The sequence below is a fragment of the Ostrinia furnacalis genome, unplaced genomic scaffold (assembly GCF_004193835.3).
Source record: "Ostrinia furnacalis isolate ACB-3 unplaced genomic scaffold, ASM419383v2 OfSCF7556, whole genome shotgun sequence".
Taxonomy (NCBI): domain Eukaryota; kingdom Metazoa; phylum Arthropoda; class Insecta; order Lepidoptera; family Crambidae; genus Ostrinia; species Ostrinia furnacalis.
This window is the reverse complement of record NW_021137795.1, coordinates 31,359-103,447: the sequence shown is the minus strand read 5'-3', so window position 1 is coordinate 103,447 and position 72,089 is coordinate 31,359. Positions and strand designations below refer to the sequence as shown.

General features: G+C 36.2%; 3 protein-coding genes across 5 annotated transcripts in view; 2 read left to right on the top strand and 1 right to left on the bottom strand.

Annotated features, from left to right (window-relative positions):
- Positions 1 to 7,731, bottom strand: part of LOC114365133 (uncharacterized) — an 8,340-nt gene extending 609 nt beyond the window's left edge. Inside the window, exons 1-3 of the mRNA XM_028321623.1 lie at positions 7,623 to 7,731; positions 6,895 to 7,051; positions 4,569 to 4,663 (exon numbers count right to left, since the gene is read on the bottom strand). Coding sequence (XP_028177424.1) covers positions 4,569 to 4,663; positions 6,895 to 7,051; positions 7,623 to 7,731 — 361 coding nt within the window. The remainder of the gene's footprint in view (positions 1 to 4,568; positions 4,664 to 6,894; positions 7,052 to 7,622) is intronic.
- An 11,265-nt stretch (positions 7,732 to 18,996) lies between these two features.
- LOC114365143 (uncharacterized) lies at positions 18,997 to 51,038 on the top strand. Of its 3 annotated transcripts, XR_003656910.1 has the most exons (6): positions 18,997 to 19,078; positions 27,116 to 27,571; positions 32,043 to 32,105; positions 37,494 to 37,669; positions 46,726 to 46,812; positions 50,261 to 50,312. XR_003656910.1 is itself a non-coding variant. In XM_028321632.1 (5 exons), exons 2-5 carry the CDS (start codon positions 27,133 to 27,135, stop codon positions 50,459 to 50,461), a joined length of 879 nt encoding a protein of 292 aa, XP_028177433.1. In that variant the 5' UTR covers positions 18,997 to 19,078; positions 27,116 to 27,132; the 3' UTR covers positions 50,462 to 51,038. The 3 variants fall into 3 exon arrangements, 2 of the variants coding, with proteins under 2 accessions (XP_028177433.1, XP_028177434.1); XM_028321632.1 differs by lacking the exon at positions 46,726 to 46,812 and having other exon boundaries at positions 50,261 to 51,038; XM_028321633.1 differs by lacking the exons at positions 32,043 to 32,105; positions 46,726 to 46,812 and having other exon boundaries at positions 50,261 to 51,038.
- Positions 51,039 to 68,755: 17,717 nt separating this feature from the next.
- Positions 68,756 to 72,089, top strand: part of LOC114365111 (muscarinic acetylcholine receptor DM1-like) — an 11,673-nt gene continuing 8,339 nt past the window's right edge. Inside the window, exons 1-2 of the mRNA XM_028321584.1 lie at positions 68,756 to 68,979; positions 69,371 to 69,479. Of these exons, the coding sequence (XP_028177385.1) occupies positions 68,756 to 68,979; positions 69,371 to 69,479 (333 nt within the window). The remainder of the gene's footprint in view (positions 68,980 to 69,370; positions 69,480 to 72,089) is intronic.

The following is a 72,089-nucleotide window of genomic DNA, read 5'->3' as shown; positions in this document are numbered from 1 at the left end:
ATATTTTTTTATTTGTATACTTAGTTACGATAATTCTGATGCATGAAAATAATTTCTATCCGGATTTAGGTATTTCAAGTACAATTATGGATCAATTCATTCAATAATTTGTTAAAGACTTTCAAAGGCTACAGCTCCAGTTGCCAAATTACTTAACCCTTTTGTTAACACGTTTGTTAGGCTTATTGTTATATTGGAGTACCAATACTGGCATCGATCGATATTAGTTATTCTGTTCACATTCGATATAGTTTTCGAAACTTGATCATGCAAAGAACTCGATTATAACACGATTTTCACGGTGAACAAGAAAAATAATAAGAGCAATAATTCAAAAAACATTACGCTAAGTTTTTTTTTCTCAAATTATTTTTATGTAACGAAAAAACTAGCAGTGCTTAGAGATGATATATTTTAATGTTTTAGAAAAGTCATAAAACTGATGTATTTTCTCGAAACAAGCTTAGCAATGTGCTTTTTTAATGTGTGCTTACAACTATGTTTCAGGAGAAACAACTTATACCTACATCATCCCTTTACTTGTCGGATTGCTAGACCTAAACAGCCCCCTAGACAAAACGCACTTTTTGATCGAATCGAAAATCGAATCCGTCAAAACTCCATACAAAAAAGGGGCTTTTCGACCACTTTTCGACTGGTTTCGATTATAATTTGCACTTTGTCTAGGCCCACTGAAGTATCTTAAAGCTGCAATACTGGAATCGATTGACTTTAGTAGAAAACTTTAAGATGTCAAAATTACAGTGACATAATGGATTTGGAATAAATTTTAAACGCCAAAAACTATTAAACATATAAACCGTTTTAAGCATCTTTTCGTGTAAATTACTAAATCGCTAACTTGAAAGAGTTTCAACCCTAAATTACCTACGTAGTTTGGATTTCCCAGTAACAATAACATTGTGTTAAGGTTAGAACCTTTAAAATAACTGACCAGAAAACCTCAAAAAGGCGGTGCCGACCACGAGCCCGCCAATTAAAATACCGTTAAAATATAGTTTAATTTTGCTCCAACATCAAGGAAAATATAATTTAACACCGTTTCAGACGGGTAATTGCCTAAAACAAGGGTTTTAACGCCCGGATTTTTAATTGAGTGTTAAGCGACTGCCACAAGTATGTCAAAATCACACCACTAAGTTAATTTCAACACATTTTAGTAAGCGATTTGGGAAATTAATGCTCTGAAACTTAATGTGAAAATATTTTATAAAACTTTGTGTAAGACGTTAGCTGTCAAAAGTTTTGGCTGTAAACATTATAGGTAGTTCACACACATAAATAAGTTAGTTCTTTCATAAAGAATGTTTATGTTCATAAAAGCAATGATTGATTTTAATATTGAACGTTTTTTAAATGTTCCAAATAATACCCAAATATATTAATTGCAATCAGTAATTACAAGGATGGTCAACAAATGGACAAGGGCACAGTTAACGAGAAATTAATTACAAGTTTTGATATGAAAATTCTATTATTTTTCAACTAACACTAACATTAATCATACTAGGATAACAATTGCGATGTTCAAAGTTGCTGAACATAGGTCTCCCCCAATGATTTCCACATTGCCCTGTTGGTAGAGACTTTCATCCAGCACCTCCCTGCTACCTTTATGAGGACATCGGACATTACTTAATACGCAAATAAATACGGATTTTTTTAAAGAATATTAATAGTAATTTGTGCAATACAATTTACGTCATTTAGGTGTTATTCCCACGGAGTTGGACTTTTTTCTTTGCAGGGTGCATTTAGTTAGTATACGAGTTTTAATATTAACGTTAACACGCCTATCCCGTTTGCAATATCCCGCAGAAAGCCGATCCGTTCGAATTTGTAGTGTCAATCACACGTGTTCACATGATAGCATTACTGGAACCCGCAAAACTGAGGTGGAAATGTGTAAAGCAATCGTTATCATTTGACAGTTCATAACGTACGATTATTCTGTCAAACGCTTTGTTTAACTCACTTTATCGTACGTTATGAACTGTGAAATAATTACGATTGCTTTACACAATTCCACCTCTGGATTGCTTTGGGCACGAGCCCTAAGGTGTTATTTGCCACGGTATGAAGTATCTACGAATGTAACGGGAGTGACTCCGAAATAATTTATCAAATGCGTACACTCGTGATGATCAAAAGCTCTCAAGAACTCTCCGAGCGAAAACTTTCGAGTGCTCCAACATCTTATGCAAACAACTTCTTGTTTTTGTTGGGGTTGGATTTTGGCATTGAGAGAAATTATTCTTCTAGGTAGTATTTCGAGATAAAAGAATAAGGCAAAAATTTGTACGATGGTGATGAAAGAAACTCTATCTTTCCTCAGTTTATTATGTTTTCATCCAAAATTCAATATTTCATAGAAATCTCGTCAGGAGCAAAAATCAATCTGATGATTATGAGCATGACTGCATGGTTATCTATGAAAATTTACCATCATGGATGGATAAAGAAAGCAGGAAGGCGCTGGACTCAGGCCGCTACCAATCGGGCAACATGAAATGCATTGGGGGAGGCCATTGTTCAGCAGTGGACGTCCTATGGTAGAGATGATGTTGATGATGAATTTAGTCAAGGATAATGTAGCATTTTAATAGTGAAAGAATTTCTGAAATCGGTTTAGTAGTTTTTGAGTTTATTTGTTACAAACATACAAAATCTTTCCTTCCTATGATTAAGTCCAATATGGACAAAAACTTTGTTAAATAACATAAAAATTAAGGGTTTTCACATTTACATACATAACTACAAGTTTAGCATTGCAAAATCGTAAATCCTAACTAACGTTCGGTCTAGATACAGTCATAATGTGTGTCTGTATGCACTCGGTTGTTCTCATAAGTGCTTTACGGTCTGCAACTCAGTTTTAAGTTGTAAAACTAAATTGGTTGAGAGAAGTGTAGATAACTTTGTTATACTGAAACTGTATTCAAAGTTACACAACAGAGTATTTAGCTAAACAATATGTTATCTTATTTTGTTGCAATAAGCGTCATTTTGCAACAACAATGTAAAGGTTGATGTGCTGTTGGCTGTATTTGATTTTGAACTCTCTTGGTTGCTTAGTTGGTCATTGAGTGCTAACACATTTGTTTCGAACTCAGTGAATAAAGACTACTAGCGGCCGCCCGCGACTTCGTACGCGTGAACCTCGTTTTACCCCCTTAGGGGTTGAATTTTGCAAAAACCTGGCTTAGTGAGCACCTAAGTTCTAAAAGGAACCCCTATGCAAAATTCAAGACCCCTAGCACTTATAGTTTCTGAGATTTCGTGATGAGTAAATGAGTCAGTCAGTCAGTGACCTTTCGCTTTTATAGATATAGAAGATAGATTCGACTTAGATTCAACGTCCTTCGTTATTTTATTAGTTAGGTCCTTACTTAGGTTACAAAAGTGTTAATGTACGAGACTTCGAATTGATAACAAACTAGCTTCTGCTGCGGCTTTGCCTGCTTTAATTTCGATAAATGCTTGGATATGTACAGTCATCGTTAAATAGTTCATGACACCTAAAGTGGTCAAAAAGTTGACAACACAACCTTATTCCCATTGTAACGTGTTGGCTATTTTGTGTCACAGATTTTTGTATTTGGGACTGACTGTACATGTAGTGCTACGGATTATTCTGATGTTTTTCATCAAAACTAATAAACAACTCAAATTACCTAAAACATCACGTTTTATAAAATCCTCAATTTTGTTTCTAACCCTTTTCTTCTGATTACATAATACTTTTCCAGCTACAGTGATCCTGAATCTTCCAATTTGAAAAGAGAGGAAATAATTTAAAAGAGTAATTAAATTTATCTAAGTTGATTGAGTTTTCCAAATTTCTTTCATGTTCCCAAAGGTCATTGAGCAAAGTCTTCAAGGAACAAGTTTATGCACGAGTTATCATTTTATAGGGGCCCTTGAACTGTATTGGACTTGGATTTGTACTCTCGTGGAATGATACAGGGTGTCCCGTAAAAAACGTGCCAAATTTAAGGAAATGATAGAGTTATGGATAACCATCAATACAAAAAAAAAATGCTTTAGTAAAATTATCACCATTTCAGACATATTCTATTTTTCATGTTTTTTTTTTATCCCTAATTTTTAGTCCTTTGTGTATGTATCAATGGGCAAATTGTTTTCAAGATAAAAAAGAAAAAGAATAAGAGAATATCTACTCTATTGTACATACAGCAAGAAGAGAAAGGCTCAAAATTGAGGATTAAATATGAAAAAAAAATCGTATCGAAAATGGTGAAACTTAAAAAAAAATATCCATGAACATTGGTAATCCACTAGTCTATCATCTCTTAACTTTGGCACACTCTTTACGGGACACCCTGAATATACGATAGCACACCATGCTTAACACTGTGGCATCTTTTTTTTAGTAGTTTTTGCAACGGGACTATTCCCAGTTCTCGTTCCCACCGCTGGAACTCCTGTGTAGCCAGGATCTAAAGCTTGACCGCCAATAAAAACCCAACCAGTGAAGGTCAAGTTTATCCTGTGGTTTTTGCTAGTGAAAATGTATTAATACTTACTCTGCCACGTATTGCAATTCTCATACTGCATCTCACAGTAGTTTGGGAAGAATTTGAAGTCTCCGTTGTAGTTTCTAGCGCAAATTATTTGATATCTGGAAAACAAAATGTTTATGAGACTCTATTATTTTCCAACGTCAACAAGCAGTTTTTGATTACATTTCATCATCATCATTTCAGACGTCCGTCCACTGCTGAACATAGTCCTCCCCCAATGACTTCCACATCGCACGGTTGGTAGCGGCCTGCATTCAGCGCGCCTTCCTGCTACCTTTATCAGGTGAAGTCGAACCTTAATTTCGAACTCCTCCTATGTTCTTCTGATTAATTTCGTTGCGGGTCCAATGACAGTTTAACTTTCCCCCGGGACAAACTTGACCTTCATTGGTTGGGTTTTTGTGGCGGTCAAGCTGTAGATCCTGGCTACACAGGAGTTGCAGTGGTGGGAACGAGAGGTGGGAATAGTCCCGTACCTTTATCAGGTGGTTGCATTTATAAAAGCTAAAAAGTGTGTTTCTATAATGAATAAAAGACTAAAAAATAAGAATCTTATTTGAATAATGTATTCCAAAAATATGTTTTTAAAAGTCTTTTGAGCTGAAATGAAAAATAAAAGCTGGACTGAAAAAAGAAGGATTTCGGGAAGTTTACGAAAACAATGAATACCTAAAAACCATAGACTGAAACTAAAAAGAAACCGTTCGTTACGTAATAATATTCAAAAATAAGAAGGCCAATATTTTTCCATAAATCACGATAAGTTAAACTTGTAACATTATTTTTCTCCTTCCAAATTATCTAACTTCTGATCATAATTTGTTATTATAGAGGTCAGACCAGAATAGAAGCCTTATGAATAGACTAAAGGTTCGGCCAAACCAACGCGTGCAGCCAACGTGCGCGATGGCGATGGCGATCAGATATCGTATATGAATTTGTAGCAATGAGTTCATAATATCATTTTTTTTTTATTCATAACAATACCTGCCGGTTCGTTCGTTCGTTCGTTTCAGCCAAAAGGCGTCTACTGCTGGACAAAGGCTTCCCCCAAGGATTTCCACGAAGAGCGGTCCTGCGCCGTTCGCATCCAGGCACCTCCCGCGACCTTCTCAACATCGTCGGTCCACCTTGTGGGAGGCGTGCCCATGCTACGTCTTCCGGCTACTAGACGTGGTCGCTTACTATGGGCCTCATAAGAAGGCTCAAAGTCACACAAAGGGCGATGGAGCATGCTATGCTCGGAGTTTCCCTGGGTGATCGAATCAGAAATGAGGAGATCCGTAGGATAACCAGAGTGACTGACATAGCCCGCAGAATCGCTAAAATCAATTGGCAGTGGGCGGGGAATAGGATAGCTCGTAGCTACGAAGCTGCCGGTATTTGACCACAATCGCACCTGGAGTTAAGTGGGAAGCAGTCTAGGATGGTATATAAGTGCCTATTCAATCTCGCCTTGAAAAGGCCCGGATCATAGTTTTCTGGAAAGACAGCAGCACGCAGCGAATTCTAGTCCCTAGCTGTTCGCATTAGAAAAGAGTTAACCTAAAACAACGCGTCCTGTCATTGGCCGCGGCGATCTGCGACCGACGATCGCCAAACGGCTAGAGTACCTACCTTCTGTACTCGCCACTCTGCCCGGTGAAGCTGGAAAAGCTCTTCAAGCTATCAGTGCGCGTCCCTTCAAAAAACTACACGCGTTGGTTTGGCTGAAGCCTAAATTGGTATTTTCCATGAACAAATATTTACTTGGCTATTTTTGCCTCATAAAAATTGTTTGCCAAAAGATGCTAAAAATATTTTGTACTGCTTACCTACTGCTCGAGATTAGCGAGTTACATCATAGGTTTTAGTAGGTAATAAATAGTTTTGACTTTTACGCTAGGCTCAGCTCAGACCATCGATTTTTCGTCGGCCGATTGTTTAGTCGGGCAGTTGATCAGTATGGCATGTATGGAATTGCGCACATTACACCGATTTGATTTGGCTGATTCTTCATACAATTTATAATCGGGCACAACTATCGGCCAACTAAAAATCGGTGGTCTGCGCCTAGTTTTAAGGTCATAGCAGACTATCAACTCGGAAAGGGATTAAAACTGTATCGCCTTTCGTGCGCGAGGCATGGTGTTTACGTTACGGTGCGGATAAGTATACGTTGCAGTAAGTGTGTAGTTTCAGACAACGAATACTGATCGCTTCGAGTTGATACGGTTACGATCCCTTTCCAGATTGACAAGTGTGCTTCGTCTTTTTATTTATTTAGGGATAGTACACAGCAAAATATCAGTTTTAAACAACAATTGCTTGTATAAAGTATATAACTTACTTATACTCTTTTGGACAAGACTCCAAAAAGTTTTTGCAGCCTCTCACGAAGAAGTCAGTGGCCCAAAACTGGGAGTCTTTGGGGTACCTAATCATAGGCCTTCGGGTTCGACTCTTGGACGTTACGAATGAGCTCAGCATCAGGAATGTCATACATACTGGAAACATAAAAAACACGTAAGTTTGTTTAAATAAAAGTTTATATTATATGTATAGATCGTTAGGTTAAGTTAAGATATCGATTCTAAATAAGTACACTGATACTAAGAATACGTTATGCACTGTTTTGTTATTTTATCGGACTTTTTGGTATACCAAGACCATTATTATGGTCTCATTATTATTTAATTGATATTTAAAGACAGCTTATTCCTATCACATGCCTGTAGTGTGTACGTTGCAAATTCAAAAATTATCACGTAATTAATATTGGTTTTTAGGGCTCCGTAGCCAAATGTAAAAAAAACAGAAACCTTATATTTTTCACTGGGCTGTTTTCACTTAATCTTTCAACCCAATCTTAAGGTTAAAGTAAAAAACCTAAACTTTCTTAGAATATGGAAAATACAATGTATGATAAGTGGAAATAAAAATGTACTATACCCACGAAACGACGCATAGCGTATAAATGTTTACAGCCGACTATGTGTACCAAATAATTGTAAACACTTTCCGAAAACAGGTGTTGGCAACCTTTTACCCTATTTTTATTTTTAGTACGAGTACTACCCGCGACCTTCATCAGATCGTCGATCCACCTTAGTGAAGGGCCTGCTGATAGTCGTAGGTCTTCTGGCCCATAGTCGCTACTCGAGATCTCTTCTGCCCCAGCGGCCATCAGCTCTACGAGCTAATATGAGTAGTAAATATCAAGTTCTTTACGAGTAGGTACTTACTTCCTGCGATCATCATCAGATCCTCAATCCACCTATTAAGGGGCCTGCTGACACTACGTCTTCCGGCCCGTTGGTACTGGTCGCCATTCGAAACCTTTTTTTGCTCCAGCGGTCATCAGCTCTAGGAGCTACGAACATAAAAATGGAAAAAAAAGTATTTTTGGTGCCTAAAATTTTCAATTCATTTCCGGGAATTGGGAAATCCATGGCATCCATCCTTTGGCCAGCATTGGAAGTGGACGTCATTTAGCTGAAACGAAAGAAAATTAGTATTTAGCATGTATCTGATACATTATTGTGACTGGATTGTTATAGATTAGATTCTTGCTGCATAATCTGAGGCAATGAGTAGGTATGTAGTCCATATTTAACTGAAGAATTTATTAGGATCCGATTTAGCTGGGATATTTGTAGTTTTCCGAGATCTAAGATTAACCTATTTGTTTATTTGGACAGATATATAAAATTTGTGCGAGATGGAAATGAATGGATCGGCCTAAAACAGATTGGAATGTTTTACTAGAAACCATCGCGTTCATAAACATTTTTGTTGAATGAAGAGGGGATTTTTGAGAAGTACATAAGTAGCAAAATGAAAAATAACTTTATTTGCTATTTGATTTTTTATACAGGGTGTTAGGTAAATGGTTATAGGAGCCGACACTAGCCCATGTTAACATGGGCATATAAATGGTATGGTGAAGTCAGAAATTTGATATCGTCATTTATTTTTTTATTATTTTCATACAAAATAAATTTTATAAAATCCGATTTGTATGAAAATTTAAATAATTAAAATGAAGATATCAATTTTCTGACTTCACCATACCATTTATACACTCATGTTAACATGGGCTAGTGTCGGCTTATATACCCATTTACCTAACATCCTGTATAAGATTTTAAACTTTCGCGTTCCATTTCAACTAAACAGTGTAACTCATTAATAACGTCGCGTTAAGGCGGTTATCACACTGCGCCGCGCTCCGCCGCGGAGCGCGTGATTTCATATAAAAAATCCCGCGTGCAGACGCGTTGTCAGTGTGAAGTGCCGCGCGTGTTTTCTATACAAACTGAAGTATTTGCATACAATGATTAAATCTGTCGTCCCGCGCTCCGCGGCGGAGCGCGACGCATTGTGATAACCGCCTAAGACTCGTGTTTGATTTTTGATAGCTTCAAGAGAAAAACATTGACAAAGGCTAACAAATTGTTTATTTATGAATATCTTTAGTTTTGATTTTAATAAAATCAATTGATGTTGTATTTTAATTTTGCCTGATAATAACTGATTTAAATTTGTTAAAACAAGTCTTAATACTAATGATAAGGCAAATTAGGTAAATTACTAGTCAAATAACATATTCCTAACATCTAAATTGGCTACTGTAACATCCATTACTGGGTAATTTGTTTATTCATTAATTAATATCGTTATATTAATTAATGAATAAACAAATTGCTTTTACAATCTGTCCAATAACCTAGACCCAAAACTTCTAGACTTTGACTCTAAACCTAAATATCTAGTCTAGATCAGAGATAAATATAATAAATAAATAAATAAATAAAAAAATCGTTTATTGCTTGCTTTACAAAAAAGAAATTACAAAAAAATATATAAAGCAGCTAAATAATACAAGGTTAGTTATCTATTCACATATTATGAAAACTTCTTATTTCAGTGTTATCCACTTTAAAAACTATGCTATTTATTTATTATTTCATTACCAACGACAATGACAAAATACTTCAGTGAAATCAGAAGAATTCCAACGTTATTGCGATTTAAAAGCGAACAACGACATCTATTATCAAACTCTACTTTTAGTAGACACCATTCAATAATGCTTTAAAAAGCAAGTACAGTAGCTTTCAAATGTTACTTGTCTTGGCACAAAATGTTTGAAACGCCTGAAATCCAATAAAATACGAAGTCATATTTTATAACCGACAGTTTCAAAAGTTTATGGTTGTGTCGTATAAATGTATTTCGCTCTTGTCATTTTTATGCAGTATGTATGGCGTCTTGAATTTAGTATAATCTTTACACATTTTTTACGTTCTGATCGGAAAGTAAGAAAATACTTTTCTTATACCGAACCGTAATGCTACTGCTGGTAATTTGTCTGAAAAATAATAAGGGATATATCAATGTGTGTTAAACGCGGTCAGGTCCACCTACAAGGTGGATCGACGACCTCATAAAGGTAGCAGGAAAGCGCTGGATGTAGGCCGCCACCAACCGGCCATTGTGGAAATCACTGGGGGAGGCCTATGTTCAGAGCAGTAGACTTCCTATGGCTGAAATGATGATCATGATGAAGCCCGCTCATATCTTTTAGATTAGGCGCAGGCCACCGACTTTTAGTTGGTCGATAGTTGGACCCGATTCCAATTTATATGAAGAATCGGCCGATACCAAATCGGTGTAATGTGCGCACTTTTATACATCTCCCTCCATACTGATCAACAGCCCGATCCAACTATCGGCCAACTAAAAATAGATGGTCTGCGCCTAGGCTTAGAATGCATAAAACATAGGTTTTATTATACCTACCACAACATTATTTTACAGTTAAATAAGAACCTATTAACCTATTATCCATACTTGTTTACTAATAGTCCTGATGAGCCCAGTATGAGAGGGATTATTTTATTTCTGATGAATGAAATTACCTAGTTACTACGAAACTTTTTACAATTTATATGTCTTCGCTATTAGCAAACTAACGTTGGAAACTTTGTTGGCTTATGTATAAACAAAACTTTGTTTCTTTCATTAAATAAATAAATAAACTAATATAATATTATGAGATTATTAGATTTAGACTAGACTCCAGCGGTTGACGGTTCAAAATATCATTATTCTCTATTATATTTTCATCTACTATAAAATCGATGCTGCAAGTAACTTACTCTGTTTATAGGTTATATTGTGCTCCGTTTTCCAAAATTGAACGTATTATTTCAATCCTGCGGCATAGATTGGCCTGAAAATAAATTACCATTAATTGCCACTCGTATTATTCTTCATGTTGCCAGCCAATTTATTTAAGAATGAATACATGAGACAGCCCCTAATTTTTTATGCAAATTGAAAATTTACATTCTACTTTACAGACCCAATTAGAGAGACGTATTGAATTAGGAAAACGTCTGTGTATTTTAGGATTGTCTTTGAAATGTTATTGTAACCTTAGATTTGTATGGAACGAAAGAATGGAAGAAGACGTTAATTGCAGACACGGTTTGTATTTTGGCTCCGCTCGTTGGGATATTGCGTTAAAAATATACACTTACACATAAATCACCAGGGTATTGGTATGTAGTAGGTACGGACACGCACTTTGCTTCTATTACACTGAGTAAGATGTCAAAGGTTAACATTGTGACATCTTTCTCTGTTGTGTTAAGAGCTATTTTGCAACAAAAATCTATATTCTGATGTACTATCGCCTTTACAATACCGTTAACACGTTTCTAGACACAAAAAGTGAACTATTTAGACCCTTTCACATATTAATGACTCTAGAAGTGGCTTTCATACTAACATCAAGCCCCTGTGGGATTTGGACTCGCAATCAAACTTTATGTTGTAGTCTAGTATGAGTTGTGTGTGAACCACTAGACTAAGTAGACTCCCAATGTTAATTTCTTAAGTTGTTCTAGTTAAAAACACTGAAGTTTCTTTAATTATTTTACAATTTGAACAGCTAGGGACTGGAATTAACTGTCTTTCCCAAACTCTATGAATTATGGGCCTCTTCAAAATGAGAGAAAATAGACATAATACATCTAAAATTAACACAAGTGGCAAAACGTGTCATTATAATTTCGCTCTGGCGATTTTTAGTTCTTACTTCACTCCGTGAAGGTATTAGATTTTTGGAGCGATCCAAAAGTATCCTGGTATGATTTCAGTTAAAAACTATCTTTTGCAATATAAAGAAGATAATGTAATTTATTAATAACCATTGGTCTTCTTAGTCATTTTGCAAAATTGTGGTTTCTCCGGACACGCCAGAGATTATACAAAGACAGAACCGCAGTAAGTACTAAATTACCTCCTGCACGCGACTCATTAGATTCATTTTCTGTTTTCTACAAATCGCTCGGTATGTGCTCTATCATTTTAGTAGAGTATTGAAATCGAATGATGTCTTGAAAGTTGCAGTGAAAATGCTGATTAGTCTTTGATTTTGAGGGGGCAATAAAGTTTTCTGTTTATGCATTGAAAAGTTAAAGAATTTTATTCAAACAAAACAAATTGTAGGCGAACATGATAATTCTACTAATAAATGCTATCGCAGTTCATTCATAAAAAGCATTTTCACTTGCTATTGCGAGTAAAATGACATAAATAATTCTGTGTACCTACCATGAGTTTACGTTAGGTGTGCTCGCTAGCGAGTACGTCAAAAATCTCTATGAAGATTTTGTTTCTTGAAAGTAGCCGCTAGGGGCGCTGCACAATTTGTCATACAATTAATGTCATTTTTTTACGCAGTCGCTAGCGAGCACACCTAACGTAAACTCGTGGTAAGCACACTGATGAAGACTTTTTGGTTTGCCACAAAGTATTAATAATTTAGATTTGAATGAAATAATAAATAAATTGTAACTTTTTGATACGTGGGCGTATGTGAATGGATATAGGCTAAGCCTCATTATGTATTCTCTAAAAAGTTTTAGGTTTGTAGAGTCAGCAGAAAAAATAGATTAGAAACAAAAAAACACAATAGACAAATTTAAGTTTTCTACTAACTACAGTATAGTACTAACCTAGTGTTTGAATTAAAAATACCTATTCCAGAACTGTATGCTTAGCATAATAAACGTCAGCTATCTTTCTATCAGATATCTTACATATCTGCATAGAAATTATTTCACAAAGTCCGTATTATAAAGCATCTTTCGAAACTCGATTTAATTTTAGTCTTATTAATATACTAGCTGTGCCCGCGACATTTTACGCGTGAAAATAGATAATACGTTTTCGTACCCGTATAAATAAACCAACAAACTCTTCACCTATAAGTATAGATTTTATCCGGTGATTTGTCTAAATATAGAAATTCAACCATTAACTTTAATCTGTTTTGTATTCAATCAAACTTTATTTTGTAATCTTGCAATAAACAATCAATACGTAAGTTTATTTTCATCTGAGCTAAGCAATGAAAATGCGATAAAAGTGCCCTAATTTCATTAAATATTAAGAAGAGTTATGCTCGTTTTCACCATCAATCCCTAATTTTTAAGTGACCCCTATGGTAACAAATAACAAAAATTTTGTTTACACAGAGGTCACTTAAAAATTAGGGATTAATGGTGACAACGGGCATTAGTTATTAAATCCTTAGACACCCCTTTTTTGTCGCTTATAAGCACATCAGTTTTGAGTTAATCCATTACAGATCCTTTATCTACTACATCACACATAAGTTATTACTCAACTCAACCAGATTAGTACTTTAGTCTAATATCATCACTATTCCATCCGATACAGACGTGGCTCAATCTAGGCCTTCCATTGTGTTCCAGTGACGCGTGAGTGTATGGGTCAGCAATCAATATCACTGGGAATATCCAGTCTGTTGGTATTTAATGCCCACGCTCTGTATTGGAGCTATTTGATAATATTACTCGCCCGTCGAATATTAGTATGTAAATTAAATGAGCAGCAATTCTTCAGGGTGTGTAATTTGAAGAATCCAACTGCAATAATATCCCTGACGTATTCCTAATACTTAACATCTTGTATACTGAAACATAGGTCACAGAATTGCTAAAATCAAGTGGCAGTGGGCGGGGCACATAGCTCGTCAGACGGTGGCCGTTGAGGCAGAAAATTTCTCGAGTGTCGACCACGGGCTGGAAGACGTAGCGTGGGCAGGCCTCCTACTAGGTGGACCGAAGATCTGGTAAAGGTCGCGGGAAGAGCCTGGATGCGGGCAGCACAGGACCGTTCATTGTGGAAAACCTTGGGGGCGGCCTTTGTCCAGCAGTGGACGTCATTTGGCTGAAACAAACGAACGATACTGAAACACTTATTGGTTTTTAGAATCTCGACTCTTAGTTGCTTTACAATCTCCATTATCCAAGCTATGACCATAAATTAAAAATAAAACTAAGATTTTTTGCCGCCACTACCCATTGAGTAAAGCATAGACTAAGGATTATCTAGACAATGCATTACACTGACTTATGAAGCGAAAAAGATGACTTAAGAAATTCCACATGAGTAGAGTAACACCATTTTTTTTGTACTTTTCTTTTTGCTATCGAACTTTTGTGAAGTTTAACAAACTTAATAGCAACAAACCATAAAACTTTGCTGTAAATGTTCACAAGTTTAATAATGTCATCATATAAATACTTTTAAATACGTTTTCACTAGTATTTAACTTTGTTAACTGTCTGTATAGGTGGAAAATACTAATAGACTAAGAGCTGGTGAACGCCAGATTTTTTACATCATTTATAAAAGCTGAAAGTTTGTCAATATACATAGATTACAATGGTGGTGCATCATGAAGGCGTCATCGTGGCTTTAGCAGCTACCCTCAAAAGATTGTCTGGCAAGGAGTTGGAACTGTCAAAACTATCTGGCTGATAAGAAAACAACTACTAATAATTGCCCAAATACTATACATAAAAAAATCAGCTTTTAGTCGCTAGGCGTTCACTAGCTCTTAGTCTAAAGCTTCTTGCGCTTACTATCCATCCATTTATCCTTTATTAATCTAAGCTGATGTATAATAAATACAGCGTCAAATCTATAGGCTTTTCTATCTACGAGTACAGTCATAAATAATAATGGGTACACTTTTTGAACCGTACCGTCCCCGAGGTATGATTTAATTATTTACCCCAAGTGGCTGGGGCGGGCTAAACAACCGAGTTTTTGATTCCCTTTGAAGTTGTCCAGTTATGATAACTAGTTTGTTTATTCTGATTCTGTGAAGGCTCATGCGAGTGGCTATTTGTTATGTATGTTTATATTTTGTTAAATTTAATTTAAATGCTAAATTAATGGCACAATAGCTCGACGAATTGACGTTAAGGCAGAAAACTTTTAGATTGGTGACGGACTGGAAGTTCGTTCGTTTCAGCCGAAAGACGTCCACTGCTGGACAAAGGCCTCGCCCAAGGATTTCCACAAAGACCGGTCCAGGCGCCTCCCGCGACCTTCACCAGATCATCGGTCCACCTAGTGGGAGGCCTGCCCACGCTACGTCTTCCGGCTCGTGGTCGCCACTCAAGAACTTTCCTGCCCCAGCGGCCATCAGCTCTACGAGCTATGTGCCCCGCCCACTGCCACTTGATTTTAGCGATTCTGCGGGCTGTGTCAGTCACTCTGGTTCTCCTACGGATCTCCTCATTTCTGATTCGATCACGCAGGGGACTGGAAGACATATAGAAAATACGTAATAGGCGGGAAGCTTGTGGAAATCCTTAGAGGAACCCTTTGACCAGTTGCAGAAGTAATACAAAGACGTTATGTATGTAAATGCATACTGATGTTTTTTTACTGTGCGGGATCGAACCCGCGACCTATGGCGAGTCCGTTACGAACCACTAGACCATCCCACCAAATAATAACTTTGCTCATAACAGCCTGTGTAAAACGTACCGAACTTCACCGGAAGTGGAAATTTCACGCGATTTACCGGAAGACTTCCTCATATCAAGCTCACGTATTACGAACTTTGAGGCACCTGTGTAGTATTACATTAGGGCTAGTGATGTGACAGGTGCTGCGAATGCGAATATTCGTTTTGATAAAGGTCGAGATTATTGTTACTTTTTTCAATAACTCAAGGAAAATGTAGCATTCAATCAAACTTTTGGTAAATATTTTTGATCAAATGCAACAATAACAATAGATCCAAATTGATAACGATATACTTTTAAAAAAGCAAATAGGTTTAAGCATAGGTACACATTAAAGCAGAATGATTAAAGTTGATTATTTAATTGACTTAAAAATCCATCGCAAAAAACGAACTCAAAATAGCATAGAAAGGGCATAAGTTCTGAGAAAAAAGCATGAAAAAAAAATACATTGAAAACCCAATCCTCACAAGTTTGTTTATACATAAACATTGATTGACATTTGTATTTTTTTATGCATAACAAGGCAGTTATTTGACCACAATCCTAAACACTCACAAATTAATCACAATTCTTTCCTAGTTTACTGGATATTTTACAAACTCGTATTTGTATACCTACTGGAAACACTGTTTAATTCGCATATTCGTTATCACACTGGAAACACTGGTTACCTTCTTAGTCTCAGGTTATTAGATGTGAGCTACCGCGAATTTAACTTTAAAGTAACGGGAACATATTTCAATCTCAATTTCGGGTAGTTCTATTACTTTGATGTAGCTTGTGGGATGAAGGAATTTGTCTTAGAAACTACATAATTGTATGGTTTCTTATGGATCGCAGTAGTTCTCTTCTGGGTACGAAATCTACCGTTCTTAGTTACAGCAATACAGGTTTTTTACCTACAGCGAAGAAGCACTTGCACATTGCATCATATTGAAAGGCCGAAGAAGATGATGATGATGATCACCAGATAATTAAGTTTCACCTGAAATCTCTATAGTCAAGCTTTTTGAGCTGCCTTTTATTAAGATTAATAGATCAATAGCTTGACTCGTGCTCTCTAACAGAAGAACCAATGAACTATGTATTCTGCATTGTGTATTCATATAACTGGAAGTTTTGCCGATTTCTGTCCTTTTTTTGTGTGATTATTTATCTGTGTATGAAATAAACTACGTTTTAATACGAGTATACTTTGATTCCTGAAAGGCAATAATCAAACGGTTTTCCAAATGTGTGTCCCGCCTGGAATTTGAACCTGATTGAAAAAGCTCAATTTTCTGAATTTCTAAACGAAAATTTCAAAGGTAATTTTGTTTAATCCTTTCCATACGAAAATATCTGCAAAGGATTAGATTAAAAGAGCCTAATTAATTACAGCTTAAATACAAAATGTCTAACATTACAAAACTATTACAAAAAATACTAAACTATTACTGGACTAGTGCTTACGAATTTAATTTTAAATCATAACTTCGGTAGAGATAATAATGAATATACCTATACTGAATCTGCCAAACGGCGATAATAGTATTACTAAGTATCATGCTATGAATTTACCTTCATTTAACTACAAAAGCAGCATTACTAAGCAATCAAGTCAATAAACTCTAGCTGTAATGGATATAGAAAATGCAAGTGTAACAGTATACGAGTACGAGAGAAAACTGAGCTAATAATATGATATTCCCAACCTTTGGTGAACTTTGTTCGTTGACCTTTACTTTATAATTATTCTGTCTGTGATCCTAGGTATTTTGTTTTATTTCACTTTCCAGATTCATTTTGATCCAGATTTTTTATTCATGAGATGAGGTTACATAGTAATAAGTTTCTATTTGACATGTGACCTAAGAAATAATAATATTGTATTACCAATTTAATATGAAATTATTAATATCACATAATTCACAGACACTGATGGCTATTTCTCATCGCCACGGTTCTCATCGTCACCTTCGTGGCGAATTTTATTTCTAACTTATTTCAACTTTTTGTAAACAAAAATTGTAGCGCTTGATGTGAAGATTGTATTCTCAGTAAATCAGTCAAATAGTGAGTCTCGTTTGGAAGCTTTAACTTTTTAAATTTTTTGATGCCACGAAAGTGATTCTGTACTTCACAGCAATAATTTTTTCAAACTTTACTACTGTAAATGACTCTTAAGTGTTTATAAAACATATATTTTGTCTTATTTTCATAGATAAATAGTAATAACATAATATAAATAGGTACCTACTTAAATACAAGATAAAATTTTACCGATTACGTCACCTACTAAGTTACAAGATTCTACGCAATTGGTTTTAAGGGTGACTCTGGTGGCATTCTGAAATGCTAAAGAAGCAAAAAACGGATTATCAGTACCTCAATAAAAAAGAACTCTAACTGATTATCAGTCCCTCAACAAAAATATATGTTTTATTNCTGTGATTGGTTGCTGGTGTTCGGTTTAACGGCAATCTTGTATTATAACTCAAAATTTTAGGTACCTAAAATCGTGTGACCAACGTATTTCGCTTTCCCAATTCAAAATAATTATAAGAAGATATTTTTTTGACTATTGTGTGGAAAGCATATTTAATTACGATGATTTTAGTATATGCTGCACACAAATTGAATGAAAATTGTGAATGCAGTAACCAAATGTTTCATTGCAACCGAAGGTGTGACACGATGAGAACGCGAAAAATGACCCCGTTTTTTATCGTTTCATGTGATTTTTTCGTATTATTTTTGCTTCTATTACGATAAAATTTATTTTGTATGTAGCTAAATAGATATTTTATCATCTGATTTCAAAGTTATTGTTCTAACTTATACCGTTTATGAACTATTATTGTGTGACCATCAAATTTGAGTGTAAATGAGAAGTACCCTGATAATAATCTTTTCAAATTAAATTTTTGGGGCTAGTATCCATTGACATATTTAACAAGGCGTATTTTCATAAAAGTTAGGGAATCCGTATAGGGAAAATGTAAAATTTTTAATTGTTATTTATTATTTTCAAGATTTCAGTTCAACTAAAAAACAAAAAAATACTTATATACCTAATAGGCCTAATGTAATCTTCACTAATGTGATTGGAAGCAAACAACGTATTGAGTATTGGGTTTATTTTCCAAAGAGCGCCTTATAAAAGTATCTGCATTTACCTAAGCTTAGATTTGTGCCTTAAATAGGTATAATAGGATTATTAAATCAAATCTTCAAGTAGATAATAAGGGTCTAATGTACACAAATCTACGATGCTGCGACATCGCATCGTAAAAATCTACGAACTCCCAATCTCAATAGCAATTAGTGTCCCAGTTTTTTGCAACGCCGCATCACGTTAGTTTCGCATTTTTTAGTACAAGCCCTTAACATTTTGAATACAAAATTAAACAATAACTATGCCCAAGCATCGCAAAGTCACTAGCTATCACAAATCGATCCGTATCAGGGGATCGATTCTAGATCATTTAAATAGCGAATCTCTGGGACATTCTTGACATTGATCTGTAGACCGACGCGCGCGCCGGTCGCCTTTACAAATAAAATTCAATTATTTATTTGGTTTTACTTCATAAATTCAAATTCAAAAGTTAATTTTATAAAAAAATAAATTGTTAATAAATTACTGTGTTGTGAAGTTCAGTGTTCCGCCCAGTGATTCTAAAAGTAAGTTTGGCCTAGTTTAGTTTTTTGTTCCGCTTTAGGTGGTTAAAGTTGACAGTTGCGTCTTTCCGTGTGTTGTGTTTATAATAGTTTTTTTTTTTGTGATGGAATGGATTGAAGCCACGATAGCCGAACGGTGAAGGGGTCGGACTGGCCGACTCGTGATCCGGGGAACGCGGGTTCGGTCCCCGCCGCCGCTCGACTATTGTGGTGAGCTCACTCGTGACACAAGCATATTTAGCTTAGTACGAGGGGCTAACGGGAGTATTAGTAATTTGTGTAATAACAAATTACTAATAATCTTTATTTAAAAAAAAAAAAAAAAAAAAAAAAAAAAAAAAAAAAAAAAAAAAAAAAAAAAAAAAAAAAAAAAAAAAAAAAAAAAAAAAAAAAAAAAAAAAAAAAAAAAAAAAAAAAAAAAAAAAAAAAAAAAAAAAAAAAAAAAAAAAAAAAAAAAAAAAAAAAAAAAAAAAAAAAAAAAAAAAAAAAAAAAAAAAAAAAAAAAAAAAAAAAAAAAAAAAAAAAAAAAAAAAAAAAAAAAAAAAAAAAAAAAAAAAAAAAAAAAAAAAAAAAAAAAAAAAAAAAAAAAAAAAAAAAAAAAAAAAAAAAAAAAAAAAAAAAAAAAAAAAAAAAAAAAAAAAAAAAAAAAAAAAAAAAAAAAAAAAAAAAAAAAAAAAAAAAAAAAAAAAAAAAAAAAAAAAAAAAAAAAAAAAAAAAAAAAAAAAAAAAAAAAAAAAAAAAAAAAAAAAAAAAAAAAAAAAAAAAAAAAAAAAAAAAAAAAAAAAAAAAAAAAAAAAAAAAAAAAAAAAAAAAAAAAAAAAAAAAAAAAAAAAAAAAAAAAAAAATGGAAAGTCAGTTTTGGTTGATATGAATCACAAATGAGTATTTTTTTAAACTTGTGACGAATTTTCTAAAAATAATTTAGAATTCCCTGCAAAACGTTTTTGAACTAAAATTCTAACTTCTATCTTTCTAATCTGACAAACAAATTAATATTCTGTCATAAATTCAAATAAAATTAAACATCAATGTTACCGACCCCGCTTTACGAAAATTTGACATACCTAATAATTACTCAAAAACCTACTCCGGGAAAAATCCAGGAAAGATTTCCACTTGTTATTTTAACTCTATCTACAGTTTTTTATTTATAAGCTCTACACCTTGACTCTTAATAAAACTATAGTTTATAACCACTGAAAATAATCCACTAGAACATGAAGTTCAGAAAATTCGATTATGTTTTTCGCAAAAGTTCCTGCATTTGTGACTTGCTGCTTTTGGAAAAGTTTCTGATTTATACACTTAGTTGTTACCAAACCTCTGTATAATATAATGCAGCTTATTTATTTACTTAGAAGTTAGTCAAACCTTGTTATTTGACCCACGATTAATGGTCGTCAAATATTCTTTAGACACCTATCTGACCACAGACTTTTTGCCGGCTGATAATTTAGTCGTATGAACATGTATTGAAGTTCGCACATTGCAGCGATTTTGTATCGACTGATTTCTCATACAAGTTAGAAGCCGATCAAACTTTCGATTGACTAAGTCTATGGTCAAAGAAAAAAACTTTTTTTATCTAAGTATATCTATAAAAGCGAAAGGGTAAAACTATAATTACTAGGAGTCTCAAATTTTGTATGGGGGTTTCTTTTAGAACGTAAGAGCTCACTAAAACGGGATTTTGCAAAATTCAACCCTTTTAATAGGGGTAAAACAGGATCGCGATCGCTATTTATGGATTAAAAACAAAATTCACTCTATACCTTCTTACCAAAATCTTAACGTGGTTTGGCCTTATATTTCTTACATATGAATTTTTATCCGAAACTTGGTCAATGATGGATTGCCAAACAAACTTCTATTCCCTAAGTATTTTACATATTTCAAGTAATATGAATTCGGTAGCTTGAGAATTATGGGCCCCAGGGCCCCATATACTTAAAAACATCAATCTTTCATTTGTTTTATCATAATTCCATTCCAATTCAGAAATAGAATGAGGAAGTTGTGGGCGTAATTTTTCAATCGAAATCGAACCCGCGTTCCCCGGATCACGGAAGTATGAAAGAGCAGTCGCCCGGCAAGCGAAAGGTCATGGGTTCGATTCCCATCTTAAGCAGTTCGATTTATACAAGTTATTTTAAAAAAATATATTTAGATCGAGAGACGACTGATCGCCAGATTTTTTTCAATTAATACCTCTACATATGTATATTTATGTATAACTTAGAATTAATGTGACACAAGAATATTACAAATACATAAAACTTACAGACAAAATTTTGAGAAAAGTTTACAGTTTACAGTAGGTAGTTACCCAAATTCGCATCTTATTTCGTTGCAATACGGTCTGTTTTCCAACAAAAATGTACAGCCTGATTACCGTCGGTATACCTACAACTTTTAATTGCGATTAAGTTCCTCGTGCGTGTTAAACCAAAGCAATAACAACCAAGTTAATACTTGCGTAGAGTTTAAATTAGATCGCACACGACAAACTTCAAATGAGCAGATAGATTACCGACCTAGTTAAACTTGCGATATTGATGATCGTTATTAGTTTTGAACTTAAACAACCTAGAGTTCCTGGAATACCTGTGTTTTAATAGATCTATTCCACTTTGATCACCTGGCTTTGATCACCCAGGTGATCAAAGTGGACTCCAAGCAACATTTAGGTGTACTCTGATCATCCATGGATAAAATGACCTGGGTAATCAAAGTTAATCAAAACCAAGCGACAATTTGATGTCGTTTGATCACCTATGGATGATGGTGATCGAAGGAAACTAAAACAATAATTTAACTGGAGTCCACTTTGATCACCTGGGTGATCAAAGCCAGGTGATCAAAGTAGATTAAACCGTTTTATAGACTCATAACTGTATGGTTAGTACCATAAAGTTAATATTCCTTCGGAATACAGCAACAACCACGAGCTGTCAAACGAAACCAATTTTGGGTGACAATTGTGTGTCAGTGTCAGGATTATTTCACTGTTTTGTACAATCAATCACTGAACCAGTCACCACGTTTCTGAAGCACTATCTTTGATTGAAAACATAGTTGCTGCTCGTGACATATTGCTCGCTTAGTTCTTGTGAATTTTGTTCTGTCACAGTAGGAAAACCCTCTCTAATTTGCCAGAGGCAAATGGAGGATTTAGTACACTCCCCACGCAGGCCAGACGGGTATAAATGTACGAGTATTTGTTTCAAATTGCTATTTTCATTATTTTCTCACATGCTGTAGGTCTGGAGTTTAATTCAGTCAGTGCCTGAGGTATAAGAGCGGTAAGGGAGAGGTAACATTGGCATTTATGACGTGACAGGGCACACTTTGAAGTCCCGTGGTTCGTGCGTAATACGAATCTCCATAGAGATTTCGAGATCCCATCGATTGATCACTTCATGAAAGAAGCCTCTCGCCGCTACTTTGATAAAGCAATCAACCACAAGAACCCTCTTATCGTTAGCGCCGCCACGTATACACCCCAGAAAGATGTCGCTGCCCAATACCGACGACCTAGGCATGTCCTAGACGACCTTGACGATCCTATTACCGAATTTCTGAATACAGACATCACTGCCTTAAGCACGCCAACTACTCCACAACACAGTGGCTTGTTACACCGTACTCGCCGGCGAGTACGAGGCCCTGCTTTCCATTTCGGACGGTATAGACAAGTACCGGGCCGGTTCTCCCCTATCCGTCCCCCGGACACGGCCTGAGCCGAGGTCCGAGCCTACCGTGGCACCCTCAGGCCGCGTCCGTATAGTCCCCTCGATCGGGCCCACTAGAGTGAGCCCGCCGTAGGCTGGACTTTGGTCCAATACTGCGGTCGGCAACCCTCTAGTTGGGTTCGCCACTGATCGGGCGTCTTATGCGCTCGTAGAGTACCTTCTGTACTCGCCACTCTGCCCGGTGAAGCTGGAAAAGCTCCTCAAGCTACCAGCGCGCGTCCCTTCAAAAAAACAAATGTGAAGTTTCGCTGACGTTTGATCGTCACAAAATCACCCTCCCGTACCGCTCCCATACCTCAGGCACTGACCGAGTTAAGCACTAGTGTTAGGGTCCTAACGAATATTAGTAAAATAAAATAGTGGACTGTATAAATAATAGGTGCTGTAATTCTCGCCAGCCTAATTACAGAAAATTATCTAAGACTACGCGGTAATCGTGCGTCGACGGTGGTGTCCAAAGGCGAGTGTGTGACCCGAGCGCAGCCGATGATGACGCTGTCGGCCCGAGGTGACGTTAGTCATTGTACGCCGCCCGCACGTCTCCTCCCGCGCGTTGTTGGGTTCCCAACAACTAGACTTATAAATCACTCTTTTGTCAGAAAACACTTTATTTAGAAATTAAATTAGAAAATACAGCGTTTGAACAATCCATTGATGGTTGTTTTGGAGCTGATGAAACGAAAACAAAATGTTACAATACTGATATTCATTGCTGTTTTTAAAACCATTCAGCTGTGTAGGTAAATAAAGTTGTTATCTCTGTATTGTAATGGACTGACCAGTCTGTCCGTTTGTACAAAAACTGTTGTTTCTTCAACAAAAGCATGATATACCCACTCGTAGGAAATATTGCAAGGATTGAATGTTGTGGTTGAACATATGGGCTTGGGCACATCAAGTTTACGGCTATTAAGATACGTTATATATATTATTAGATGTGAGCTATACCTCTAGCATGAACAACTTTCGTATTCAAAGCGTTAATTAAGCGATAACGTGACAATTTTGATTCTCAAAATAAGTTTCGTGCAACCATATATCATACTAAGTTCACTTTACGACACGTTCACAAGGGCACTGTTGTAGTTTTCGTACTAAATCTTTTGATGGCGATTCGAATACGCAAACGATTCTAACTCGAAAGTTTTTCGTGGTAGCCGTACTAAAAATTAAAACCAAAAAGCTCTAAACAATAATAGATTCTGGTAAGTAATCTTGGGCATGATAGTGAAATTGAAAAAGGAAAAACAGATGAATCTATGAACATCGTACTAAATCAAGTTATTTCGGAAATTCCTGATTTTTGGGAAGGGTAATAAATGCATGGTGCAATCAGCTGATTAAAACGGTCAATTCAGCTGCTAGCCTCATCATTAAGCGCTGGCATTTAATTAAAAGTATACATTATTGAACATCGCTGAACGTCAACTAAAATTAAAGTTTAGGACATTTTGTAATTAGGTAACTAATTATAACGACTAGGTATGTTTTTGATCACCAAACATGTGGTAAATCAAAATCTATGATGGCAAAGTCGAATCATGTACAAAAGTTAGCAAATAAAACAAAACAAAGGGAAACGAAATTGTCCGTATTATGAACGCAAATTATGGAAGTCTAATTCTGTCAACTAAGCCTCTGGGTTTAACGTCGTTAGCTTTCATATGTCAGTTTTTTTCACATCCCACGATTATCAATTGTTGTAAACTAGGAAAGTTAAAATAGGTATATCATTACTTAACTATGAGTTATACTATAAGATAAATGTTACGCTAAGCTAAGAAGGTAATTGGAAAACGCAGCGTGGGCCGGTCAACAACAAGATGGACTGAAGACCTCATAAAGGTAGGAGGTTGCTACCAACCAGTCATTATGGAAATCATTGGGGGAGGCTTATGATTCAGCCTTGGACGTCCTATGGCTGAAACGATGATGATGATGAAAAGTTGTGCTTGTATCAAAGAAAGAACTTATTCAGAGAAAAAATAATTACTGATTATTTTAAACACGTTGTCTTTATTTATTCAAGTTCAAAGAAATTACTGACATTCATATTTTCGAATAACCGCTAGTTCATAATATTATTTTCATCAAAATCATCCCAGCCAGGTGCAGACAAGAGCAACCATAACTGTAGATTAGAGTCTTTTAAATGTAAATTTATCATCAGCATAAAAATCAACACCTTTTCAACTAGACAAGAAAGAAAACTTATTCGCTTCTCTTTTAAGATTAATATTTTTATTCAAAAACTAACGTTAGTAGTTCATCATCATCATCATCTCAGCCATAGGACGTCCATGACTGGTGAACGTAGGCCTCCCCCAATGCTTTCCATGTTACCCGGTTGGTAGCGGCCTGCGTCCAGCGCTTTCCTGCTACCTTTATGATGTCGTCGGTCCACCTTGTGGGTGGAATTCCCACCGGGAAACGTTAGTTACTGCTAGAAAATCACAAAATAAAATATACATTTTTTTTAAATAAATAGGTACGTTACAAACTAGTTTCATTGTGTGGTTTTCTATAGAGCTCTCAACTCAAATGAAACTGAATTAAAACTTAAATCTAAAGTTGCAGTTTGTCAGTTTTATGTTTCGCTGTGTGTACAAGTCTACAAGTGCCTTTCATGTTCATGTTTTCTACTGTATGCATGCATTTAACTTCCTTATTTATTTTGATGATATTTTATTAGTATAAAGCAGGTCTATTAGCTTAGTTTGAATAGGGGGTTTGAAGCACTACGTACGCTATATTTGAAACATAATTTCGTAGTTTTTATTCACTGTCATTTCAGAAGGTCTTATGCAAGGCATTTGGTAGCTTTATAACTTCATTCTGGTACCTGATTAGTTTTCCCAAACAATATAATTTCCAAAGCGTACAATTTAAAACAAACGTTTTGTGACAAAGTTTTTCATAGCTTGAAAAATCCATTAAAAGTTAGTTGGTAATGATGGACGGATTTGGGTTGTTTAGGCATTGTTAGCGTAACATTAACACTTGACCTGTAACTTTGATCACAGGCTGAGTTGCACCACCTAACTTTGACCGTAACTTTGACGATAACCGCGGTGCTTTTTGTATGGATTTTGACAGATTTTTGACGTTTGTCAAAGTTAAAGTAAGATGGTGCAAGCCTTATACTTTAGTAGGTTGGCTCAAGAACCATTCTTATCTTGTGGTTATAACAAAGATCTAAAATACATTAATTAATAAATAATCTTGTAAGAACGAGAGTTTACTAATAGCCCTAATAGGTACCTTTACTCATATCATTGTAGATGTTTATCTCAATCAACATAATAATGTGTTGAGCTAATGACTTATCTACTAATTAAAAGATGTTCGTGGCGAAAAGAAAAGTTGAAAGTGAAAGAAAAGTGATAGGTATCTTATAAATACAGATAAGTTTGTGTTAAGATAAAGATAATTAATTTAATAGGCAGGTATAAAAGCTACCTAGTAAAAATGTATTTTATTATTTTGCTCTATTAGTAGGTACTACTTATGATAAGAACGTATGTTATAACTTTCATTTACTTCGTTCGATCATACTTTCGTGACGATCTGGTCATCTGGTGAAGGTCGCGGGAGGTGCCTGGATGCGGGCAGGCAGGACTGTTGATTGTGGGAATCCTTTGAAAGAACTAATAGGTATTAGTAGATGTCATTTAAAACGAACGAATTAAAATCTTACAATTTACATCATATTTTCAGGCTCCTAATGAAAAAGAATTCATAATTATTAAGTCTGGTGTATTTGTGTGAAAAGTTTCTAAGAATTTTTAAGGCAAAATTAAATAAGTCAACGGACTTTTCTTTTGGTAGGCTAATCGTTAAATTTCTTAGAAAAGGGTTTCAAAAAATGGGAAGGCATTTCACTTATAGTAAGGAAGATCAAATTATACTCGTGGAACTTAGGTATAACTAAGAGACCTGAGGGTCAAACTTCCTACTAAATTTAAATTATCTCATTTTCTTGAAATGACAACCTGACCACGAGGGTTTTGGGAAATATAAAACCTAATTTTAGTCTAGCCTGAGTAAATTTCAACTTATTATTAGTAAAAGAAACAATAAAATAAAGTTTTTTTGTTTTGATAAATCATTATAATAACGTACTATGAATATGTATAGTTATAGTTAAAAAATATGAGCGTCTTCTATTTAATAACCATTTCTAATGGCCATATGCCTCTTTAACGGCTTACAGATTTTGTATTTAAATAAAACTTAAATAGTTTCTTTCTACCTCAAAACTATTGACGACTAAAACTTTTGATTTCAGAATAAAACCCCATCAAAATGGCATCATCACTCTCACTCTCCATCCAAATCCTGCTAGTGCTAGTACTCTTCAAGCAAACCCACAGCACCGAAGATGGCTACCTTCGATACGTCAAAGACGGTTGCTTCATAAAAGGAGAGGCATTATCTTGCGTCAAATATAAAGCCCTAAAGATTGCTAAAAAGACTCTATTCGGAGACAATATAAACAGCAATGAGACTATAAAGGCAAACCAGATGATCAGTTTCGTGCCTTTAGACGTGGATACGATAGAGAAACTCTCTATCGGAGAAAAGGCAGAGGTTCTGACGAGTGAGCCCAAAGGATTCATGTCAGAATGGGCGGAGTTGGCGAAGTATCTGATGAAGCTGATGAAGGACTTCTTCAAGGTGAAGGGACTGAGGGTGAACCTGCCTGAAGGAGCGAGGACTGTGGAAGAAGACGATGACATTGACAGTAAGTAAATTAGATAGACATAAGATACAGTAGATGCGGGTTACCTTAGCTCTAGAGGGCAACTTTGGCTCCAACCTCCAGGGCTAAGGTAACCCGCGTCTATGGTAGATAAAACGTTTTTTGGCAGAAGATACACACTACAGAAGTAAACGTAATAATAATCAATTTACTGGTTACAAGAAAGCAAAGTTATTTTAAGCTCAGAATTAACTGTAATTCTATGAATTATCTCACCTAAATACTTCATAAACAATTGGATTGGTTAAATTCCTTGCCCCATGCCTGTATGCCCTAGATCTCAATACTAAACGTAATTACAATTCCTAGAGGTGTTAGAATAGAATCCTACTGTAATGTAATCCCGTTAGCTGGAATCTTGTGAACAAATCACGTTGAACATTGTCGTATCATTATTAATTTCTTAGACATAAATATACTTGATGTTATAAAATAATTAATACTGACTAATATTTTAACATATAACTCACACCACTGAACGGATAGTGCTGAAAAACACTCAGACTCATGTTATTATGACGTAGGAATTCGCTAAAAATGATTTTCCGAAATTCGATCCTAAGGGACGAAACGGGTGGCCAAAGTTTAACGCGAGCAATCAACATAAAGTACAAAAATATGATACAATTCAAACCATCGCAAATTTTTTATCATTTTCACCTTTCAAATGTTATTTATTTGTTTTGATTTATTATAGAAATACCTTTGATATTTGACCCTCATTTAATCAAACCGTAAAGGATAGTCTCGGGAGAAACCTGAACAATGTTAGGGCTAACCTAAAACAAAATTAATCAGAACTTTGAAGGGCTTTGGTATTTCTATTTCATAATATTATTTGAAACAAGTTTCAGATTTCACACGTAAAGATTTAATGTACCCATGAATTACCTTAAATTGCTTAAATAACGAAAATTATAATTAAATAAATTACCTACTTATTGAAGAACTATCTCATCCGCCTATGGTCTAAAAGTATCTATGGGCGTTGGTAATCACTTACCATTAGGTGAATTGATCGCTGGTTTGTTGCCCCATACAAAAACTACTAGTTAGTGTATTAAACATCATACAATAAAAAAAATTTTTCTTTTAACCCGATTTTCATTTATTTTCATTATTTTAGTTTAGCTTTCCGCCCGCGGCCCTGCGCGGCGAATTTTGTCTGTCACAGAAAAACTTTATCGCGCACGTCCCTGTTTCAAAAACCGGGATAAAAACTATCCTACGTCCTTTCCCGGGACTCAAACTATCTCTATGGCAAATTTCATCAAAATCGGCTCAGTGTTTTAGGCATGAAAGCAAGACAGAGTTACTTCCGCATTTATAATATTTTATATATTATATCTCAAACAACGAAACTCGTTAACGCTTAATTTACAATCGAAGGGAAACATTTAGAAGTTTGATGAATTTAAAATTTTGTGTTAAAACAATCAAGCCTTTCGACAGAGGAACCGCAGACGGACTGTAATTACGAAGTTATTTTTGCATTCAATAATAGAGGTTAGATTAAGGCAGATGAATATTTTCAAACGATCCTTTCCTTTGATGTTTGATTTGGGAATAATTTTGCATAAATCAATTCAATTCAATTTAAAAAAATATAATGCTTTAGAGGAAGAAAGGCTTTCATTTTACCTCTTGCTTGTTCTTGATCAATATTGTACTGATTTTTTAATGACTTTAGAAAAGTTTCAGCAATATATTTTTTGTTTTGTAACGTTCACCGATAAGAAAAAGTAATTTTGCATCATTTTAAATGCACCAAATTGGACTGTAATTAATTTATTTTAGTAACATTAAAAAAAAAAGTAATCAGATTTTCAATGCGACCGCGTTCCCCAAATACAATTTTTTTCATTCCGTCAATCAGCTTATGCCTTTTCTTATGTATTCCTTCATATTTTTCCCATTAAAGTGATTTCTAAACCTTTGACCATTAGATTCAGTCGATTGATTTTTCAATTATCATTTTCTAGAAAGTCAAAGCGCGTCATTTTGACCACAATGTCTATGTCACGTTCAAATGTGATTTCGATCGTGAAAAAAAGAGAATCAATTTAACGAAGAAAGTTTAGAAGCAGCTACGAAAACCACCAAAATGTTTGTTAATACCTCAAAAGACAAACAGGCAGAGGAAACCTAAATATTTCATTGTATTTGGACTTTAAAACTTGGAAATAAAGTTCAAAATATGATGCCGTATATAGGTAATATGTATGTCTCTATAATAACCATGAATGTCATTCCAATTTCGAATTGTAACACATTTTTAAATCAATAATTTCCATCAATAAAATGTGCCAGTGACAGACCTCTGTGGTGACAGTACTCAGCATTTTTGCTTTGCTTAAATCTTTAGCACGCACAGATAAAAATGACAAATGAAAATTTAAATTTCGAATATTGTCGATTCTCTTGTTTTCGTTCTTAACTTTTTTAATGATAGAGAACTCCTTTAGTAGGTAGTGTTGTGTAACAAGGCAGCTTCTAAAATTTTCGTTGTTTAAAACTTTGGTTTTCGTGTGATTTTACATCTTTTTGGTGTGAAAGCAGTTGTGGTTACCGACACAGTTGTAACCAAAGTAAATAGAGCAATAGACCGCAGTGTCCGCGTTGCTTACCTTATTAGGGTTGAGTTAGAGGCCAGCACGTAGAGTCGCTTAAGTCATGATTTATCAAAAATAGAAACTTTTTTTACTAAATTGTCAGTTTCAACAGTTCAATTGTTCTTTCGAGTTACTTTTGTGATAACTCAAACTAAGTATCAGATGTTTTGTCTTTGACACTTTTGAAGGTAGATTTTTAGTATAATGCTCGCAGCCTCAGATCATAGAAGGGAATAGATGTGAAACGAGGGCGTGGCGCGTGTCTCCGCGATATGCCCAGAAACGAACATCGCCCGCGACGCCAGGTTAGTCGCGATTCAGTCGTACTGAGGAAATGTTCTCCGATATTGTTGGATAATGCGTCGTAACGTGCAATAACATAAGTGAAACGAAGAACTACAGGAACAATGAAGTCATTTACCACATGTATGTATTGCAAATCCATTGGTATTTTGCTTATAAATAAAAAAAACTAAACATTTTTACGAACGAATTCAGTGCCGTGACATTTACTGCGATATCGAAATTAGTGGTGATAAAAATTCAAACACGTTGTACATTGACGATTTAGTTAGCAACCACTTTATGTCATGCGTAACTACTGCGCAATGTATTTTATTTCTTCCGATATCCACTGACGCGTGAAAATACACAGTACGGCCGCATGTGCCGGTCGTAACATAGTGCAGGGCTCGTGTTCTAATACGGTTTCCTATTATCGATAAATAGAAGTAAATTATTATTTTCTATTTTCTAATTTTGAATGAAAAAATCATGAGTTGCTTGCGATTTTTAAGTTTTTACAAAAACAATAACAATAGTAGAAGGGATTAGTAACTGTCAACTATGTAATTAGTAATTACATAGTTGACAGTTACTAATCATTAGTATATAGTAGTAATTACTAATTACTATAAGAGCTAGTTGAAAGCCTAATATAGGCATTATTTTTGATAAACATATGCGGTACGCAGATCGCCATAGTTAAAAAGTTAATGCGCGATAGTAGTTAATAATAATTACAGTGATCCTGTTATTATAATTAAAGTAAATAATAATTATATTACCAATATTGTAAATACTGGTAAAAATCGCAAGTACCTAAAAGTCATGGGTTAAGCCCTTGACTTTTCATACAAACTTTGTCAGTCTATAACTTCTATACTTACTCCATCGATAACGACATTGAGCTTTGGTTGGGGTAAATTAATATAAGGTAACTTCATTTTGTCCCAATAATTGATTCTGAGTTTTTCGTCCATACAAAATGGAACTGACTCCTTTATGCAAAAATCGTTAAAAAACATAATAATAACGTATAATAATAAAAAGGTTTTCATACAAGCATATTTAAACCAATTTCGAGCCTTACCCCCAGGATTTAAAGTATCGATATCTTATCGACTCCATTTTATCTTTCTTCTCTCTAATTATTTTGCTTTTTTCAAAGTGTGCGTCACGTCACGCGGCCATTGATTGGCCATAAGGCACGCCTTCTGGCCAATCACAACACTTTTAAGCCGGTTGCACATGTTGTCGTAGACTCTCAGTCGCTTTGTTTTTACACAGTTGAATGTGTGTGTGGGAGCTGTGGTGGGGGAAATGTGGGGACACTGGTTCTCGTTGTAGTTACGCGCGACTTCATATCTATTCTCTTTCTATGATCTGAGCTCGCAGCTGACCTTTGGCAGAAAAAAATTTAGACTCAAAGGACGTTCGGTCACATTTGCTAGATTGAGCCCTAATAATAATATATTCTCATTAAAACGGTTTAACAGAAATTTTAGTGTAGATTTTTCGTAGTATCCCTAACTAATTATCCCTTATTTGCTTTTGTTTAGTTGAAGACGATGGGGTGTTTGACAGAGCGCCGGCCTTGAACAAGACATTCCCTCTTTATAAAGGTTAATTACCCCACTTTTTTACTATGCACTTTAAATATCACCCTGTTTATATCGATAAAAATAATTTTGCACATTGCACTTTATTTTATTTTATTAATAGAACTCTATCAAGAAAAGATAAATGAGTAATAATTATTAATTAAAATATTAATTGACAAAACAATTGTGATATTATGTAATTTTTATTGCAATATACGCTCGAAAAGAATCATAGCAAACGCTTCTCTATTAATAGGTTTTTAGGTAAAGCAAAATGGGATTTTTATTAAGTGTTCCATAATTTAACAGATTTCTTAAAAAAGTTTGTTTAGATAAATAGAATATTATGTACCTAATCACTTTTAAGGGGCTAAAAGGTTCTTAAGAAAAGTTAAGTACAAAAATAATATCCTTTGGGAATTAATCAACAAAAACATTTCAATTTGGTTAAGTTAAAAACACGACAGTGTTTTGTTTTTGTCTAAAAAGAATTTGTTTTGAAAATGGAATTAAAATTTAAACAGCTCCAGTTTTAAATTGAAATGTTCGATGCAGGCTTTCTTTTGTTTTCATTATTATGATATAAATAAATAAATATCCTTGGACATTTTACACTGCGCCGCTAGCCCCAAACTAAGCAAAGCTTGTACTATGGGTACTAGACAACGGATATAAACATACTTAATTTTTTTTTTGTTAATACATACATAATTTACACATTATATGAAGCTAAGTATTTCAAAATCGAACGACATCTCAAACCCATCGATAATTAGTTAAGTGAAAATTTAATGTAAAGACTTTTTGAATTAAAAACTATCAAAATAATCTCATAAAATAAATGAATTTTTAATTAACTTTGTATTACATCGCAATGAATGAACAATATCTTTACTGTACACATAAGATAATTAATTTTACAGGTTAAACAGATTTTTTCGAGTGTACGCATCGCTTGTTGAATAGTAAATAATTTTAATAACCTACAATTAATTACATCGAATAATCTGCCAGAACCAGACATCGCCCGAGGCAACTTGATATCGCAAAATATTTTCATGCGATAATTTTAAATTAATTTAAAAACTAAAGCATTTTTTCTTTCTCTATAATGATATTGAATTGGATCAGTGTATCTTGCCATACACCTGGCATGTAATATTAAAATATGAATAATTAGTTCTCTGAAAGCCTTCACATAGAGTCGTGAATCTAGAATTTTTATTTCTAAAAGCGCAGTTGCAGTGCCACGACCATTTGCATTTTTCACTTTAGCGATGCAACTGCGCTTAAAGAAGTTGTATAAAAACGAATAGCAGAGTTAAAATACCTAGTATTGCGGCACGCGTGCCACAGTTACGCCACTGTAGCGTTTCTTCAAGCCTCTAATTTGAAAGCACTCTTAATCTAAAGTTATCTACACAAATACACGGAAAAGTATCAACAACAAAATAGACCATTAAATAAAAATATCAATCTAAAAATAAGAAGTTCCACTTAACGGTGTTGCAATTCATAAATCCCAAGCTATAATAATATCCGCTTGAATTCGCATCGACTTTTCGTTTTGTTTGTAATAGGATCGTAGACTTAACAATGCAAATTATTTCCCAAATATTTAATTCGAAACAAAACACGGAAACTTCCTTATAATGGACCAGACTGGTTGATTTTATCTGCGGTCTTAAGACGAGGGAATAAGGTGCAAAATATCCTTACAATATTGCCATAGACTTGAAAAGGCTTACAGGAGAAAAGAGGTTTCCACAAATTAATATTCTTTCAATCTTCTCAAGTTCCAACTTTAGCCCACGCCAACAAAAATCGACTCAAAGGGACAAAAAACTGTATCTGAAACCTTATTATTGCTTTACTTTGCAATAAAAGTTAAGTTTCTGGATTGCATCTAGCTATGCAAGTTTTTTATACACATAAAATCATATTTACATTAAATTATTTTTGGCAGTGATACGTGTTACGTATTTTCTCTCTTTTTTCCAATGGTTGACTGGTAAAAAATGCTATTTCAGGATTAATTCCACTTTCTATGGCATTCATATTGCGTTAAAGTTATTTTCATAAATAAATTCATAATACGAAAATTCCCACATTCTTGCAATATTTGGTAGCCTAGATCCATTCTCAGAAATACACATTTCCCTCGGGAAAAGTATCGTTATTTTGACCCAGTGACTGTTCATAATTACCATTAAAATCAATATTGATTATGGAGCAGGTCAAAAATCATTAGGTCGAGACGAGACTCGACCTCTTCATTAGGAACGGAACTAAACTGTGTAATTGTGGATTTAATGCACTTAACGTTTGCGGTATTTTTTAGTTCCGTATTTTGATAGTCGATTGACCTGTTTTTTGTTGGATAAATAGTTCGCAGATAGATTTATAGTGATTACTTATTTTATAAAACGTTGTGAGTCAAAGACAAAATAAGTAAGCTTGCAGAACTTAATGAAGAAAATCATGTCCCATTTTCTTATCAAAATGTTCTAGAACTCATTTTATTAATTTTTATCTTATTGAGATAACAAACAATTGCACTAAGACGCAACCAGCACCGTAAATAAAATTCATAATATTGTCTCATGGATCAATTTCATTAGTCTACCTATAGCACGGTCGCCATAGAGTGGTGGGAACGTTTGATCAAAGACAATCTTCAACACCAGACGATTAAAGATCAAACTGCCAAAGGAATCGTCATAATAATATGACGTCATACTATTCTGACATACCGCGATCGTTTCTATTGACTAGTGAAAATAGTGTCGTTTCAACCCAAGGACTTTGCTGGACAAAGCTCTGCTCTAAAGATTTCTACAGCGACTGCTATCTAGAAGCTTCATCCGACTTTCGTTCGTTTGTTCGTTTCAGCCAAATGACGTCCGCAGCTGGACAATGGCCTCCCTCAAGGATTTCCATAACGAACGATCTTGCGCTGCCCGTATCTAGATGCTGCATTCGACTTTACTAATAGTACCTATTTTAAATCAATATTCTCCTACCTTCACTAACATTCATTGGTTAAGGGGTCGGACTAGCCGACTCATTATCCGAGGAACGTGGGTTCGAACCCTGCTAATGCTCGACTATTATGGTGAGACGACTCGTGACACAAGTAGAGATGGGTTTCCACCCGGGTAAAAACTTACATGAGGGTAAAAACCCAATAAAAACCCGTTTCATTCCACCCGTGGGTGTTTACACCGGGTGAAAACAAATAATTTTATAATTATTACAATTGGTATCTTTTCTTTATTTTTATTGAATTTTTCTCATTTAAGTTTATTGGTTAATAAGTAATAAGTCAAATTTAACACTAATATGCATTTATATCGTGGCCAAATCGAAAAATTGATCACGTTATGATGATGTGACCAATTATTTTATAAAATGGTGTTATTATTTTTCAAGAATCGTTGAATCGATTTAGAAGAAATTTAGTAGGAACACAATAATTTGTGATCATGGCAAGGACATGGAGGGGGGGAGGGGGGTGTGCCAAAGATGCCAAACTCTCTCTTTGATGACATTACGGTATAAAGTTACAAATAACAACAGCAACTACAAAGTACTTCTGCTTAAAAACTTGAAATCGAACCGCCCTTCCGCCACTGTAACGCATTGTAACGTTTTTCAAGACCTCCTCTCCCCCCAGATTGCATTACGTAACACTAGAACGCCCCCTTAGCAACAAATACCACTTCTCACTTTAAAAAAACGCTATTTTTGTTTTCACCCACCAGAATGGGTGGTAATGGGTAAAAACCGGGTTTTTACCCAAATCACCCAGTTTTAACCCAATCGGGTGAAATGGGTTTTTACCCACTACCCATCTCTAAACACAAGCATTTAGCTTAATAGGGGAAAGTAGTACGAGTTGATCCCCTGGGGTAAGATGATCTTTCGCGATTGTGCTGAAACCACTAACGTCATTTAGTTTCTTTCACTGGTAAAACATAGCTCTGGACACGTCCCCGCCTCAGTCAAATCGCAATGGTGGCGTGAGCGATACATCGAATTTGACGAGAAAAAAGAAAAATTGTGTACTTCTGATCTAAAATAGGCATGACTTTGAGCTTATGTTACTTTTATTCAAACAATGTTAAATGTAATTACTGTTGTCGTTAGGCTTTCTATTATGTTTAATTTTAATATTTTGGCCATAAAAACGTAACCGCGTACTTTTAGATTATATTTAACAAAAAGTGGGACTTGGGTCAAGATGATCCCTTCCTATATGTACGAGATGATCCCTGGGAATTAAAACAAAAAAGTCAATGGAGTAGGTAAAGGGAAGTGAAATAAAAGATAGAGAACTTCATATAACTCACCTGAGTCTGAAGGAGATGATTCTGAGTGGCTGTACTGAACAAAAAAGTTTTCAAGCGATACCAAGGGTGAAGGATGGATAAAATGTTATGCATGTGGAAAATGGGGCCATAAAGCATGTGCTGGGGTAGAGGGTGATGAAGCAGGTGAATTTATTTGTGATATGTTCAACACAGCTCCAGCCAAAAAGCGTTTCAATTATTTAAACGCTTTTAGCAGGTACTAAGAAAGAATCAGTTATTTTCATTATTAAATTGGTAAATGTTTTTCTTTTCTAACTTTTTAACGATTTGTTTGCATAATTAGGTTCTCCGAAAGGAATATAACCAGAAAAGAATAGATCATAGAACAGAATCATAGGGATCATCTTACCCCTACCTGGGGGATCATCTTACCCACAGGGGTGTACAAGATGATCACTTTGTAAGGTTTTGCAAAAAATGAAATATTTTAATGAAACCTCAATTAATTTCTGGTTTTGAGTATAAGGAAAGTTGGATAGATAAATATACTAGTAGTAATCGTCTTTATTTTTGGTTTACCTTGAAAAATATGTATTTTACAGCGATTCCCGCTTAAGGGGATCATCTCGTACTACTTTCCCCTATGAATTGCTGTTCGTTAGTCTGATTAAAACTCGAGAACGGCTGGGCCGATTGAGCTGATTTTGGTTTTAATATGTTTGTCGTACGTAGTCCAGGTTAGGTCTAAACCAGTGGTTCTTAACCGGTGGTCCGCGGACCACTGGTGGTCCATGGAGGCATTCCAAGTGGTCCACAATGTGCACTTGCACACCTAGGTCAAAACGACTTTTAACTGATTTTTGCAGTCAAACTGGTTTTGGCCGATTATGAGGTGGTCCCTGACAAGACAGAAATTTGGTAAAATGGTCCCTCATGACTTAAAGGTTAAGAACCACTGGTCTAAACGGTGAGCAAATAAGGAAAAATTGCGATGGCTTATTTATTGCCTTTAAGGCGGAACAGAGTTCGCCGGGTCAGCTAGTATTCTATAAAATAAAACAGTGTACCTAATAAAGGAATATCATGCTATTTCCAGGTCGCGGCAAGAAGAAGAAGCTAGCCATCATCGTCCCGCTCCTGACTCTCCTTACTGCCATCAAGACGAAGCTGCTCCTCATTCCAGTGCTGCTTGCCGTGCTGCTGCTGAAGAAACTGCTGTTGGTTGGCGCTTTATTGCTGCCAAGTCTGCTGAACACTTTGAAGGCTTGCAAGGTATGATTTTAATTAATTTCCAAAAATAAATTAAAATCGACTCCAAACAAAGATCACTAAAATAGAAAAATATTTTTTTATTAAGACAAAAAATACCATAATTGATATTTTTGGAGTCGTTGCCGGTAAACTTTGAACGTTTCTTAAGCTTGGGCACAAGGCTGGCACCGACTCCAAAGATATCAATCATCGTATATTTTTCCTAATAAAAAAAAAACAACTTTTTAGTGAAGTTTTTTTGGAGCGGTTTTAGAAGCTCCTTCTTTTTTAAAGTCGGTTAAAAATGGATTTTATAGAAGAGATTTCATACAAAATTTTTTTTGCCTTATAATTATAATATCTATGAGCATAGTGTACTGTTTTCCGTAAACTTTCTTGAGTTTATATGAACATTTTCAGAAAAATATTCTTGACTATACGAGTAGGTACTTATCAATAAATTGGGCGCTACTAATTTTTTGTGGATGACAAATAAAACCTGAAGAAAGGAGAAGCACAAAAGATCCTAATGGGTCAACAACAACATACCTAAGTTAAGGCATGGTCCCGTGTAAGATAAAATTATCGAATTCGAGTTATAATAGTTGTTGCAATTCACGAAAGCGAGTGAGCTTTACATGTGTGGTGGCTACTGTAGGATGAGTGTGAGTTTACATTAAACGCGCTCACTAGTGAGCACGTTTAAAAATTGTATGAACATTTTGTCCTTTGTCCAGCAGTGGACGTCATTTGGCTGAAAAGAAAGAAAGAAAGAAGAAATGAACATTTTAGTTTTTGGACGTTTCCCGCTAGGGGCGCAGTACAATCTGTAATACATTTAATGTCATTTTTTACGTACGTTTGATGTAAACTCACACTAGGCCCTCTGTACGTTTTACAAAAGTTTTGACAGACGTAACACTATCGATATGTGCTGTGCATGTACACATACAAACATAAGTAGGTAAAGCTCACTCGCCTTTGTGAGTTGCAAGAACTATAGTTGTTTTTATAAACTTTACACAAACTGCAGTACCATAGCATAAACAAGCATTTGTTTCATTGTAAGAACAGTTAAAAAAATCTCTCAAAACATTTCCTTCCGAAGAATTTCGGCAAACGAGTCATCGCTCCATCCACGCTCGAGTTGCGACTTCGGTTCAAATAATCAGTAATTTGTGTGAAATTGCCCTTTAAATTATAGCCAAACAAAGGAAGGTATGAGAAACCGAAGTGTAGCGTTTCTTTGTCACGTGTCAAAAGTGTCTACCAAACATGATTGTTTTTTGCGGATCTGGTTTTTAAGTGCCATTTTCCTGTGATTTCGGCACGTGTGCGGATCTGGGGTCGTAGTGAGAGTTTACGTCAAACGTATTCGATATCGAGTGCGTCAAAAATCTATGAAGATTTTAGTTATTGAAAGTATCCGCTAGGGGCGCTTGTCAATCCTTCATAAATTTACGCCCGTATTCATAAACATTACTGTGAGGTCTCACAGAGCGCGTGGACGCACAGGGTGATACATTAACCAATCATAGGTCTCTATTCAACGCTATGCGTTCGATTTGCTGCTTGTCTTAAGCAAACATTGCTTGTGAAATTTCGCATACCTTATTATAATATAATTTTTTACGCAGTCGATATTGAATACCTACGTTTGATGTTAAACTCACACTAAGCCCCCTGGTCTCTCTAATCTGTGGCGTGCGTACATAATCACGCGCGTGTATCCCAAGTAATAGGAAAAAGAAGAACGGTCACGCCCCATACAAAAAAAACCCAGACCCGGCAGAAACGAGACATACCTCAGTTTTTTTTTCATGTCTTAATTAGTTAAATTATATATTTTTTATATTCGAAATCTATGTATAACACCAAAATATTGCCCTTTGTTTTTGTTCAGGCGCTATACAAAAACTATTACAAAATGCCTATTTAACACCAAAATTGGTAAATGTATGTACCTACCTAAATGTCTATTACAGCTGCTATGGAATGTATCTAGGTGACCTGGAGATACAGCCGGATTATACAGGGTGGAAACAATAATAAGTTACAAAATCCAAAAATTCAATGTTACCGGCTTCCATAATCTGTACCCTATTATTGGTACCATTTGCAAGAGCTCGCGAAGCACTTTCAGAATCAGTAACTAGTTTTTGATATGTTGTATAGTTTAGAAATAATCGAGTGAGATCACTTATCGTTTCCACCCTGTATAATCCGGCTGTATCTCCAGGTCGCCTAAATACATTCCATAGCAGCTGTTATAGACATTTAGGTACATACATTTACCAATTTTGGTGATAAATAGGCATTTTGTATTAGTTTTTGTATAACGCCTGAACAAAAACAAAGAGCAATATTTTGGTGTTATACATAGATTTCGAATATAAAAAATATATAATTTAATTAATTAAGACATGACAAAAAAACTGAGGTATGTCTCGTTCCTGTCGGGCCTGGGTCACAGATGACCGTTCTTCTTTAAATGATGAAATATGGGCAGCCCGTATGCGGAAGATCCGCATAGATCCGCTAATTATGCATGCTATGTGTAATTTTGTACACCATGTTTTTACGCAAATAAAAATTTTGTCTCTAATTCCGCACACGTGTCGAAATCCGTATCACAGGAAAAAGGACATTTAGAGGACTTGTATTATTGAAGCACTCGAATAGAGCTAGAATGCCTTGAGGGAGCACGACAATTTTATTAATCTTGTGCGATACTAAAATTAAAGTTACCAGGAATCGCCGCTAGGTGATTTAATGGATTCTAAAGCACTTGAAAATATGTTCTTATAACCTAATCTGAAACAGTGGGCTGAGTGTGAGTTTACATCAATTTTAAAAAATCAAGTTAAAAAAATGTATGATAATTGTAGTTTTTGATAGTTTCCCGCTAGGGGCGCTGTACAATCCGTCATACATTTAAAAAATCGCGTTTGAAAAAACTCACACTCAGCCCTCTGTAGCTTATTAAAAAAGTACATTTTTTTTTTCATAATTTTATTTTGACAACACTTATGCTCTTCCAATTGTCTTGTTTATTTTTGCAAATTACGGAATGACGTCAACAATAGCGTTTAGGAATTCCTTTACGAGTTTAACAAATCCGATGCTTGAGAAATACGCCTCCTATTCAATCATGTTTGATCAAAGTCTACGTCTAGACCGAAAATGTCCTTTTTTCTAGATTTTCTTTTTGAAGTCTTTATTTGTCACACAGCAAATAGGACCTGGGACTGACAGCTAATTACTTAGAGCTAGTGAACCATTTTGAGGTGAATACAAATATAAAATACTAGAGAGGTTAAATAAAGATTAGCTGCGGGTTTTGAGAGGGAGTTTTTACGGGTACCTATTTATTTTAATTTTTCCTCTGGTGACGCCATAACATCATAGAACCCTTCGGCCCAGAACAGACGGTGAAACGCAACTGCAACGAAACTGGAACTTTGTGATGATTCTGATCAATGAAACTGAAACTGAAAGTTTCAAAGTGGTCGCGGCATGTGTGGTCTCTCAACGGACGCTATTTATTTATTTATTTATTTATTTATTTATTTAGGTTCACCATCAACTATTACATCAATATTTGCACAGACACTTTGACAATTCAATAATGTAAATGTATAGCTATATTAAGGTAAACACCGCTTACATAATATTAAATGTTTGCTAATTATTTAAAGGAAAAGAAAAGAAAACAATAAAAAGTCTGTTAATCATTACAATTTACAACTCATTCAAACATGTTCAAAAGTCTCCATGACTGCCTTTCTAAACTGTTGACGGCTATCAAAGAATATATCCACCGCCACACTGTGCTCATTCAATAACTTGCATAGACGAGGAATTGTGGACGCTATGGCAGAAACTTAGATGCAACTCAAAAGTAACTAGCAGTTGCAGTTTCGTTGCAGTTGCGTTTCAGCGTCTGTTCTGGGCCTTACTGTTTCATTCATCTTTTCAAAGTTTTCTGGTTTTTATATCTATAAAAGCAAAAGGTCACTCACTCACTCACTAATCATGAAATCTCAGAAACTACAAGTGCTAAGAGTCTCAAATTATGCACGGGGGTTCCTTTAAGAACGTAGGTGCTCACTAAGATAGGATTTTGTATTTTAACACGTACGAAGTCGCGGGCACAGCTAGCTAAACTTACTAATATTAAAAAGCGGACTTTTTTGTATGTTTGTTACGAATAAACTCAAAAACTACTAGGCATTTTTCATAAAATATTTCACTAATATAATGCTCCATTAGTAACATAGGTAATAGGAGACTGTTCTCGCAGGTGAAGTCGCAGGCAGAGCTACTGTTCAATAAAGTGTATATTGTAGCCCCTTTCCTATATTTTCCGAGTGTTGACGCAAGCCGTGATTGCTTTGGGACTAATTACGCCGAAGCAATCTGCAGTTGATAAACTAACTGTACAGTCAGGTGCAACAGTAATAAACCTTTTTTAATTCAATAATCGATATTACTATTGCATTAGAAATTCATCAGTTTGTGCAATGATTAGATAACAATTTATTATTACTTATAGGTAGTTTTTATACGTGGTCAATCATNAAAATGTGACTCGTCTATCGCAAGAAACACATGTAAGTACATGTTTGAATTATTTGTTAGCCCTGAAAAGGGCTTTTTAAAACTTTCGACGCTCCTCGCTGCAACCGCAGCCTCAGCCTCGGCCGTTGTTATGATGATGATGATGGGGTGTGTCAGTAGTACCACCACCAACACCACCATTACCCACGACAACACTGGCTCGGTCGACACAACAAGTTGCTGCTGCTGGCTGACGCGCGCGGCGGCGGCGGCTTACTTCTTGCCGGCGGACGCCTTCTTGGCCGCGGGCTTGGATTTCGGTGTTGCGGCGGCCTTCTTCGGTTTGGGCGCCTTGGGTTTCTTGGTTGGCGGTTTGGCGGTCTTCTTGGCCTTCGGCGCGGCGGCGGCCTTACCCTTGGCGGCGGCGGCGGGTTTCTTGGCGGCGGCGGCCGCCTTCTTGTCCTTGGTGGCGGGGGAGGGCATCGGCTTCGGGGGCGACGATGCGGCGCTCGAGGCGGCGCCCTTCTTAGCCTTGCCGGCGGCCGACGCGGCCGTGGCCTTCTTGGACTTGGCCGACGCTNTCTGTCTGTCTGTCTGTCTGTCTGTCTGTTACGCTTTCCCGCTTAAACCTCGCAACCGATTTTGATGAAATTTGGCATAGAGATAGTTTGAGTCCCGGGAAAGAACATAGGATAGTTTTTATCCCGGTTTTTGAAACAGGGACGCGCGCGATAAAGTTTTTCTGTGACAGACAAAATTCCACGCGGGCGAAGCCGCGGGCGGAAAGCTAGTACTACATAATATGTAAAAGTGAAAACATGAATTTTCTCAAAATGACTATTTAATTAAGAAAAGTCTTATTTTTCGATACATGATTCCAAGAAAATGTTATAATTTTTCAGTTGCTTCTGTCTGTTCAATAATATTATGATACAGTATGTATTTCACTAATTTTCATTTCCATAGCTTTTCATAATGTTAATTTATTGAATGATCAACTTTGAAAACATTGTTTACGTTTTACATTGCAAGAAGTTTCTCAACACAGTAAAAGACTGAACATTCCAATTCCGTTCCAGTTTGTGAATATTTGTACATTTATATTTTGTTCTTTTTATTATTTTTGGTAGTTACTTTCCCCATTATGTACTTGACTGTTGCCGTTTAGCGAGCAATTTAATCCAAATGGCCCCATAGATTTGGGGCATTTTATTTTCGCTGTAGTTTTCCTTGATGCTATTATAGTACACGTAAGCTCGATAAGTACGAAAAAGAATTGAATTTTTTATAAAGACTCATTCTGTGGATTCTGAATTACTAAGGCTGAGTTGCACCACCTAACTTTTACTATAACTATGACGATAGCCGGTGCTTTTTGTATGGAGTTTGACAGATTTTTGATGTTTGTCAAAGTATGATGGTGCAACCCACCCTTATTCGAAACTGGCTTCCAAACCTGGACAGCATTATCCAACTTTTCGCTCAGGTGGAATATTCCTTCCACCTGACACAAATTCTTACCGGTCATGGTTATCACCGACAATATTTACATCGGTTCAAGATAGTTAACACTGACAAGTGTAATTGCAACCCAAATGCTGTCCAGGATATACTCCATCTACTCAAAGAGTGTCCGCGTTTTATCCGGCAAAGAGTGCAATACATGGCTATATGCCAATACCTTAAAGTAAAACCTTTTGAAATATTGGACCTGTCAAAGAGGGAAAGCACCATCCAATCATTCATAGAACTGTGTAAATGTATTGTAAATAATTTAAAAGAATACAATAGTACTTAAGATATTAAATATTAAAACAAAAAAAAATACAAAAAAAAAATACAAAACAAAAATATTATCTTACTTATTTTGTAAATTTTAAACCTTGTACATAAATTATGTGTAAAGTATGGAGCCTACAAGTTTGCTCGTATCATTGGCGAGAAGCTACCAGCACTCTCTAAAATATACATTAATTTGTCTGCATATTTAAATTGTATTACCTTATAAAAACCAAACTCCGGTAATTACGGCTGGAGATTAAAAAAAAAAACAAACCCACCCTTATGTGTAATAGGCTAGTTTCCTAAAAAATTTTTTTTCGTCCGTAATGTTTAATATCAAAAAATATTGGACATGTATATTTTTATTTGTCAATCTAACAAATAATTACATAGTTATGGTGCGTTAAAGTTCCGCACGACGTCACAATGTGCGGCACTTTTATGCACGCATTAACGCCACGGGCCTCTTCTTATGAACTTTGGCGCGCTTTATCTCTTTAAATTTTCATTAGTTTGAAAAAGTGAAAAATACGTATAGAGTATTTTTTGATAAGTTAACTGACGGACTGATTAAAACTCTTGCTTTTTGACCCAGGAAACATCCCTATTATGTGATTTTGTGAAATCATTTGCTATCGATTTACCTATTCAAGTCATCAACAAAAATCACACTTTTATGCCAGAATTGTGGGACTTTTTCATAGAGAACATTGCTCCTGAAATGGGTGTTTTTCCATAGGCGTTTACAACAATAAGCAATGAAATTGTACATTTACGAGTAATTGTACCATTCAGAAGAAAAATCGCACAAAATTACAAAGCACAATGGTTGGTGACTAAAAATCCAAGTTTAGTTTTTTTATTCTCATTGCCGATGCCGAAGCTTTTGGCCTGCATCTCATCTAATGGAAAGTCTGGAAATTTAAGGTCTTAGGTGGAAGCGAACTTCACCCGGAGTCCTAAACCACAGAGGAACTGACTATCTTATCTCCAACTGCCGTATCACAACAATTAATGCGGTTATTTCCCAAGATATATGAATGTGAATAAACCTTAATTCTGCTCATAACGAATCGAGATAAACGAGTTATTATCGACGCCATCCGTGGCTACAACAGACAAACAATATCAGATGTCTAATATTGTTATAGTCCCCCGAATAATGGATACGTCACTCACGTCATATGCCGTGACAGAAATGTCACTACGAAGAAATTGTGTGTTTCTTTTGTTTTTTTCTCTAGACATTTGTGTTTTTCTTTTGTTTTTGTCTCTAGAACATTCTATTCAAACAAAAGCACATCAAGAATACAGTAAAGCATCTTAAGTAGTTGTGACAAGAGCTATTTTGCGATAATAAGGTTGTACTTCGAAGGGCAAAAGCCGTTGGTCTGATTGAGCCTTTGCCCTCTGGTGTCAAGGTTGATAGGGGATTATTACATTATTATTTTCGTTCATGCCATAAATAATTACGTTATGTTATCAATCATGTACTCGTGGATAAGGAATTCCTTCTATATTATGCCAGGAAATATTTACCACTAGCGGCAACCTGCGACTTCGTATGCGTGGACTCCGTTTCACCCCCTTAGGGGCTGAATTTTGCAAAAATCCAATCTTAGTGAATACCTATGTTCTAAAAGGAACCCTGATGCTAAATTTGAGACTCCTACCACATGTTGTTTCTAAGATTTTGTAATGAGTGATTGAGTCAGTCAATCAGTCAGTGACCTATCGCTTTTAAAGATAATATTATAAAGATAGAAATTAATTATATTTATTTACCAAAAACGTATCTTTACTTGTAAATTGATTGTAAAAATTATAAAAACCTCTTCCTTTTTTCGAAGTCGGTTAAATATACGGAAAGATTTCACGTTAACGAAGGTTACAAGATAATAAGTAAGTATGATGAATAACATTTTTACGAGTAATTAAATAGGCCCTTGGATTTAATAATTCATTTCACCTTTAGGTCCCTCGGGTGTGATCTTGAATTACAAACAAGTTGTTCCGAGCACCTTGATTTGTAGGGTTCCGTACCCAAAAGGTACCAGGGGGACCCTATTAATCTACCTACACTGTCTTTTTGCCTGTCAGATGGCCGTACTGCAAAGTAAACAGAGTTGAAATAATTTAATATACTAACATTCCGCCCGCGGCTTAGCCCGCGTGGAATTTTGTCTGTCACAAAAAAACTTTATCGCGCGCGTCCCTGTTTCAAAAACCGGGATAAAACTATCCTATGCCCTTTCCCGGGACTCAAACTATCTCTATGCCTTTCATCAAAATCGGTTCAGTGGGATAGGCGTGAAAGCAAGACAGACAGACAGATAGAGTTACTTTCGCATTTTTAATATTAGTATAGATTTTATTTTGTTGCTATTTCATTATTATTTTTGTCATAGTTTGTCATTGTAGATTTTCAATTTGTATTTTAGCCTTCTTTTGCTTAATTAACAACAGTATACATACCGTTATAATAGATAGAGAATGAACGTATACCTAGTTGGTGTATTTTCTTCGTTGAAAGGTAGGTACCACGTTCCAGCTACCCATTTCTGTTTTTTCTCTCGCTCTTATCAAATGGTGATTCTTTGCGATAGAACGAGACGACATTACCGGAAATGGGTAGCTGGATTATTAATACGAAACCTTTCCTGTTCAAAATCCTCATTTTACCTGATGATGTTTAAAAACAAATGAACCAATAGTATTTTTCTTATCTTTTACAGAGCGACAGTCAGTACAGTAGGATCGATCAGTAGTCAAGCCAAGACTTAATGTACTCGAAGGAACTCGCCTGAAGATCATCGATACAGGTAGAGTTCCTGACGGTCATTAATATAGTTTACTAGCGGCCGCCCGCGACTTCGTACGCGTGGATTCCGTTTTACCCCCTTAGGGGTGGAGTTTCTTAAAATCCTTTGTTAGCGGATGCCTACGTTATAACATCTACCTGCATGCCAAATTTCAGCCCGATCCGTTCAGTGGTTTGGGCTGTGCGTTGATAGATCACTATGTCAGTCAGTGAATTTTGTATATTTAGAAGATTTGTAGGAAAACACGCCAATTACATACGTAATTTAAGTATAGTATTGCATCACAACGTATTTCATAGTATTACCTACATCACAAAATAAGACTAGGTACAGAATTTCTGTTGGCCGATGGTTTGGTCGGGAATACAAATCAAAAGCTGCCCAAACTATTAACTGACTAAAAGACTGCAGTGTATCTAATGCCTAAGTTAAAATAAACATAAAAACTTTTGTTACCTACCTACCTTTACTAAAGGTAAAGGTATCGCTAAAGTACTCCCCTTAAGTATCTAAAATTGTTAAGCAAAACTAGTTCAAACTCCTAAATTGGTTACAAATTGCTTGACGTCTTTTTGATACGGCACAAACTTTACAATAACGCGTTTCTGAAACTAAAGGAGACTGAGGACAGTTGTAACAGAACAAATTTCGTTTTTGAATCGTTTGCGTAGCTATTCGACTAACTTAGATACGCAGCCTTCGAATTTAACGATAACGTTTTCGAACGCAAACGATTCGAAGTCGAAAGTTTTTCGTGCTAGATGGTACTGAGGAGAGTTGTTTGTGACATTGTCGATTTGGAAACCTATTAACTAACTAAAAAACATAACCCTCCTTCTGGTACGGTCGGGTAAAAACGCGCACTGATAAAAGTAAAGATATATCTATTCTATTCTGATACGAGCTTGCTGTAGTTAATCATCATCATCATCATTTCAGCCATATAGGACGTCCACTGCTGAACATAGGCCTCCCCCAATGCTTTCCATGTTGATCGATTGGTAGCGGCCTGCGTCCAGCGCTTCCCTGCTACCTTTACGATGTCGTCGGTCCACCTTGTAGGTGGACGTCCCACGCTGCGTTTTCCGGTACGCGGCCTCCATTCCAGAACCTTTCTGCCCCATCGGCCGTCAGTTCTGCGTACTATGTGCCNGTCCACTGCTGAACATAGGCCTCCCCCAATGCTTTCCATGTTGATCGATTGGTAGCGGCCTGCGTCCAGCGCTTCCCTGCTACCTTTACGATGTCGTCGGTCCACCTTGTAGGTGGACGTCCCACGCTGCGTTTTCCGGTACGCGGCCTCCATTCCAGAACCTTTCTGCCCCATCGGCCGTCAGTTCTGCGTACTATGTGCCCTGCCCATTGCCACTTCAGCTTGCTAATCCGTCGGGCTATGTCAGCGACTTTGGTTCGTTTACGGATCTTCTCATTTCTGATCGATCTCGCAAAGAAACACATAGCATAGCCCTCTCCATAACTGTAGTTAATAAGTTCCAAAAATCTACAATGTCACAACTCTCCTCTATTACAACTCACCCCGGTGTCCCCTACGTAAAGTTATATTTAATCATCTCAGTCATTTGTGTATAATTACAAAGTTCCCTAATGACGATATTGCATGCTGTAATCGGAAAATCAATATCCCATCAAAAACAATACTTGTCAAATAATTACCTTTTTAAAAAAATAAAACCGACTTCAAATGCGTGAACACAAAAAAAAACTATAAATTAAAAATATTGCTTACATAAAAGTTCATCCCCAATTTTCCACCCTTAGGGGTGAAATATTTTCTTCAAATTCGCATGAAACCACCCTTTTGATAATACCTATTCAACAAAAAAATAATCGTTCAAATTGATTTATAATCGGCGGAGATATTGCGTTTAAAAAAGTTCATCCCCAATTTTCCACCCTTGGGGGTTGTTTTTTCTATTATTAAATTTAAATGGGACCACCCTTGAGGTATTACCTATACGCCGAAAAAAGATTTGTTCAAATCGGTTCATAATTGGCGGAGTTATCGCGTAACAAACATAGAAAAAAAAAAAACATACGGGTCGAATTGAGAACCTCCTCCTTTTTTGAAGTCGGTAAAAAAACCAAGTCTCGCAACTCAGTTGTTCTACGGTAAAAAGTTGTGAGATCCATGTAATACCAAGTCCAGGCCAGGAAATCTTTAACGTTTTACATAAATTATTGACTTGGCCATCGCACTAAATAATTTAATTTACACGTGTTTTCATGCGATGGCCAAGTCAATAGCCTTCTAGTTTTATCCACAACGAAGTTACAGGCAGTCGAAAATGGCCTGAATTGCTTCGAGAAAAGGATGGTACGGCCGTGCCGCTTTTTTGCTCGACTTGGTGGGGGCACTGCCGTGCCCCCAGATTGAATAATCAAAAAGTTTCAGTACCTACGTTGATTATGTCAACAAACAATAACATACAGGGTATCCCAGAATGGGTGAATCAAACTGCTAGGGGAGGTGTTATTGTACCTACTATCCCAAAAAAATATGAAAAAAAAATTTTGAGCTCAGAATTTTTTTTTAAATAAAGTGCTCTAAACTCGAAATCTAGTCATTATTTTCAAAAGTTTGTTTATAGTTAAACGAAGCGATCATGTAAAATTAATATTAGTAAGAAAAAAGTACAAATAAACTCCAAACGCAGCAATTATAGCCAGATACTTAGGCAAAGCTGATTTATTTTCACTTTCTCAAAAAAAATGTTTTTGGTTCCTTATGCGCTTTATTTTTTTCATATTTTTTAGGGATAGTGCATTAGTAGAGCTACCTCCCCTATCAGTTTGATTCACCCATTCTGGGACACCCTGTATACTAGGCCTACGAACTGTAATGTATAGCCATCAATTCAATACGTACAATGCTTTGATTTATGATCGATTACGTGCGGCTTTTTTTAAGTAATTTGGTGTTATTTTGGGCCCGCGATTGATACTATTTTTATATTCTGAACAGTTATTCTACTAGCGTTTAATTAACCAACAAGGTGGTCTTTGGTATTTATAATGGTCGCCAAGACATTCAGTCCCAAAAGTCAGAGTTCCTATTAAAATCAAACATCTTGGGCATGCTAGTCATACTATAATGTCGTATAAAAGGGTTAGGTCTAAATTACTATAGTCATATAGTGAATTATTGCTACTGGTCCGTGCGCCTTCATCATCATCATTATCATTTCAGCGATAGGACGTCCACTGCTGAACATAGGTTTCCAAATAGTTCCCAATGATTTCCATGTTGCTCGATTGGTAGCGGCCTGCGTCCAGCGCCTTCCTGTTACCTTTATGATGTCGTCGGTCCACTTTGTGGACGTCCCACAGTGGGCCTTACGAGAATAGTATTATCTCGACAAATATACACGTTCAAAGCAATATTCTGTAGCCAATATGAGTATTATACTTGTAATTTTTGTCTTCACAGCACCACCACCCGCACTCCTACTCCTACTTCGGGTCCAGCGACGCGTCTGACTTCAATTCGGACTACGGGAGTACGTATGCGTACTCATCAGGAGCTGGATACAACAAGGACTGGGCTTCCAACCGAGCATACAACATGCCGAAGTACCATAGACCTACGCCCGCACCTGTTTATATTACCGCGCCTGGAGCTGCTAAGTAAACGGATCTAAGTAACGATTCTTAAGGTCATAGCACATTTATTACCCCGCAAAGGGATCTCCGTATCGCTTTTCGCAAAGTGTACGTTACAGTGCGGATAAGCGCGCGTTGCAGTACGGAGTTTCATACAAAGAATACTGACCGCCTCGAGTTGATACGGTTACCATCCGTTTTCGGGATGATAAATGTGCTTCGTCCATTATAATACTCATTCTCTATCTTCTTCTTTCTTTGGTAAACTAAAAGAGACAAGACTACGACTGACACTGATTCTGACTACGCGATTACTTATTTGTACTCATTAGGACAAAGACTTATGACAAAGACTGTACTTCTTTAAGTTATTCTTGCAACAATCCCATATTATTATGACAAACTGTCACTATTAAAATTTTATCATTTTAGTTGCAACCATTAGTGAAATAAATATCTGACCTAAAGTGGCATGGACATAGCTTGAATTCTAGAACAGACTTAGCAACGCCTGAAATTAATTTTACAGCAGACATTTCAAACCAAAACATTGCTCACTACAAATAGCCAGTGGCTAGTTCCTATTGTTAGAGTACAAACTACGAGTATTCATAATTATTATTGTATAATTACAAGTATATTATTGAAAACCACTTTCCTTAGCTATTACAAACTTTATGTATTCAGTTCTGATATTTTGACGAGAAATTAGACTGTTGAGTTTACCTTTGGTGATTAGAATTTATTGAAAGCCTGTTTGTAATTAATAACTATCTCAACTAATTTAAACTATGTTAGTTATTAGGAATGAGAGATAAAAATATATTCAAAATTAGTTTGTCTAAGAAATATTTAGTTGATATAAATTTTTATTCCAAAAGAATACTTTATCGCATTGCAAACCTTGCATTTAATGTTGTTTTTTAAGGAAGTGATAGATTTGGTGGTTATTCATGAAACGCCATCTAAATTATGTATTTAAATTATGATTTCTTGCTTGAATGTTCTTCAACTTTTACATTGACTTGGGAAAATTCAATTGTCCTTATTTTCGCGGTTGTATTACTTGTTAGTAGAATGTATGAAATATTTATTTGTAAATGACAATGTTACATAATTTTATTTACGTCAGTACCTTTTCAGTATTCAATTAATGTTAATGTTTTAAATAACAACAAGAAAAATACATAGTAATGCTGTTCTGTTTATTTTTATTTAGAGCGTACTCGTATTATGTTAAACAGTATTATTATAATGATATTATATGAAGACAGGAGACAGTGAATAATATTATGACAGTCTTTTAAATTGTCTTGCTTACAGACTGAGTTCTCAGCCAATTGGTAGATTTTAATAATTTATTATTAGATTAATTCTTAATAATAAGAAAGCTTTTCCTAATTTATTGAATAGGTAAGAAACTATTTATTTTAGTTTTAATAATTTATTGGTATTTTAAGGGTTTTTTAAATGTACAAAACTATACAAACCAAATTATTTAAAATAAATAAATTATGAAAAATAACTCGACGTTTCATTATAATGTCAAAAAAATCTGTCCATGAATTTTGGAGAAACCAAACTAATTAATCTTAAAAATGTTAATTAAGATTTTTAATCTAAAAAATCTTTTTCAGTAAGCCGCTTAGCTCAATATTTTAAAAGTTCATTTTCTTTGACATTCCTTGGAGTTCCAGATTAATTTTATTTCTTGTAATTGGATGAGCCAGGGAAGTTAAACATGACAGCCATCATTTGAGACGTCTTTTACAACTAAAATATTAATGCTGTGTAAATTACCTGCTGAAAAATCAATTACTGAGTAATTTACCAAAAAAGGACCACTCACTAAACTTTTCCCGGTGATTTCGTAAAAGGATACTAAGGACAATTAAGCGAACCAGAGGAGTCTTCCAGTGACTTGGCCCACTATTAGCTTGGTCCGCGGGCCAAGTCGCTGGTTTGAATTTTTAAATATTTTTTTTTCAGTAACTGGGCTCACCTTTAATGTTTTTATTAGTAAACTAGCTTTTGCCCGCGGCTTCACCCGCGTGAAATTTAGTGTCACAGATTGGCATAAATTATAGCCTATATGTTAATCTCAACAATATTGTAAAGTTTCAACAAAATCCGTTCAGTAGTTTTTGCGTGAAAGAGTAACAAACATCCAGACATCCACACATCCAAACTTTCGCATTCATAATATTAGTAGGATATGTTAATCTGGGTTACAAACAATAATATTGTAATGGTGGCCATACACGTTAGGGTTTGCATGATGGTTACGACCGTACATGCTTAACCGACAGGTATAACCGAGTTATCTATAGCACATACACGTTAGGGTTTGCATGCACAATCTAAATTTATTTAACTCAAAGGTGACTGACTGGCTGTCATAGTGATCTATCAACGCACATCCCAAACCTAGCAGTAACATTAAGATTTCTTGCAACAGGAAGAACACATGAGTGTCTTAAATATTCACCACCATTCACTGCCACAGATTATAGGAGACTGAGAGAAAACTGTGCATGCAAGCATGAACGGGCGCACACACGCTCGGTTATGCATGTGCGCAAACATAACCGAGCGGCAAAAATATCTTTTTTGATATTCGTTAGGTTGCATGTACACGCACCAATAACTGTACAGTTTTATAACATACACGCTAGGGTTTGCATGTCGGTTAAGCATGTACGGTCAAAACCATCATGCAAACCCTAACGTGTATGGCCACCATAACAAACATCCACACATCCATACTTTCGCATATAATATTAGTAGGAAGTAGAATAAAACACCTAATTTCAACCGAATTGTAGATATTGTGTAAGTAATTTGGAGTTCAAATGCTTGGAAGAAAAGTGTTCGAAAACAAATAATTACGTATTTATTAGATTCAAGACAATCCATCATGTTATATTGGAGAGGGGCCAGCAAATTCAGTGCAGCACATCTATTGCCATTCATTATACCGATCCGTCGCGATAAGGAAAAACTACCGGTTTCCTTGATGGGGGTGTTACATAAGTGTACACTTATAATCAATACTAGCGGCCGCCCGCGACTTCGTACGCGTGGATCCCGTTTTACCCCTTTAGGGGTGGTGTTTTGTAAAATCCTTTCTTAGCGGTTGCCTACGTCATAACATCTACCTGCATGCCAAATTTCAGCCCGATCCGTCCAGTGGTTTGGGCTGGGCGTTGATAGATCACTATAAGGTGACTGACTGACTGAGTCAGTCAATCACCTTTGAGTTATATATAGTATAGATATGACTCATTGTGTTATGGCAATATTTTTGTCCAAGGTAAGTCATATCTACAAGAAGTCATTGGTATTGGCACAGATAATATAATACTAGTACAGATGCATCATCCCATACTCGAAATGTGGCCGACCTAAGTCTTGAAACTGCTCGGGCCCGCGTGGTTTCCTAGTGGTGATAACAGATCGCGCTAGTGTGCCGCAGCGGACTTGACCGTCCCGCGGTTTGCGACCCGCTAATGCTTTCTATTCTAGCAACTTGAGCGGAGTATTTATTTGGCGTGCTATATCAAAAGATGGCGCTAAAGCCAATAAGTTTACTGCTTTGTTTATGAAGGCATGTAACTAAGCAAAAAACAGATTAGAGACGCTATTGAAAATTTCGACACGGTATAATAATGTCCAAGTAGCACAACGATCACAGCCGACGCTCAATATCAAGCACCGTGGGTTCGTATCCCGCTACAAATTATCATCATAAAACTCCATTTTGTTTTATTTTATTAGGTATATAAAACAGGAAAATATCGAAACATGCAGTAATAAAGGTAGATATCAATAAAAAACTTATTTTTTCCATAAAAATATTCAGAAATAATTATTATGTAAAAAAAACATAACCCTCCTTCTGGAGCAGTCAAGTAAATATCAAATGAACTGTTCGTAAAAAATACAAAATCCAGTTTTAGTTTTTCGTACTCGTATCGTAGTTTATTCAAAAATATGCCTACATTTTAATCGACTTGCACATACAGGTTTAAGATTTAGGATTATCTGTGATTTAGGTTTAGGTTTTTTGTTGCATTCGTTTGCGCGTCACTCGCGATAATAATAGCACCTACCTATTTATTTACGAGTAATAATACCGCGCTGGCACAAAATATACCTAGGTGGCAAAATCTGGGGCCACGGCAGTGCCCCCACCAAGTCGAGCAAAAAAGCGGCACGGCCGTACCATCCTTTTCTCGAAGCAATTCAGGCCATTTTCGACTGCCTGTAACTTCGTTGTGGATAAAACTAGAAGGCTGAATTTTCATTAGCTATGCAGGCATTGTAAAGACACGGTATATTTAAAATTTCATTCAATTTGAACCAGTAGTTTAGGAATTATAACGGGTCAAAGTTACTTAATTTTGTCACTCACTGACTCACTGACTCACCGATCATCAAAATTCTAAGGCACTTCTAGCAGACCTAGAAGCTTCAAATTTGGAATATAAGTAGTGTTTGGTGTATGAATCAAGGAAAAACTAAAATATTTGGGGGCACGGTAGTGCAACCGCCAAGTCGAGTAAAATTTTTCAATTTCGGTCCAGTTTTCTAGATACATAACTGCTGTCTACAAAATACAAAAAGAAATGAGATCCCATCAAAAACAATACTTGTCAAAAAAACCAAGTCTCGCAACTCAGTTGTTCTACGGTAAAAAGTTGTGAGATCCATGTAATACCAAGTCCAGGCCAGGAAATCTTTAACGTTTTACATAAATATATTGACTTGGCCATCGCATGAAAACACGTGTAAATTAAATTATTTACTTATTTAATTATTATTTTACTGATGTTTTATTCCTTCTCTCTCTCTATTTATCGTCGCCGAACACGTAGAATTTCGTCCAATGACACCATGCTACCCATCATCACTCGCGCGTAATTGTATTGCTGTCGCGCTCGCTCACTCACTTTGACGGCCCGTCCCCGTCGTACGGGCTCGGCGACCGGACTACAGCATCATTTTCGATTCACTTACACGTAGGGTTGCCAACCGTACTATAATATATAGTATTGTACTATATTTCGGGTCTGCGTACTATATACTGTTGAAAAAATATATAGTACGCAAAAATACTATATTTTCAACACCGACAATCTAACAAATAAATCCTTCATTTAAAAAAAATTAGAACGCGCCTTTAAAGTAACTTTTAACTGTTAAGATGGCTAAGTCATAATTATAACCTATTGCGCACGTACCATTTCCTTTGATGAGGTCCGTGAACATACCCGATAGGCGATAGCGTGTATCCGAACGCTTGCGTAACGAACTTCATCATTTCAGCCATAGGACGTCCACTGCCGAACATAGGCCTCCCCCAATGATTTCCATGTTGATCGATTGGTAGCGGCCTGCGTCCAGCGCTTCCCTGCTACCTTTACGATGTCGTCGGTCCACCTTGTAGGTGGACGTCCCACGCTGCGTTTTCCGGTACGCGGCCTCCATTCCAGAACCTTTCCGCCCCATCGCACGTAACGAACAGGTCAATGTCAAATTGACAACGTTTTTAACGTCGTCAAACGATATTTTGGTCTGCTTTATTTATCGGCAGAATCGTTTTCAACTAGATGTTGTTATTTCTTTTGAAAAGTTGAAATCTTATATAAATTAGGTATGGAAAGTGGCAGTGATAACGAAAGTGCGTCAAATTCTATTGCGCCGCTAACGCCGATTAAAAAACGAAAAATACCAAAAAGACTCCAAATAAAATAAACCGGAGTGGGAAAGAGAGTATGACTGGATTACTGAAGATCCCCAAAATATACAGTGTGAGTCACGATAAAGTGCACATATGAAATATGTGAAACTAGACCTATTTTTTTTTTTCGAGAAAAAAGAGGTCAAAAAAATTTTGAGACTTTTTTAAATTTTTTAAATTTTTTTTCTTCTAATTACTTCTCGTAAAGAAAACGTAATAACTTTTAAACTAAGAGGTATATCCTGATAAAATAAAAACAATAATAATGCTAAATAACAGGCGATACTAATAAAATATAGCCTGACCAGGAACATAAAAACCCTGGCATAGAGGCGCATCAATTGCATTTGATAGTGCAACACTGAGTACAGTCGTACCTGTGTTAAATTAATAGGCTAACTTTATGTATCAGGATTCAGGATTACGGGCTAATTTAATATTTTCATATATTAACGAAAACATATTATTATAGGTAACCTGGTTTAAATAAATTAAATGAAACCATCAATCGAGCTAGTAAGATTTATTTTATTATCCATCAATAATCAAATTCAGAACTTGAATATTCAACTGCAATGTCTGCTCATGAACGCTTCAAACTCGGTACTTCTTTCCAAATTCCATAAAATTCAACACTTAGAAAGTGACAAAATACTTTAAAATAGGTAGTTGAAACAAACCACAGCTAATTTTCATAGTGGACTGTACTATACGATAAACTATACAGGGTGGAAACGTTAAGTGATCTCACTCGATTATTTCTAAACTATACAAGATATTGAAAAACTGGTTACTGATCCTGAAAGTGCTTCAAGAGCTCTTTCAAACGGTACCAATAATAGGTTACAGAATAAACTGGATCTATCTGAAAATTCAATGTTTCCAGCTTCCATACTAAATGTATGCCAGACACACAATATTAGAAGTGTAATTTTTTTTATTTAATAATCAACTCTTAAAATAAACTCGTAAATTGTATTCTTATTTTAAATTATTCATGGAAAACATTGGTTTTAGGCTTTACTTGCTATAATATTGTCAAGAGATGAGTGTCATGAATGCGGTAGTACAAAATGTATGGAAGAAGGAAACATTGAATTTTTGGATAGATCCAGTTTATTCTGTAACCTATTATTGACACCATTGGATAGAGCTTGTGAAGCACTTTTAGAATTAGTAATCAGTTTTACGATATCATGTGTAGTTTTTAAAATAATGTGACTTTACCAAATGTATGGAAGCTGGAAACATTGAATTTTCGGATAGATCCAGTTTATTCTGTAACCTATTATTAATACCGTTTGATAGAGCTCATGAAGCACTTTCAGGATCAGTAACTACTTTATTGATATCTTGTATAGTTTAGAAATAATCGAGTGAGATCACTTATCGTTTCCACCCTGTATAAGAGCCAGTTCCACCGTGGTTGAGGATTCCGGGAGAAGCTCGCTTCCACTTTCGGCCTGATCGTCACTTACCATCCGGTGAGATACAGGCCAAGAGCTTCCTCGTTGTGGATAAAAAAACATGATTCCAGCCACAGGACATCCACTGCTGAACATAGTCCTCCCCCAATTATTTCAATCTGTGACGTAATAATTAAATATTTGAAAACGTTTGCAGTCACACTTTAGACTTGATTAAAACTTGATACTTAACCACCGCTTAAATAAAAATAAAAAAAATTCGGAAAACGTCCGTCCTAGGATACTTGTAATAAAGTAATATTTTATGTATTTATTTATTTTCTTAGGTTTACCATTACATTATTACACTAATGCTTACAAAATATTAGAATATTCTTGTGTTGTCACAAAAAATCCATCTGCGATTTTTCAGCATGCATCCAGCATAATGCTGCGTGAGTAGTTTTTTGACATGCTAAATAACATTAAGGTTTTGGTATTCTAAATTAGAATAATGCTGGTTTTCTGGTAAAATATCTCCGTTTTTCGATGATTTTACATTTTCATATTGTGTATAACACTTTAAACAATATTAAAGTGTAAACGCATAGAAAATTGTGGATATTTAATCTAAAACTGAATGGTATTTGACAGTTGATACGGATTTGGATAAGGTCAATCCTATATAGGGCAGAGGACATCCCCATTTCCACAACAGTCCTCCATCGCGTTCGGTCTTGAGCTTCGCGTTTGATCTCGCTCCAAGTCTTGCCGATTTTCTTCGCCTCGTAATATAAATATAATATCCTTGGACATTTTACACTGCGCTTCTAGTCCCAAACTAAGCAAAGCTTGTACTATGGGTACTAGACAACGAATATAAACATACTTTAATAATTTTTTTTTTAAATACCTACTTATTATACATAGAAAACACCCAGTCTAATACAAACAAATATGTTCATGCACACAAATGTTTGTACTGTGCGGGAATCGAACCCGCAACCTCCGGAATATTAGTCCGTTTCGAACCACTACACCAAACGGTAGTAAATAATAAACAAAATACAGTGCAGTGTACATTGAGATTTTGATGTACGCTGACGACATTGCTGCGATCGTGCGTGCGCCTGGTATTGATGAACTTGAGTCGAAATTGAACACAACAATATCAGTGTGCCTACCATGAGTTTACGTTAGGTGAGCTCGCTAGCGAATACGTCAAAAAATTCTATGAATATTTTATTTCTTGAAAATAGCCGCTAGGGGCGCTGCACAATATGTCATACATTTAAATGTCAATTTCTTACGCAGTCGCTAGCGAGCACACCTAACGTAAACTCATGGTAGGCACACAGAACTCGGTGTCTGGTTAAGGACTAACGGACTAGTTCTTAACCTGACAAAGACACATTTTATACATTTCTCACTATCCGGGAAATCCGATAGGCCAGTTAGTGTGACATTAGAGGGAACTCGACCTGAACAAGTGCAATCCACTACCTTTTTGGGCTTCGAATTAGATCGGGGCCTGACATGGACCTCGCACATGGATAAGTTGTGTGGAAAGTTGGGGTGAGCGTGCTTCGCATTGACCAGACTATCTCGGGTAGTAGCAGAAGATACGATGCGAACATGCTACTTCGCAACCGTGCACTCGCTGCTGCAGTATGGTGCTGAGCTCTGGGGTCTCGGTGCTNCGGAACACATTTCCTGTAACATATATACAGGGTGTTTGGCGCATCGTGTGCCAAAATGATTTGGCGGATAGAATGGGTCATTTCCTATATTTTCAGCCCCCATAACACGTTCCATGCCCGGCGGCTACTTTTAAATAAATTTTCTTAGTAATTTCACCAAAATACCCAAATCTCATCATTTAATTTCGATTAAAAAAAAAAACCACTAGGCACAGCTCTAAAGTAAGTATTTTGTTTTGACGTGCATTAATGTAGGGTTGCATCAAATCTAAATTTACTGGCAAATATCATCTAGGTTTTGAAAATTCAGCTTTGAAGTTTTCCGAAAAGTTAAAAACGGACTGAACATTTAAGTTTACAAGGGTATAATTTTTTTTTTAAAAGAGATAGCGATCTTCGGATTTTATCAAAACTTCTCTAGTCTATCCTCATTCAAACGGTATACTAATCTTGTTTAAATAATAACAACAACTTCACAAATTACTTAAATTAGTGCATTGACTCTACTCGGACTGATTTGCGAAATTTGTGTTTATTAGCCCCTTTATGTGTGAATAGCACGTTTAACACCTACAGGTAAAAAATGTTTATTTTATGCAATGTAAAAACCTTTTCCCAATCGTTTTTCAATGTGGATTTCTTGAATTTAAAGACGAAAATAATTGTTTTGATCGTTTATTAATTATTACAAATTTTGTTCAAAATGGCCTCGGCAACGGAAAACTACAAAGCTGAATTTTAAAAAAACTAGATGATATTTGCCAATAAATTTAGATTTGATGCAACCCTACATTAATGCACGTCAAAACAAAATATTTACTTTAGGGCTGCGCTTAGTAGTTTTTTTTGAAATCGAAATTAAATGATGCGATTTGGGTATTTTGGTGAAATTACTAAAAAAATTAATTTAAAAGTAGCCGCCTGGTATGGAACGTGTTATGGGGGCTGAAAATATAGGAAATGACCCATTCTATCCGCCAAATCATTTTGGCACACGATGCGCCAAACACCCTGTATATAGATCTTAAACGTTAAAATAGCGGTATCGTTATAGCCAATGAGCTGCTTTCATAGTGACTTTGACGTAATGTCAATGTCACACTAGAATCAAACGTTAGAATAAAGGGACGCGCGGAGACGACTCCGCGCGCTTTTGTGCTAAGTGATGAATTGTATCTGATAGTATCTAAAATAAGGCAATATAATGTGAAAGATGAGTAGGTACTAGGTATCCAGTGTTTTATTTATGAGAATAGATCTACCGGACTCTAATAGAAGATACATCAAAATCTGCATTGCATTCGCTTGTCACCAGTTCTTGTAGTCAGCCTGTGTGATGTGGGTGTAATCCGACTAAAACGTCAGCCAAATAGTGTTCATTATGTGACTAAGGCCCGATTCGACCAAACTTTTATCCGAGAATAACTCCTGGTATAACTGGCACATTGATAGTTTCAGTATGGGAAATGTGTCAAAACTGAGACTGAACTTGAGATTAATATTTACTCTTGTTTGGTCGAATCCACCCTAAACATAGTAACATACATACACTGTTTAAGTTGTTAGCGGTGGCCGAATCTTCAAACAATTTTTACCGTCTTTGCAACATTTTTCATTGATGCTCCTCTCCTTTTGGTCTTAGGATGATCATATTATCCTCGTATAGTCAACGTTCCTCAATAAATAAGTCTAATAAATTGGATAGTCATCCAGTTTCTGAGATTAAGTAGTGCGTGCTTCAGCTTTGTAATTATTAGTTTTTTTTAAAACATGTAGTCAGTTCGGATGCTGGTAGTAATAGGAAAACCATAAGATTTTTCCGATGACTCACGATGAAGCAGCGTAATAATTATGACTAACGGAAGTCTTTACACAGAAGTTTTTGTAAGAATTTTCATTCCGATTGTGTTTGTCACTATAGACAGATATGTAGCTACTTTGACGTTATTATTTTATTTATCTAATAACTATAGCAGCCTGACGTTGTTACGTTTTGTATCGTGTCGACAACAAACCTATACAGTGTCAGCCCAAAACTCCGCTACAAGAGTGGCGTTGTCAGTAGCATTCATATTATGATGCGTGCAGTTGTCTAACTTGTTCCTTCATGATGTAACAGTGCAGTTTCCGGATATGTGGTAAATGCGTCATTCGTGTAGCAGCGGGTTGGGGTTAAAATGACGTCATAGTTAAGTGTGATTTTTCAGTGCGGTGTTGGTAATTGAAAAGTTCAAGTAATGATCAAAGTTTATTAACGAAGGATGTAATTAGCAAAGAAAGAAATTAAGTAAGTACTTACGAGTATCATTATCTACATTATAGAGAGACACTTTTATCAACTTTAAGGCTGAGTTGCACCACCTTATTTTAACCGTGAGTATCCCTTATACCGGTGTGCTTTGACAGACTTTTGGCGTTTGTTAAAGTTAACGTTTGGTTTTGCCGTTTGGTCTTACCATCTTACCCAGCCTAATTATTAGAGCAACTTTCCCACAATTCTTATAGAAAACATCGTCAACATAAATCAAAACCATTCTTATTACACATTAATGTCTCACTCAGACAATAATCGCATTCGTTCGCAATTTTCGTTTCAATTACTGTAAAAGAAACGTTGTGACCTAGCCATTCTAGCCCGACGTAATATAGGGTGGCAGTAAAATGGGAAAAGAGCAAAATCCCATGGTGGACATCCAGCGAGCTAATCTTCCGACGATGTAGTGCCAATTTCCACGGACTTGGACATCGGGCTTGGCCGTTACATGGTGCAAGTAATAGTGTTTGGGCGATAAAAGTCTTTATTACTGGTTGGTAGCAGTCGGAAATGCAGTGTGTGGATTTGTTTTGGTGCAGTCTATATAAAAATGGGAACGGTTTAGTCAGATCCTTCAATAATTGAAAACTATTCGATGCTTTTTATGTGCCTTTGAAGGTTTTCTCGGTAGATTATGACTAAAATTAAGTGTCAATTATTATCATATTCTAATAATGTGATTAAGAAACATTTATTTGTCTCGATAATTGAAAAAAAACTCCTAAAACTTTAATGTTTCTCCAGCGACATCATTGATAGAAAGACATTATAATTCTGCTTATTCGTTCAAGTTCAAGTATCATACTTGACTTTAGCATCATAAAACTTTGGACGTTAAAATAATTTATTTAAGTCCCTATAATATAGAACATAAATACGAGTATACTCCTGAGATGAAGCTCTATCTTCCAACATTCTTTCACGTTTAACAGCATTTCGCTTGCCAGCATAATTTATATGATTTCTATTGAACTTCCCATAATATATTGATATCAAAACCAATATATTTTCGGTCGAAGTAGTAAAATCGCGGATCTTCGCTTCTTCTCCAACCATAAACCGATCCATCGTAGCTGGAACGCAGCTGGCACGGCGCCAGACTTGTTCTGTACCTCTAGTACGAAAAACTTTCGTCTTCACAACGACAAAATTCGATATCCAGCCTGCTAATTCAACAATAACGTAGGTGATGATCTCGATTGTCAAAATTAGTTTCGCGCTACCATTTCTCGTACTAAGGCTGGGTTGCACTATCTTACTTTAACAAACGTCAAAAATCTGTAATACTCCATACAAAAACATCGGTTACCGTTAAAGTTAGGTGGTGCAACTCAGTCCAAGTTCACTTTACGTCACGTTCACAGGGGCGCTAAATCTTTTGATTCAAATATGCAAACAATTCGAAGTCGAAAGTTTTCGTGCTAGAGGTACAGTGCTGTGTTCGCTGCCTGTTCTGTATTCTTTATTCTCTTCTGATTAACCATTATTGTACTTAAACAGTGCCACAAACGTCAGAGAGCCCAACTAGATATGTTGTGTAATCATTACGCCGTTATTTCGTTTTGTATGTCTTTTCATTGGGTTTTTATGGCGTTTCTCTGGCTTGGCTTGTGCTTTATTAATTTTAGTGGGCGCTCGTAATGGGATTGGATCTGCTGTGATGATAGAGAAGATGGCAAATGAATTTAGTCTTTATTAATTTCTTTGGATTAACATGCAAGAATTTGCTTTGCATGATTCGGTAATCAGATGCCTATAAGTGCGAGTACATGTTGGTGTTCTTTCTTACATATTTCCATAAGTATTGTGAATGCTTATACTAAAACGTTTGTTTTTATTTGTATAGAGAACAATAGTGTCTAGACAAACCTAAAGAGGATTTAGGACGCTATTTGGATCAAATATGTAATTGCTCAATAATGAATAATAAATAAATATAAAAATTAAATATAAATATAAAAATAATAGATCGAACTTTTGATCGAGTAGGTTTTAACATAATGTTTTGTACTATTCTTCAGACGATGCTTAAAACTAAATTCAAACTCAAGCATAGAGTTAAATTGTCATTATGCTTTGCCTAATCACGACATTTATGTTTCTCCTGTTCTCCTCTGTATTCTAAAAAGTCACAATCTTAATGTTAAACAGATTCAAGCAATGATATTATGGCCGTTCTAAATAACGAAATTCAATCTGTCGTGAAAGAAGCTTCAGTTTTAATCAAGCTTTGAGCATCATTTCATTATCCTTCTCATACAACCCTGTAGGAAATGCATGGTTGTAAATAGATTTACCATGCAGAACACTCCATCTCCCTCTAATTGGGACGCCGTCTCCCTCTAATTGGACGATGCAATTGAGGCGTCGCAACCGAATCAATGCGTTCTAACTTCGTTTGTGCGAGTCTAACAAGATTTCAGGCCGGGCGTGGGTGATATTATAGGTTTAGCCGTTAACATAGTCAATGCCTGGGCTATGGGAATGGGACGGATGTTTTTGTGATGTCAAACGTCAGCGAGATTTCAGATGGTCTTCAGACTTGTATTATCATCATCAGCCATAGGACGTCCACTGCTGAACATAGGCCTCCCCCAATGCTTTCTATGTTGATCGATTGGTAGCGGCCTGCGTCCAGCGCTTCCCTGCTACCTTTACGATGTCGTCGGTCCACCTTGTAGGTGGACGTCTCACGCTGCGTTTTCCGGTACGCGGCCTCCATTCCAGAACCTTGCTGCCCCATCGGCCGTCAGTTCTGCGTACTATGTGCCCTGCCCATTGCCATTTCAGCTTGCTAATCGGTCGTGCTTAGATCTCGCAAGGAAACACCAGCATAGCCCTCTCCATAGCACGCTGTGCAACTTTGAGCTTCTGTATAAGGCCTATAGTGAGAGGCCACGTTTCCGAGCCATAAGTGGTAACTGATTTTCCACACCCTCATTTGTCGTTTGTTCCCAGCTTTCCAGTTAGCAAATTGTCTGAAAAGAAATATGATTTGATTCAAACATTGAATCCTCCTCAGATTGAGTCATTTGTAACGTTAAAACGGTTTTTTAAAGTTTGACGTCATCGTTGTGACCTTGTTAGTAACTTTAGTAGAGATGAATAGTAACGTATTTCCCTGAAGCGTGAATTTCAAGTACCCATATCTCAAGAGCCTCTCACACTATAGTTCTCAGAAATGAAGTTTCAAGGGAAGTGGCTTACTGATTCAGTTTGTATGCACCCTGATTCGATTGCCCGGGACAACCGCCGGGAAGGGCACATGTCAAAGTTATATTGCATTATGTAGACTCATGTTGCTGAGATGTTGTGGCTGATATCACAGAATAATATTCTTTGCACAGAAGAATTTCATAATTTGGTGCAATTAAGCTTGCCTTAGAGTCCAGCACCATTTCGTCAGTTTCGTTTACATACTAGAGAAATCCATTGCAAGCTAATTATACTCATATTAATAGAAACGATTTAAAACAATACACTAAACCTATTTAGTGACCGGTCACTGAGGGCTTAGTGTGAATTTATATCAAATGTTCTCACTAGCGAGTGCGTAAAAAAATGACATTAAATGTATGACGGATTGTACAGCGCCCCTAGCGAAAGCTTTCAAGAACTAAAATTATCATACATTTTTTAACGCGCTCACTAGGTGAGGATGTTTGATGTAAATTCACACTCAGCCCTCTGCTCGCTCGTGAATACCTTCCGCGTGTGTTTTTTTGTTTTCGATGCATATTCGGGGAGATGAATTCACATTTCTATTCTCCGATCTTCTTGTGTATTGTCAACACGTCATACAGGGTGGAATTTTGTAATGCCACCTGGAGGGAAGGTACTCTTAATACTGTAGATAGAAAATTTTACTCAAAAAAAATATTCCTTTATTTTTTAAAAGAAACAGAACTACATTCAAAGATTTCCAAAAATTTGCTTGCCAGACCCGAGAATCGAACCAACTCAAATCTGTTAAAAATTACACCCTGTACTTTTATTGCACTTGATAAATCAAATGAAAGGAAAGCCATGAAATCTTAAATAATTGTAATTATTTAAAGAAAATTTTATCGCATGAGGGTAAATTTTCAAAAAAAAAAGTCGGAAATCTATGAATGCAGTTCTTTTTCTTTTCAAAAATAAAGGAATGTTTTCTTCGAGTAAAATTTTCTATCTACAGTATTAAGAGTACTTTCCCTCCAGGTGGCATTACAAAATTCCACCCTGTATAATCTTGAACAGACGAACAGGACATCTTTACATGACTAATTTGTGTAATATTTACGTACGTAGTTCTTGCTTACTAACAATAATTGTGGGTTTTCGCTAACACAACCTTTGTTGTATTGTCATTTTATAAACATACAAGAAATACCCAACTAATTCTGATTTTGTAGTTCATTAAAACATTTAACCTTAACTAAAGAACGCTTGAGTCACCGATGGTTGTTGTCTTCTTTATTCTGCCTTAGGTACCTAATTATTTTACTGTAAATACCCAGTAAAATACAAACGGATGTGTTCGTGTAAACACGTAATTTTAAATGGGGATCATACACGTAATCTCTGACGTCATTATAATCATAGGCAGTTAGAGGTAAGATTATAATATATAAGAGCCAGTTCCACCGTGGTTGAGGATTCCGGGAGAAGCTCGCTTCCACTTTCGGCCTGATCGTCACTTACCATCCGGTGAGATACAGGCCAAGAGCTTCCTCGTTGTGGATAAAAAAACATGATTCCAGCCACAGGACATCCACTGCTGAACATAGTCCTCCCCCAATTATTTCAATCTGTGACGTAATAATTAAATATTTGAAAACGTTTGCAGTCACACTAGGACTTGATTATAACTTGATACTTAACCACCGCTTTAAAAAAAAAAAACCGGCCAAGTGCGAGTCGGACTCGCGCACCGAGGGTTCCGTACAAACCTGCAAGGTTTACAAAGTTCGTTCATTACGACAATCGAGTCATAACTAATTTTTTTTTTTCACGGGTTAAAGGCAATTAGATCTAAGTATTTGATATGAATTTCAACTTGATAGCTCTACGCGTTCATGAGGAAAAAAGTAATAAGTTTATATTTATTAAAAAATATATATTTTGTAATGTAACTAAAAATTTAAGGTTTTCGGAATTTTTCCTTTATGTGTGCTATAAAACGTTGCTTCATGCCAAATTTCAAGATTCTAGGTCGACTGGAAGTACCCTTTAGGTTTTGATTCCCTTGCGAGTACTTGCGAGTTTCAAAATATGCAGCTTAAATTGCTGTTTCTTTTGATTGCGTTGACATAGAAGTTTGATTTTGTTACAGCTTAAAGGTATTATAGACCTGAGTATTTGGTATGAATTTCAATTTAATACCTCTACGCGTTTATGAGGAAATGGGTAGTAAGTTTAAAATTATTAAAAAAATATATATTTTGTGATGTAACTAAAAATTTATGGTTTTCGTAATTTTTCCTTTATCTATGCTATAAGACGTTGCTTCGTACCAAATTTCAAGATTCTGAGTTCACGGGAAGCACCCTGTAGGTTTTGATTCCCTTGCAAGTGTCGAAAATTTGCGGCATAAACGGCTGTATCTTTTGATTGCGTTGGCTTAGAAGTTTGATTTTTTCACAGCTTCAAGGGACAGTAGACCTGAGTAATTGATATAAATTTCAGCATCATACCTCCACGCGTTCCTGAGAAAAAGGCTCTTGACAGACGGACGGACAGACGGACAACAAAGTGATCCTATAAGGGTTCCGTTTTTTCCTTTTGAGGTACGGAACCCTAAAAACAATTCGGAAAACGTCCGTCCTAGGTACTTGTAATAAAGTAATATTTTATTTATTTATTTATTTTCTTAGGTTTACCAATAAATTATTACACTAATAATGCTTACAAAATATTAAAATATTCTTTTGTTGTCACAAAAAATCCATCTGCGATTTTTCAGCATGCATCCAGCATAATGCTGAGTGAGTAGTTTTTTGACATGCTAAAAAAACATTAAAGTTTTGGTATTCTAAATTAGAATGATACTGGTTTTCAGGTAAAATATCTCCGTTTTTCGATGATTTTACATTTTCATATTGTGTAGGTATAACACTTTAAACAATATTAAAGTGTAAACGCATGGAAAATTGTGGATATCTATGTATATATATAAAAGAAAGTCGTGTTAGTTACTCCACTTATAACTCAAGAACGGCTGAACCGATTTAGCTGAAAATTGTCAGGGAGGTAGTTTAGAGCCAGGAGAAGGACATAGGATACTTTTTATCCCGTTCGAAATTAAAAAAAAACTGCTTACCTATTTATTGCCATTAAGGCGGAACAAAGTTCGCCGGGTCAGCTAGTTTAATCTAATTTAATCTAAAACTGAATGAAATTTGACAGTTGATACGGATTTGGATAAGGTCAACAGTCCTCCATCGCGTTCGGTCTTGAGCTTCGCGTTGGATCTCGCTCCAAGTCTTGCCGATTTTCTTCGCCTCGTAATATAAATATAATATCCTTGGACATTTTATACTGCGCTTCTAGTCCCAAACTAAGCAAAGCTTGTACTATGGGTACTAGACAACGGATATAAACATACTTAAATACTTTTTTTTAAATACATACTTATTATACATAGAAACACCCAGTCTAATACAAACAAATATGTTCATGCACACAAATGTTATTAGCAAGCTGACGGATTAGCAAGCTGAAGTGGCAATGGGCAGGGCACATAGTACGCAGAACTGACGGCCGATGGGGCAGAAAGGTTCTGGAATGGAGGCTGCGTACCACCACAAGGTGGACCAACGACATCGTAAAGGTAGCAGGGAAGCGCTGGACGCAGGCCGCTACCAATCGATCAACATGGAAAGCATTGGGGGAGGCCTATGTTCCGCAGTGGACGTCCTATGGCTGAAATGATGATGATGATGACACAAATGTTTGTACTGTGCGGGAATCGAACCCGCAACCTCCGGAATATTAGTCCGTTTCGAACCACTACACCAAACGGCCAACAAATGATGTAGGGTAAACCAGAGAGTGATTGCCCACTGGTAGTGATTGCCCGCTTTAAGAATAATATTGTCAGGTGCTGACTTTGAAGCACTCTAGTTAGATTAGAATTTANCAAGCCTTACTCGGTGCCGACCGAGAGCGGGTATTTAGGATGCAGAAACGCGCTGTGAGGGCCATTGTACAGGTATCGCAGCGAACAACTGTTAGGCCTCACTTCAGAAACCTAAGTATACTCACCCTGCCGTCCATAGTAATTTACCAGGTAGCTATATACACGCGCGAGAACCTGGACTCATTTGTGAGACATAGGGATCGTCACAACTATAATACTCGCTTCGCCGAAGCACTAGTATCGACTGCAGGTAGACTACGAAAGTCTGACTCTTTGACGCACGTATTGGGGCCTAAAGTATACAACCGATTGCCTAAAATAGTGAAAGAAGCGGTATCACTCCATTCTTTCAAATTTCAATTAAAAAAGTGGTTGATCGAGCAGGCGTTCTATAAAATTGACGAACTGTTTGAAATTTAATTATTATTGACACTGTTACCCACTAGTTTTTATTTTGACATTTAATTGACATTAATTCTATTTGTATTATTAATTTATTTGGACATGATTTCTTTCTTATTAATACTGCAATTGTTTATTATTAATAAGAAAATATATTGAAAATTTGACATGTAATGAACATTATGAATAAATTTCTTATTCTTATTCTTATTCAATATTTTTGTATCTATAATGAAGCTTCCTTGTCCACAGCGACGAGACCCGCGAGATCGACGGGCGGGCGCGTTCCGAGTCCGGGGACACAGACTCTGTGTATCACGTCAGGGGAGCGTTGCACGACCCTCGGTGGAGAGACCACCAGGTAAGCATTAGAACAGGCACAGATTTTTACTCAAGAATTCATTTCTACTATAGAAAAAAAGAAAGAAAGAAAGAAATAGACTTTATTGAACACAGTAAGCACAAATTATAAACAATAACAACACAAAACGAATATAGAAAATAGTGGGCCACTGGGTCAATAGGCCCGCTCAGCATTTATCCTGACATGCTCGTAAGGGCATGTCAAGAAACTGGTCTTCCGCGAGAGCCCTTGTTGTGGCTTCGCGCATCCCTTTGGAGAGATATCGACTCGAGTTCGATATCTCTCAAAAGGGGTGAGTACTATGTATTCATTACTACATTAGTAGTCACAGAAAGACGACTAAGTAGATATCTAAACTTAAATATTATTAATCAGTGCTTCTACCTAGTTACTAGGTTACGGTTTAGAATAGCAATTGTGTTACAGTACGGGCGTGAACCGGTTATCTGAAATAATTTCATATTTATCACGTGAACGTTACTGAATGCACACGTAAATAATGACGACGTTTTGATCGTGTGTTTTATGAACTATGAGTTTAAGACTGAGTTGCACCATCTTGCTTTAACTTTAACAAACGTCAAAAATCTTTCAAACTCCATACAAAATGCACCGGTTATCGTTATAGTAACCGTTAAAGTTAAGGCCTATTCAGACCTAAGCGGTATTCGTTACCGTCTGCGGCAGAGAAAACCCAGTGGGTACTTATGCTATAAGAATACTGTTCAGACCTAAGCGGTATTGCCGCGGTACTTGATACTTAATACCTGAGCGAAACCCGCGCGGTATGTACCTCTACCCACAGCGGCAGCGAATATCGCTCAGGTCGCTCTAGCCGCGATACTTGATACTAAATACCTGAGCGAAACCCGCGCGGTATGTACCTCTACCCACAGCGGCAGCGAATATCGCTCAGGTCGCTCTAGCCGCGGTACTTGATACTAAATACCTGAGCGAAACCCGCGCGGTATGTACCTCTACCCACAGCGGCAGCGAATATCGCTCAGGTCGCTCTAGCCGCGATACTTGATACTAAATACCTGAGCGAAACCCGCGCGGTATGTACCTCTACCCACAGCGGCAGCGAATATCTCTCAGGTCGCTCTAGCCGCGATACTTGATACTAAATACCTGAGCGAAACCCGCGCGGTATGTACCTCTACCCACAGCGGCAGCGAATATCGCTCAGGTTTGAATAGGCCTTTAGGTGGTGCAGCTCAGCCTAAGTTTGTCGTGGTACAGTCAGCGCCAAATAGCTCGTGACACTCAAAGTGACCAAAATGTTGACAGCACAACTTTGTTCCGGTTGTAGTTGTAACAAAGATATGTTGCGAACTTTTTGACCACTTTGAATGTCACGAACTATTTGACGCTGACTGTACTTACGTACATCTAGTTCTTTAGCTAGCTCGCAATTAAGAAAATAGTTGATACTTATCAATAATTTAGTGAGCTACAACCTACAACCCTCTTAAAAAGGGGATCACCCGGTATCATCTTTTAAATAAAAAGAAATTTTAAAATCTGTTTGTAAATTACGGAGTTCTGTGATAACAGACAAACAACCGAATGAGATCCTTCTTTTTTGAAGTCGGCAAATAAGAATAATAAATAATACGCGTTTCATAAAATATTCCGCTCAAAATACAGGCGTGCTTCAAACGTAGCTGCAGACAAGCAGACGTAGCGGCGAAATGTTCCCACATTTGCATTTAATTTACATTTCATATTAAGGCTGCGACAATATGGTACTGTTTCTAATTCTTTACTCTGCGACTTTCTCTATTAACTAGCTTTTGCCCGCGGCTTCACCCGCGTGAAATTGAGTTTGTTACAGATCGTCTTAAATTATAGCCTATATGTTATTCTGGGTTATAAAGAATAATACTGTAAAGTTTTATCAAAATCGGTTCAGTAGTTTTTGCGTGAAAGAGTAACAAACATCCAAACATCCAAACTTTCGCATTTATAATATTAGTAGGAAAATACGAGTTAATTAGACATTGGATGTTTTTGTATACAAAAATGAAATAAATTACAGCACTTAAAATCTAAATTTTATTAAGTATATTCTTTAAATAAGCATTTAAAAAATCTAATTATTAATGCTATCGTAAACAGTACTTATCTCAGTCAGTTTCTCTACATTAGTCTACATAAACCTCCTCAAAGTCCGGTAACATTACGTTTTACTACAACTTCCATAACACTATACGTCTAAGTTCCCAAACTCCGCGACTGCCAGCCCTACCCCCCTAATTCGCCAAGTTCCGACGTTAAGTTCGGGCTCCGTCGGAATTGAATTTATTTCGCTTCACGAAGTCTAGTCGCCCCGCACTTTCGCGAAATCTTCCTAATTGTGAACAAACTTTGGGAACTGCTGACATTGGTTGCAGTGCGTTTTTGTGCAATCAACTTTCTTAAGGTCTATATGGAGTTGAATTGCCAAGATGAGTTTTGTTTGAGGTTAAATTGGAAGGATCATTAGGCGGTTATCACACTGCGCCGCGCTCCGCCGCGGAGCGCGTGATTTTCATATAAAAAATCACGCGCGCGGACGCGTTGTCAGTGTGAAGTGCCGCGCGTGTTTTCTATACAAACTGAGGT

Bases quoted from the DNA above. Each gene is read 5' to 3' on its own strand.
- LOC114365143 (XM_028321632.1), top strand. From the start codon at position 27,133: ATGGCATCATCACTCTCACTCTCCATCCAAATCCTGCTAGTGCTAGTA. The intron at 27,572-32,042 runs GTAAGTAAATTA...GCTTTTGTTTAG, and splicing joins AGAAGACGATGACATTGACA to TTGAAGACGATGGGGTGTTT. The intron at 37,670-50,260 runs GTATGATTTTAA...TTGTCTTCACAG, and splicing joins ACACTTTGAAGGCTTGCAAG to CACCACCACCCGCACTCCTA.